At 38.0% G+C, this 72,089-nt stretch overlaps 2 protein-coding genes across 3 annotated transcripts; both read left to right on the forward strand.

Moving 5' to 3' along the window:
• The first annotated feature begins 3,284 nt into the window (after positions 1 to 3,284).
• On the forward strand, positions 3,285 to 30,661 carry LOC119796223 (protein AHNAK2). Of its 2 annotated transcripts, XM_038304681.1 has the most exons (8): positions 3,285 to 3,620; positions 14,085 to 14,131; positions 17,339 to 17,449; positions 18,028 to 18,141; positions 18,240 to 18,393; positions 19,435 to 19,595; positions 19,666 to 29,066; positions 29,256 to 30,661. In XM_038304681.1, exons 1-8 carry the CDS (start codon positions 3,563 to 3,565, stop codon positions 30,193 to 30,195), a joined length of 10,986 nt encoding a protein of 3,661 aa, XP_038160609.1. In that variant the 5' UTR covers positions 3,285 to 3,562; the 3' UTR covers positions 30,196 to 30,661. The 2 variants fall into 2 exon arrangements, with proteins under 2 accessions (XP_038160609.1, XP_038160608.1); XM_038304680.1 differs by having other exon boundaries at positions 3,286 to 3,620; positions 19,666 to 30,661.
• Positions 30,662 to 44,320: 13,659 nt separating this feature from the next.
• On the forward strand, positions 44,321 to 65,378 carry si:ch73-49p17.1 (protein LBH). Its single transcript, XM_038304697.1, has 4 exons — positions 44,321 to 44,478; positions 61,111 to 61,186; positions 62,764 to 62,938; positions 64,617 to 65,378. The coding sequence occupies exons 2-4, from the start codon at positions 61,112 to 61,114 to the stop codon at positions 64,682 to 64,684; spliced, it is 318 nt and encodes a 105-aa protein (XP_038160625.1). The 5' UTR covers positions 44,321 to 44,478; position 61,111; the 3' UTR covers positions 64,685 to 65,378.
• Positions 65,379 to 72,089: the final 6,711 nt, after the last annotated feature.

The following is a 72,089-nucleotide window of genomic DNA, read 5'->3' on the forward strand; positions in this document are numbered from 1 at the left end:
TGTAAGTATTAGGTCACTTGTCTGTACAGACATATAAACTTGAATGCCCCCTCTGCAACTACCACATCTCATACTATTCATAGAATGTTGAGAAGCCTGCCTAGGAGCTCCTACTCATCTATTATAAGCCAATTCTTAAATACCAGGCACTGATGTTAGATTGGGTGTTTAGTTGGAGTCAAGACTCTGCAAGCCAATGAAGTTCCTACACACAAGCCTCCTTACCAGAGATGGCAAAAGTACTCACTTTCCGTACTTGAGTAAAAGTACAGATACTTGTGTTAAAAAATACTCTGGTAAAAGTGGAAGTACTGATTAAACTTCTTTACTCAAGTAAAAGTAACAAAGTACAGGCTTGTAAATTTACTTAAAGTATAAAAGTAAAAGTAGAAACCACTTTTTTCATGCCGTTGCCTACATTTTAAATGGATGTCTGCCAATAGGACTAGATCTCCGTTGTGTTCATTTTCAATCATCTCGTCGTCCATGCTACTATGCTAACGCCACCGCCACCAAGCTGCAATGATTTGCCGCCAATGAATACCGCCGAATCTGTCGATTCATCTTGTAGTGGTGCGTCAAATGTAACGTAGATTCCCATCCAATTAGATTGAATTTGGTATTGATGACGTGAAAAATAATAACAGTAACTCCATTGAAATGATTCAAAACTAAAGTAACGAGCCAATTTTTTAAAATGTAAGGAGTAGAAAGTACAGATATTTGTGTAAAAATGTAAGGAGTAGAAGTAAAAAGTCGCCATAAAAATAAGTAGTAAAGTAAAGTAAAAATATCAGAAAAATCTACTTGAGTACAGTAACAAAGTATTTGTACTTCGTTACTTCCCATCTCTGCTCCTTACACGCAGCAGCCTTTACAAGGTTTGGGCTCTATGGTCATCTTGGAGAAAGAAAGCATCATCCTCAAACTGTTCCATCAAAGTTAGGAGAATGAAACTGTCTAAAATTGTCCTATAATTGGAAATACATGGCCAAGCTCCATACCATATTTTCCCCTGTGCCCAAATCTATGCTATTAAAGTGCACTGAGGCAAGTGCCCTTTTCCTGCCGATTGAAAAAGCCAGATTAATCCAATGATTTGCTTGATGCACAAGTGTGATTGGTTACCCAAAGGAATACATCTTCATGGCTGAGTACAGTGACTTCACACACAACTTCACTTGATGTTTTGCATCTGATGCAATTGTGAAAGGCATACTCCCAGTCAGTTATATGGCTCAGAAGACAAATTGCATGGGAATATTCATCCCATTCAGATCTCTGTGGTTATGCTTATCTAAATGCTTCATGCATTATGAGATCTGTTTGTATTGACTGCAGAAGGTACTTGAATTAACTAAGTGATGAAGTAATTCCTTTCACAAAAGTCTGTAGAAGTCATCTGTCTGATTAGGCACTTGAATTTGTGTACATGTGGCCATGGGGGTGATTTTAACGTAAATGCAATGGTTTAGATTAACTAGAAAAAAAAATTGGGAGGCCACAGAAGGTGTTCTGCACATATGAAACAAAAGTAAAATAAAATTTTGCCTACTTGCAAAACCCTAGGCATCTGATACTTAGAAGGTTAGTGAGTAGCGTATCTGTCAACAAAAGCTTTTTTGCGTTTGTGCCTTCATGAATAAGCATATCATATGCTCATGATCAAACCATGCAAAATACTGGGAGGAGGACAGGAAAGTGTATATACACCCTCCAAAGCATTTGATCAAACCTGAAACTGATTGTGAGCACAGTTTTTGCATCTATTTAGCAAATTGAACCCAGCCCACATTGAAACTTCTGCAGTCAATGTGTCAATGAGAATTTGTATGCATGTGAACATATTTGGACTGTCAGAAATAACAATAGCCCAACTCTAATTGTAGTGGGGAAAAAGAAAGAACTTTTTCTGTGCAAGCCTGAAATTACACATTGCTAACATGATACATGATTTCCCCCTTAATTATTAATTAATGTTAAATTAATTCTTTATTATCTAGATATGAAACACAGTTATACTGTATGAAAAATATTAGGGGGCCACCTTGGTTTTCAAAAACTGTGTCATGAGGATGTTTTCGGGGGCTGGTGGAAGTAATAACAGATCAGTTTAATTATACTTGAAATGTGGACTTTCGACAGAGATAGGGATAAAGTAAACCTTTACACTTTTTTGGACTGAACTTCAATCCCTTGACTTTGATTATTTATTCATTTCATTCTTTTTACCTTTGTTTGTAATACTTCTAAGAGTGAACTCTGTACATTATTGATCGTCATTATATAGGTATTTTGTGATGATTTTACTGACTGCTACCTCCATTTTTTTTAGATTCCTTAGTCGTATTTATGGTTTTTAATCTTGCAGCTGTTGTATAAGCCCTATAATCACTATATCACTCCCTCAGCCCATGAAGCTGGCTTGACCCTGTACAAGTCAGCTGATGCTAGACTTTAACTTACTCGCTCAGTGAGTCATGTCCGTAAGAGCTGGGGCCTGACTCCCACCCCTCTCATGGCTTTCACAAAACACATGGAAACATATAAAGGCAACTTAATCACATGCACAAATAGGCATACACAGCTGATCCAATGCTCGAAGGTCATGTTAGTACAGTAATGTGGCCTCTCTCCGTTCAGTATCGATTTAATCTGTATTTATTAAAGTCAGCCACGCAATTAGGTTTCGATCTTAAGATATCTTGTTGTTTTGTAGAGGAAAGTTGCCCATGTAGGATTCCAGCTCTTTTGAAATGCTAAAAGAGCTGGAAGACAAGAGATAGTTTAGCCTGAGAACATGGATGTTCATTGATTAACTCAGTCTATCAATTTGTTTCTAAAAAATATTGTTTCTTATATTTCCACTATTGTTTAGGTAAATAGAAACGTAAACCTTTCTCCATGGGATTCCCTCCATTGTGTATCTCTCATGAACGAAATCAGACTTAATGCCGTACACTCAGAATAAATCCATCATGTAAATAAACTTCTTTATTGCTTAAGACAGCTTATAAACACAGGTTAATTTACAAAGTTTCCTGACCACAATGAGGGGCTTTAGACTAAGTCTACACATCCCCAAATTGAGTTATGTGTCCATGTGAAAGAAGTGTATCATCCCCTGCTCCAGCATCCATACTGACATCGTGATTGTCCTTGTCGGATTAAGCAAATCAATCAGACTGAGTGGAAAAGAAGAGGGAGACCAAGAGGAGGAGAAGAAAGGGATCTCTGTTGGGGGGAGTCAGCTCCACCCATAATTAAGTTAGCCTGCTACGCTGCAGGTCCATGTTTACGACACAGACAAGGGAGTTTTCTTCACTCTGTAGACAACTCAGACAGAGAAGCTAGACCTCCAACTCCCCTCGTTCTCTCTTTCTCTCTGCAACTCACAATCCCTCACTCTGCCGCCACTCGCCACTGATTGACCTGCTGCCTGAAGAAGAGGTGGAGGGAAGAAGCAGCAGCTGCAGCAGCACCTGCCTGAGCCTCCATCCCCTCTTCCTGCCCGACCCCAGACCTGCTCTCTGCTGCATCGGCTCTAAACCTCGCTGCCAAAATGTGCGACTGTTTCCATCTGGCATTCCCCAACTGGCATGCTGCCTCCTCTGGGACTGGTAGGCTCTTAACTCCTTTACCTTGTTTTTATCCGACATGACATAGTCTCCTATAAGGAGTGAAGTGAGGGAGCAGCAGGGTTCAGTGGGAAGTGGGGGATATTGTTTGCCATGGAGGCAGATAATGCAGGATTCAGCTGGTGCTGATGCTGAGTTGAGATACTGACTTGCAGTAAGGGCTGGGTGTGTCTTCAGAGTGCAGTAGAGCGTCTGAGGATGTCGTCTTTAGAAGGTGTCTGCATTTCTCCTCTCTCCCTCCAGCAGAGCGTCTGGACCCCAGGCTAAAATACAAACACACTAAGTTACAGTTTAATTTCAAGAAATAAGAAATCAGGTAGGCAGCAAAATATCCGTCCCGGGATGAGAAAAACCACTGATGCCAAAAATAGAAACAGCTGTGAAGGGATCCAATGAAATCCTTATGTCGTCATTGTCGTGTTTTGTGCAACAACAGAAGAACATTTACAAGTTTGTATGCTCGATAAAAGATTCAAACTTCACATAGAGTAGGAGGTTTCAAGCTCGTAAACTTCAATCCTATTGTTTAGTTAACTCTGTTAATAAAATTTATAAATTTTTTGTATAAAGTCAGTTCTCATGGTGTTTTTGAGTTTCCTGGTTAAGCACACCTAAAAAAATTTACAAACATGAATACATCTAGAATCTAGATCTAGATCCTAGATATGATTCTAGATTCTAGAACATGCACCCCTAGATGGAGAAAAATATTGTCATAAGGACCCTTATTTTAAATAAACTTAATAAACTACTATACCCTAATCCAGTAGGATATGTGAAGAACAAGACCGCACAAAAGAATAAATCTTCACACTTAAGATTATCTTCATCTTGCAGTAAACTAACGTCGCCTCTGTAAGTTGTTGTTCTCTTTGGGACAAATAGAACTTCAAATAGTGAATCTATTAATCAGAAAATTATTGGATATTTACTTCCTGATCATCCAGTCAGAGCCAGTCAGGCTACAAAGTGTCCAACTTCACTAAGCAGAAGGCCTTTCTATCCATAATTTTGTGTTTTTTTTTCTCAAAAAGTTTTCAATTTTTTGTGGGAGATAAACTGTCTTCTTTTTACATGTAGATACAAATAGATCTTAAAAGGACAATACAGTTCAAACAAAGTCATGCAAATGACATCGTTACCATTACTAATAGCCGATCTAATACAGCTAGGGATGTTGGTTTAGAATTTTGTAAATTTTGGCTCACTAAAGGAAACATTAAATTTCAGCAAAAAGCCAAACGGAAATTTTGTGCATGAATACAACAAAAATAAAATGTATAAAGAAATCTAGAAGAAATATCTCAAGAAATATGAAGTAAAAGTCAAGGTCAAATGAAGGGCAATCATTAACAGATTAGTAAAAAAGAGAAATGTGAGAAGCAGAAGTAAAACAGCGATTGAGCTTCATGCAATCTCATATAACCAAAAAAAGCTTTGATGGAGTGAATATAAAATGATCAAAACAAAGTAATCTTGTTTGTTTGTTTTCCTTAATAGGCTTCTCTGTTTCATTTAGCCTAAGCTTGATTTATTCCTATGCATGAGCTTCAGAGTGCAGCCTTAAGACAACTCTGAATTATTAATTTATGCTTTCTGACCGGAAGTATGCTTACATCAGGATTGACTCTCTCTTATATAAAATACATTACCTTCAGCTGACATTTTTCACTGTTTTGATCAATACCATATGACTGTGTAGAGGAGCTGGCTGCCCCTCCACTAACCCAACACACAACCACATCATGTCAGAAAATTGACATTCAAGTATTGAGTGTGCATTTATTTTCATTTACAAAAGCTTTTTAATTTCATTTGGCATAAAGGAGAACAAAATGACATGTCAAAGAACAATAATTACCCAGAAGGCATTTTTTAAATGAATGTTGATATTCCCCTTTAGATAAATAAAAGGACTCCTCCTGAAATTTTGTCTAAAGAAAAAACTGAATGAACTCTGCCCCCTTGTGTCCAACATGAGAAACACATTTCAGAGGGAAAGACTCTTATACAAATAGTTAAAAGCTGTTTTTAGGAATATATTACAATAAACTATTTTAGTTTCCTGTATCTAAATAAAGGGAGTGGGAAGTAAATTTACTAAGTTTTCCAGATTAAAGAGTATAATGAAGCTGAAATTAAATCCACATCAAGGCTTTTTTTAAATCAATCTCTTAGATAAAGTTTATATTAAAGAAGATCTTAAATTTAAACTTAGATGGTTAGATAAATGGATAAAAGTCAATAAAAAATGTTTGACTGAAGGTTAAAGGTGATTTATTTATAGTTGAATGGTGCTTCGTTGGTCAGAATGGGAAACAGTGTTTTCTACAGTTCATCTAAATAATCTAAATAATCGTCTAAATAATTTTTGTCTACACTACTGATCTAACATATTTAAGCCTATATTTAGACATCTGATGACCCTAAGAGTCAAGCTGATGCATATAGTGGAAAAAAGGAAAATAAAATCATCATTAATAGCTTTATAGAGCAATTGGATTACAATATACATTTCATTATTATTAAAAGGTCCAGATAGGTTTTGCTAAATGAATGTAACACACCAATTATTTGCAGATCCTGCTGTAATCTGGTTTTATTTATTTTTTTCCTACTTGCTTTGATTCTGTTTTATTTTCCTGTATTTTAATCATGTAACACTTTGCATTGTCTTTGTACTGAATTGTGCTATACAAATACATTTGCCTTGCCTTGCCTTAGTTGTTTTTTGAGGGAGTTATATGCAACTTCTCAAACAAAACCCCACAGGACAGCCTTTCTTTTTAAAGAGAATATGGAGTGCTTGTATATTAGTGGTGGCCTATTAGTAAGAGCAGAGGGTTTGTGTCCTGTGAAGGCTTTAAGGTCTAAGTCTGCCACTCTGTGTTAGTGAGCAAGATTCTGTATAGCGTACAAAGCTGCAATGACAGATTAAGACAATTAAATAGATTAATACTGATTTAAAATGTCTAGCCTTGCTTCTTATAATGACTATGTATAACATTACACAGCCGAAGGCCTTGTCATGATTAGTCCTATTTAGTCTTTAAGGAAAAAAAGGCCCCAGAGATTCAGACTCAGATTGTTTTACAGCAGTTTATTTCCTCTGTGGGGTAGAGCAGAGATGTGACGCTCTGAATACTGGTACAATTGTTACAGGAATCCTTAAAGTTCTAGTTGAGTAATATTTAGCTCTTTCAATTTTTTTTTTTATCTAATCCTTTTTTTTATTTAAATACAACGATTCGCATTTTAGATACTAGACTGAACTGAAGTTGGACCAGGGAAGAGGTGTACAAGATGGAAAAGACCAGGCTTAGAGAGCTAAGTTTGGTTGCTTCTATCCAGCACAGTTACTTTGCTCATTTGTTTAGGCACCAGGATTTAGTTAAGTTAGCGTTCCAGAATCTAAGTTCTGTTTTGGGTGCTACTCTGGAGTCTCTGAAGCTGATTGTAAATGCAAATCTCTTCTATTGTCCCACAATGGGGAAATCCATTCTCTGCATTTGACCCTTCCCTCTGTGTGGTTCCTGGGGAGTAGTGTGGGGTAAAGGGTTTTGATCAGGTACTTGCAACCTTCTCAGTGCACAAGCGCACTGCTCTAACCCACTAGGCCAACACTGCCCAAAGAGGGATCCTTGATGAAATGATGAACTGGTTTTTGATTTAAACAAATCTTATCAGAAACAAATTCCTTTACTTTACATCATGCACCTGTGCCGAATAGGGTTTGCTTAAGTACTAGTGTGATGCTAGCATGTTTACACTCTGGTTTGATTTGCTAAATGTATCACTGGGGTCTGAGTTTTTTATTTTGCTAACAAAACTTAGAAAGCAAACTACTTACAATGCTGCATTAGCTGAGAGTTTCTCTTCCTTTGTCAACATTAATGTTAGAATGGACTGGATGATATGGCCTTAAAATCAATCTTATCATGATGGTTAGTGGTATTATCATGATTTCAACAATATAAAAAATCCCCACCTTGAATGTATGAAAACACTAAGCTGCACAGCGTAGGACTGCATTTTCTTTGTCTTAGAGACATTAAATTTGGTACAGTTGAAGACCTTTCCCAGCCTCCAAAATGTGATGTCATAGTTTTAAACAAAGAGCTAGTCGGCCATCTTGGACTTAATTTCAAATGTTGACTCTGATTTGTACATTAATAGCCACTATATTTGTTTAAACTACTCCCAGGGCTTTTGAAAAATCAACTTTCTCAGTTGGCTCAACGCATATGCGGACATAAAGTTATAAAATATATATATTATTTAAATTATATTAACAATAATAATGATATAAATAGTATTTTCTTTGCATGATGAAGGGGCAGAGCATGACTTCAAAGTTTGAAATCTCACCCAAATAATTAAATTTGTTTAACTTCTAGAGAGAAGACTGACCAAGAACCTCTTTGATTTATCCACATCTGTTCCCATACAAAAATCAGTGGTCATTGCTAACCCACCCCCGATCACACAAACTATCTCCACAAGGAATGCAGAATTAAAAGCCATGCACACTAACTGAGGCTGTGTGGGTCTCAGGGTCACTGTGTAGTAGGTGATATAAAGCCATGGACTGCACTGTGACAGAATAGAGGTCCATTTGGTTTGGCATCCCAAAGCCAATCATTAAATATAGTGAGTGCTTTAAATTTAAATTAAAAGACTCAGACTCTAAAACATATATATAAATTTTTAAGTAAGAACAGTCCACTAAAAGACGTATTAAAACAGCAACTATAAAAAATAGATGCATGTTTTATTCAAAATAAAAACTATTTTTCAGTACACATGCTTCATTCAGAGCTCCTCACGTGTAAAGATCAGTAGTAACTGTTTACATTTACCCGGTTAGACTAACTTCAGTAAAAAAAAAAAAAGCACACCAAAGTTTTTACATTTACTTAAATATTCTTGTGAATATAATCACTATTCCTTCTTGATTAATTTATTTCTTTAAAGTGAACTTTCTTTAAAGTGAACAATTTAATACTCATGGATGATCATTTTAACATAAAACCATCTATGAGTTAAAAATGTCAAAATTAGCTACAAGGCAGATTTTGATTTGCAGTCAATTTAAATGTGTTAAACCTCTAGCTGATCGATCCACAGCGAGTAACTTGAGTTGTTTGGAGATCAGGTGAATATACAGCAGATATTCTCTCTGGAAGTTCCTCACCTTACTCAAACATTTATACATTACCTACTGTAGAGGATGCTTTCCTGAGTTTGATATAGATACACTTTTTCTTATATCTGAATCTTTAATCTTCTAATCATTGTTCTACATTTTACTTTTTAAAATACCAGAATTTTCACACTGCCTGATTATCTAATTTGAAAACTTTATCTGTCGTTATAATTCAACAGTTACTCAGTACTTCTAGTAATAGTAGCCTTTTAACCAGATTCTTTTTCTACTCCTACTTGACTACTTTTTACTTTTGCTTTACTGAATATATATTACTTCAAAAAAAATTTTTTGTGTGTACATTTACTCAGAATGTCTCCTTTAAGACCAATTAATTAACCTAATTAGCAATTAACAGTATTGCAAGATTACTCCATTAGTAAAATTATCAAAAGCTACAGCCCAGTGTTACGATGTATTACGATGCTAATAAAGAGACTCGGGCACAGAAAGACTTGATACAATTAGGGAAACATTCCTGAAGAATCTCTTCACGGGCTGTTGCTTCTGTTTTTGCACAGCTTTCTTCATCTGACGACACCTTTAATTACATCTAACTGAAAATGTGGAGTTTTTTTTTTGCTCTGAAATTATTAGAGCAATGCTCAAGCACAGCGAGAAGTAGAAATTAAAGAGACTAGGAATAGATCCTGGGAGGGTCTCTGACAGAGCAGGCAAAAACTAATGATCTGGATCTATTTTTAGTCTGTCAGATTTAGCAGCAGAAATGCTGCTCTCTTCCTTTGTTAGAGCATTGTAACTAGTTCATATCATTCTGGAATTATATTAACTTATATGGAGAATCAGCCATTACATTGAAGAATGGGGATATGTAAATAATATTTCCATATGGGGTGTATGTGTGGTGGTAGCTTTTTTGTGTCCTAGCAGGGGAGTTTTAAGCAAAATGACCTTTTATGCTCTTATTAAATAGATTAAATTACAGGAACATATTTTCTTGCTATTGTGTAACATTGGTGATTGGTTAGAGTCAAAAAAAGGCGAGTCAATTGACTGAATAGTCATATTCATAAAATTTGTCAACACTGAGTCAAGTGCCAGTCCAAGTCAAAACAAACACCTTTATGAGGTTGTAGTTCTGATTGACGAATATGGTTGTATGTCATCCCTTTTATGTGTAAAGCATGTTATGGCAGGCGAAGTAAGACACATTCCAGAGCTGTGATGAAACTCACCGTACTTTTGCAGCAGATTAATAGATTGAAAACATGTGCTTTTGCAGTCGCATGTCCTTACAGTTTATGCAGAAAATCTAATTTACCCCCCCCCCCAAACCACTTTGCTGAAATCTTGTTAAACACTGGATCCACGCAAACTGCCCTTGAGTTAAAGGAGCTTGTGTCTGTCTGTTGCACAAAAACTGAACACAAACCCAGAGCCTAAATCATAAACTACATAATCTTCCAGGAGTTTAGAGAAGAAGGGAGCTTCCAGGAGCTTCTACAGAAGAGATTTAAACAAACTAAAATGCTTTTATCTAAGGGTTATACCATGACATCTTCAGTAAAACACTATATTTAAATACGCTAGATTAAGATTTTTATTGGATTTCAATGTCAGTCATCATTTCAGCGTATTAATACTCAGCACCAAAATTGAGGGGGGATAAGGGGAGATGGCATCCCGCTTCTTAAATGACCATCCCCTCATACCATCCCCTGGGACATTTTATTACTTAATGTGTAAAATTTCTACTATATATTAAAAGTAATGGCAATAATATTACCCTTATAACATTTGGCGGGCTGTGGGCTTACAAGTAGCCTATGAGCAATGACTATGAAGCACATCCCAGTGGAAAATTTGTCCTCTGCATTGGTCCCTAACTATGTAGGGGCATTGATAGCCATGCCAGTCCAGGCACTGACTGCAGTTCTACTGTGAGGTGCCTTGGTCGAGGTCAATGACTGACATACCTGACATGTACCAACCATACCGTGCATACTGCTTTAGGTTAATATAATAATAAGGGTGAAAATGCTAAAAACAAAACAAAAAAAACCCACCATCCTTCTTTCTTTTTTTACAGCTAGACTACTGTTAATAATTAAGTATAAGTAAGTATATGAAAATATTTAATTTGTGTGTGAACAGGCACTGAAGGACCAGTCACACACAAAACCTACGCTTCATTTCAAAATACACTTTGTAGAAATAAGAACCATAAAAACATTCTTCACTCCTTGATCTTAAAGGTATAGTGGAGGATGTACTTTTTTTTTTATTCTGGTGATGTTTACGTAAGGCCCTCCTACATGCTTGTGCCCATTTTTACTTACCGGTGGTGAGTCTGAAATAGTGGAAAAACTAATGCAAACAGCAAATTTTAAAAAGAATGCGCGTGAGGAGAAATGGGGTCGTGCATGCTCTTGCACGCGTTTAAAAGGCGTTCCCTCTCGGGACCAGGTACAGGGTCTTTTAAAAAGTGGAGAAGGCGGGTCTTTTAAAAGTTTTGCAAAACTCCTCTATTATACCTTTAACTCTCTGCAGGATAATGTAACTAGTATAATATTAGCACTGTTTTCGTAAGAATAGAGACTGTTTTATCTCATTTCATGTAAAGTCACTCTAAAATTACTTATCTATTTTTCATCAAAGTAACTTTGAAAATCTGATGTTTGAAAAGCTATCCTGGAATGCCTACTGTACTTTGCCTTGCCTTTCCTAGCCTCGCCCCACCTTGCTATACCTAACCTAACCTAACCTAACCTAACCTAACCTAACCTAACCTAACCTAACCTAACCTAACCTAACCTAACCTAACCTAACCTAACCTAACCTAACCTAACCTGACCTAACCTAACCTAACCTAACCTAACCTAACCTAACCTAACCTAACCTAACCTAACCTAACCTAAAACAGAAATGCCTCAAAGACGGACCAGTCTAAATCCAAAAGAAACAGATTAGGTCATAACATCCAATTTAGATGTGTGGAAAAGCAGTTATGTTTCAGTGACTTCTGCACCACAATAATACAGAGGACCATTATAGATCACAAATGAAGTATGGGTGTGATAAAAAATTAAGACAAGGCACCACTTACACCTAAAAGTGTCCCGCCTCTTTCTATCTGCGAGTGAACAAAGGACTTTATTCACTTTGGCAGTCACACACACTAAGGGATTGCTTGAGGACAGATAGAAGAGCTTCTTAATAACGCACGGCTTGCTTCCAGACACACCACCAGCAGCTGTAGGTAGGTAAGCTGTTTGATTTGGGGGAGAGGATTTTAGAAGTTACATGCTGGCCTTAAAAAAGTTTGATATATTTACTACTTTTCTGTTCTCTTGACATTATGATGTTTGCAGCCGCAGATATTTAAAAATAAGTTCCAAACAACTAAAAGAGGTACTATGTTTTTAAAATGATTCAATAATCGCTCTCTCTTACTAGACAGAAGCCACAAAGAAGATGACCAGGCTGTAGTCTTTTTGACTGGTTCTTTTCGAAACAACAAAGCACCCTGAAAAGCAGGAAGACTTTAACCTATTGGTGTTCTGCCTTCTGCCGTCTTCTAAAACACTTAAACTGAACGACCTGTCCACATGACATACATTACTGTAAGGCTGAGGGTGGGGTGTGATGCTTTGTATAGAAAATAAAACGTGCAAATGCTCGCCTGCAAGCATTTCAGCTTAATAATATTAATATATATTTATATTTGGCTTATTTAAATGTTGTTTAATAATGATAAAAAATAAAATAATAATCATAACTTAGCTTATGAGCTTCCCTCGATTTTTCCTAATGCTCCGAAATTAGGTTATTCTAAATAAAACCTAACCCTTCTTGTTACCACACATATTTAACTAGTTTTCACGACAAAATAAATCATCAAACATAAAACACAAAATAAACATAAACATGGTTAAATTGGGATATTTTCTCTATCTTGGATAATGGCCTAGTGTAAGATTGTTAATTGTCTTACATTTACAAAGATCAATAGGAATAGTATAATAGTTGGATCATTCAAAAATAATAATAACCATTATATTTGTCAGAATGTATTTATTTTTTAAAGGTAGATTCTTCTGGACTGATGACCTTGAGGAACAGGTCTATAAGTCTGGCAGTTTTAATGTGAGGATCAATACAGAGGATCACTTAACAGAAGGAGGAGGTAGAGGGTCTCTGAGGAAATCATTGCCAGGAAAAACTCTAAGTAGTCTCATAGTCGGCTCCAGTGTCTGATGAAACCTGTGAGAACCTGAAAGAATATATCTATCTATCTATCTATCTATCTATCTATCTATCTATCTATCTATCTATCTATCTATCTATCTATCTATCTATCTATCTATCTATCTATCTATCTATCTATCTATCTATCTATCTATCTATCTATCTATCTATCTATCTATCTATCTATCTATCTATCTATCTATCTATCTATCTATCTATCTATCTATCTATCTATCTATCTATCTATCTATCTATCTATCTTTCTATCTATCTATCTATCTATCTATCTATCTATCTATCTATCTATCTATCTATCTATCTATCTATCTATCTATCTATCTATCTATCTATCTATCTATCTATCTATCTATCTATCTATCTATCTATCTATCTATCTATCTATCTATCTATCTATCTATCTATCTATCTATCTATCTATCTATCTATCTAGGCACCAGCAGAAATATTATTATTGTTAATCCAGTGTTTATGAATGTATGAATTTATGAAATGTATGATCAGTGAATTGAAACTACAAAGAAAGAAAAAAAAAAAGTAATCAAGAAAATAAAAAACACATCAGAGGATTTTTGAATGCTTAATTGGTGCATTTTTAGGTCCGGTATTAATTAAAGTCCATTTAATAATCCATATACATCTTATCCTAAAGTAAGTAAGTGTTTTGCAAAGGGCACTGCAGTCTTTAGATTTTGCATAGAAAACTTGCATGAACATTGTTCCACCAATGTTAAAAATTGATATCATGGCTTGTGGCATTACAAGGTAAATGTGCAGCTGCTGTGAAAGGGAAGCCAGGCTTGAAAATGCTAAAGAAGATATGTAACTATTACAATCAATTGCAGAGGAAACAAGAAACAAAACATATCCAGACAAGATTAATGTAGGATGAAAAATAGATATATAAAAAAGACCAAAGTTAAAAAAAATATCAGATTGGTTGTTCCATATGCATGCAAATCTAGTCATGGAAACTGACATTTTATTATAAATTTTTTTTTGTGTGTTCTTAGCAGGGAGAAGACTACCAGCGCCAGAGCCTACCACAGAAGACGATTCTGTGAGTAAATATTCTGTTTTTATAAGAAACACCAATGAGTGTCAAATTGTATGTTTTTAACATAGAAATATTTTGTTGGTAATGTTTTGCACTGCATGGAGTTTTGCATGTATTATACAAAATCGGGTTAGACTCATCTCAGCAAAATACCTTTTTTTACCCCCTTTTGCAGTGTTTTTTTCCATTGAGTGTGGTAACATGTAAGAAAGATTTAACAATTGTAAATTTATAGTTGTACAGCTCGTGCAATTTCTAATTTCTAATAATTGAAAGAACATTTTCCATAAGAAAATCAGAGCGTGGGATATTATTTGACAACCTAACCCTGTCTTTAACATGATCTCTGGCCTGTCTGCCGTTCTCTTTAATCTGTATGATGCCGTTTGATTTCTCCCATTATCCAACAAAGCTCTGATGACTTCAGAAAATAGCTTTATTTCTAATAAAATTAAATTGGACTTTGTGTTCTCACTACAGGAACATTTGGAACCATGCAGCATTTTAGTATCCTTACTTGACACCATTTTCTCCTACTTCAAAAAATCCCGGACAACTTTTTTATGGGATTCCAAATTCAAGCCCTTCATCATTATAACGGTTCATAAAATGTATCATTTCTGCAGAAATTAAACTGTAATTATACACTGCAAAAAATCTAAATCCAGATAAGTCATTTTTTCTTAAAATAAGTGCATTTGTTCTTGAATTGAGGAGATAAAAGAGACATTTTGCCAATGGAACAAGACAATTTACACTTAAAATAAGAAAACACAGTTAAATTCTCTTATTTCAAGTGCATATTGTCTAATTATCTTATTTTAAGAGTAAAAATACTCATTCCATTGGCAAACCATCTCATTTACCTACTCAAATTAAGGGTGAATACATTTAATTTAAGAAATTTGTACTTATTTCTAGCTTGTTTTTGCAGTGTAGGTACTGCAAAGGTGTTTGATTATGTGATGGCGTTAACCTTACTAGATGGGCATGGCAAAAGTTGACAAAAATGGAGGTAATAGAGGTTTAAGGAAGAAATACAATGTTAACTAATAATGAAAATAAATAGCAAAATAAAGAAAGCCATGAGGTCTGATGATGAGCGGTCTTGAAAGTCATGTGTACATTCATAAGTAATGTGGTTAAATAAATGTTCTTCTTCTGCTCAAAACAAATACATGTCGAGATAAGAGCTTTTTCTCACAAAGAAAATAATGAGACTTTTATATAAGAAGAAACTGGAGCCAAGTCTCCTGACCAGCCTAAAGTTCTGCATCCTGGCACTGCATGGAAAACAGAGGTCTGTAACTTTCATCATTCAAAGAGCCATTTTAAAGAAATAAAATAAACTAGCTGCAAAATCTAAGGTTATTGGATTGAGTTTGAATGAACAACTTCTGTTTCGATAATGTATGTTTTATAGTTAAATCAAAGTGGAGATGTTGAGACAGAAAGCATGGAACAGATTTCCCCTGTTGTGCTGATGATACTCAGCTAAATTTGCCCATTCATTCTGATAAAACCGACCCATTACATAGACTACAGGCATGTCTTGAAGACGTAAAAAAACAGGATGATTTAAATTTTTTTTTTTTTTATTCAGATAAGATTAATTGAGATGGATTAATTGGCCTCCAATTTTAATTTTGACAACATTTACCTCACTCTGTATAATGGAAATTACGTAATATCTTTATTTTTTAAAAATTCTTTTTTAAAACAAGAATACTTTAAAACCTTAAGCTGCAAGCTAAACACTGTAAACATTAACGTTTAGCTTTCATTGCCTCTTTTTTTCTGGGGTATAATCTTGAGAGAGTGGAGGTGGGCAGAGTGCAGAGCCCGCTCCAGGGGGAGAAATTCTCCTTGGCTCCTTCTAGCTCCTTCTAGTCTCTACACATCTCTTTATTTCTCTCTCTTCTAAGTCTGGTACCCCTGACCTCTAACTATGGTTGACATGATCATCTAAGTGTAGTGACTTTTAGTTGTTTGTTTTTTTTCCTCTCTCTTCACAGTATTTCCATCTTGTATGCTGTATTGTTTGGCTGTGACTCCCTCCTGCATGGTCCCATCCTATTGTGGTTAACTCTGTTTCTCATAAAGACATAGCCACTACCTGAGCTTTTTCTGTGTGTCTGAATTTGATGTTTTTCTGGACTTGAACACAGGTTTACACTGCAAAAAATAGAAATCTCAATAAGTTATTTTTTCTTAAAATAAGTGTGTTTTTCCTTGATTTGAGGAGGTAAGTAAGACACTTTGCCAATGGAACAAGACAATTTCCTTTTAAAATAAGAAAAAACTATTTTATCCTCTTATTTCAAGTAAATATTATCTAACTATCTTATTTTAAGAGTAAAAATACTCATTCCATTGGCAAATCATCTTATTTATCTACTCAAATTAAGGCTAAATATACTTAATTTAAGCCATTTTTTACTTATTTCTGGATTGTTTTTGCAGTGTAGAGCTCTTCTACTTAGCTGTTATTATCTTCCACATGAATCCACTGTACATCTACTTTTTACTTAATACTCCTGGATTAATGCTTCTGTGTTTTTTTTGTGTTTTCTCAAACCCCCAGTCCATTGTTGCATAGGCCTTGTTTCTGCACAAGGTTTTTATTCGGTTAAAAAAAGCGTTCTCAGTGCGATCTATTCCTGCAAAATTAATAACACCAAGCCAGTGATTTTTCCATCTTGGCTGACTCCAGGGAGTTCTCTGTGATGACTTGAAGCAATCTGCTTGGTTACCTTAGATTATTTTACCTTTGTAATCAGTCTGTCTGTATGGTTTAATTGAATTGACTGTTCATTGCCTTTACATAATGTGTGTTGAAATTTTGCACTTTTTAAACAAACTGTCTGGCTTCATCGACTGTTATCTTGAGTTTCTTTGGCACTCTAATAGATGCAGTTTTTTTTAAATAAAAAACTGCATGCAGAGTTTTTTTTTTTAGGGAAAATAGAAGTTGCAACAGTACGTGCATTAGTATTTTTTATCGCATAGACTGATGCACACCCTATACTGAATGCTATAGGGTGCATTACTCTATTTAAGACCAATATTTTCTTGTTGTATTCACTATGTTTTGGGGCTGAATAACAGAGTAGCTGTTCCAGTAAAGGAAACTAACAAAAGTATCCATTTGGAATTATAGTACCGGTAATAACTTTTTTTTTTTTTTTTTTGCTTAATTTGCTTACACAGTTATGTGAAGAACAAACTCAGTTCACAGAAGAGGAGAGACCACGACCACAAGGATCATCACCTGTCCAGGAGTTTCCTGAGGCGGCAAAATACTCTGAAGGTGAAAAAGAGGTAAAGTGCACTAAACTACTAGCAAGTCACACAAACATTGACTTTCAAGAAAGAGAAAGATTTATTGTCTGAGTCTTAATGTCTTATTGGCTGAGTTTTCTGTCGACAGTTAATTTGCTGGCTTTGAGAACAAACTGCAAGTTTTTTATCTTCCGGTTTCGGGAAGCTCTAGCATATTGGCAGTATTATATACATATCTATATGTATGTTTTAGGGAGTAGTGGCCTAGTGGTTATGGCATAGAGCTTGGAGTTCTGAGTTCAAGGCCTGTTTTGCTAATAGTAGTTTTAATGTCACTCAGCACAGCGAGCATAGTGGCTTCCTGATTTACAAATGAAGTATGTGAATTCTGAAAAAAAAGGCCAATGTACTCAGACAATATATTCTTTCATCTTAATTGGTTTCATATTCACTTTAATAGTCAAAAACCAAAACAGCCCATAATTAACCCGGTAATATTTGCACTAAAGCTTGGGAACCAGAGTGAGCAAATTTTAATAATATCAAAGCCGTTTTTAGGTTTGATTAATTGGAACTGCATAACATTTTAAAAGTTTTTAAAATTATGTTTTCTTTAGTTTCAAGCAGAGCATGATCCACAACACAAGACTGGGAGTGGACACAAAGGTAAAAAGTCTGGCCTTGGGTCCATGTTTGAAAGGACTTCGACTCCAAAAATGAGTAAATCAAAGGTACAACATTCACCCCTTCTACCATTAATAGGATCCATTCAGGCTGGTAATAGTACAGCTAGGTGAGAAGATCTTTCCTCATTTGGATTTGTCTCCAGGAGGCCCAAAGTCCTGAATGTGGGATTATTGTGAACGCAGCCAAAGGCGGGTGTGCAGAAGGTCTTGTTTACAGTGGAGGAGGGAAAGAGGGGATCTTCATAAAGACAATCGTTCCAGAATCACCTGCTTCAAAAAGTTTGGAAGTAAAAGAAGGTTATTATTATTATAATATTTTTTCATTTTATGATATCGATTAATTCAAACTCCTTTTTGTTGAATACTTGTGTAACTTTTGCATTTTACTTTAGAGAGCCTCCCAAAGGTATCCACCTTGAGCTTTTCAACATTTTGTTACCTTTGATCTGCTAAAATTGGATTTCATATGCATTGGTCTGAAGCGGACAAATTAAACATGGCATTCAAAAGATTTGACAAATAATGATCTTAAAAGTGTGGCGTGTATTTATTTTACTCTCTAAAATTACAGCTTCAGGTCTTTTGGGATCTATAAATATAATCGTTCCATTATAGCTCAAAGCGTACGATGAGGACAGGGCTGCCACCCTGTTTGAAAGCTAAAAACTTTGAGCTATTGAATCTTAAGCCTCTAAACACCGTTGAATTCCTGTCACTCTTTAAGAAGATGACATTAACAAAATGATGCTGGCATCACCATGGTTACTCTCGGTCGGTGTGTTGTAATATTAGATTTCCACCATAGGAATTGTTTAAAAAAAAAAATCACAGTTTGAGCAAACATGACTTGATATTTGCTGCATCTCCCACACAGCTGCCTTTCAACTGTGTTTTTTCTCTTTGCTCCATAAAGGCTTATCAACAGATCCTCTCACCGGAGCTGTGGTTCTATTCAGCTCCATAAGAGTTTTTGGACTCATTTGACTAACTCTCTTATAAATGCTTTCCCTGTCACTTTAGATAGATGGAAATTTGAAATATATCCCAATAAGACACATTGGAGTTTTTAGCCACAACCTGATGCCATGTAAAAAAGTACCAAGGGATTTATAGCTTTGCCAAGGAAAAACATTTCCAGAAACCAAATAGGCAGTAATGAATTTCTGATTGTTATGTCTATTCAGTAACGATTCTTTCTGCCTAAAACAATTTTTAATAGTATTACCATTAGTTATATTATTCTGTCAATCACTACAGACCAATACCACTCATCACATTTCAACAGGTTGAAAGTTTTACGAGGAGATTAAATTTTTTCTTGTGATCTTTCTTTTATAGGAGATCAGATTCTTAGCGCCACAGTGTATTTTGACAACATGTCATATGAAGATGCCATTCAGATTTTGGAGCATGCACAGGCTTACAAAATGAAGCTTTGCATAAAGCGGCAGCCAGACATCACAGAGAGTGAATCAACCATTGAATCTGATGCTATTCCGGTAAGTCATCTTCTCTCCTTTTTAAATGATTTAGCTATAGGTATTACTTAATATTTCTGTTGTCCATCAGGAAGAGGACGTCTGCTCCACAGAGATGAGGGTGAAAGGAAAATCCAGAAGGCGGGGGGATGCTCGTATTTCATGGCCAAAGTTCTCCTCCTTTGGAAAAGGACGTAAATCACGTTTCACAAGGTCTCACAGCTCATCAGAAGCAGATGAGCAGAGAAAGCTTGAGCTTAGCCCTGCAACAAGTGACACAGAATCACCTATAAAATCTCAGGATGCTCTGAAAGGAAAGAAGAAGCATAAAATAAAGCTCTCAACTTTAACAAAAAGAGGTCGCATAAGTTCCTCCGAAGACCAGGATACAGATGTTCCAATAACCAGGCAGATTAGTGGTGACACTCAGCTGAAGCAGGAATCAGATACGCTTTCACCTGAATGCACTGAATACCCCTTAGGAGAAACACTAGGAGTCAATATAGAAGCAGGTAAGAAGTCAGGGGAAGTTAAAGAGTCTGAACTGCAAGGTCAGAAAACAAGTGACACTCAAAACCTTCAACTAATTAGTATAGAAAACACCTTAAAATCAACAGATTCAGCTGTAGCTCTGACTGATCAAGGAAACCAAATTCTTAAATCCCCAGAGGAGAAAAATAGGAAGAAAGAGAGGTCAGAATTAAAAATGAAATTTTTGGGAAAGGACAAGTCACACAAGAAAGAACCAAAAGCAAAATCTTCCCCCAAAAGGCTTAAAACTCTTGGAGCAAGTGTTGATACAGAAGATCTTCCTGTAACAGGATCTAATGTTATCACAAGCTCTGAGTCAAAAACCAAACTGCTGGGAGATCAGACTCTGCTTGGCGTAAAAGACAAAAGCCAAAGTAGTGAGAGTTTAAAGGTAACCCCATCCAAATCTATGACCTCGCAGATCAGTTTACCAAAGGTGGAGCTTGACATTTCAGTCCGCAAATCTCCAAAGAAAGGGGATGAAAAAACACAGAAAGCAAAGGATCATAAACAGAAACAATCCAAAAAATCTAGTCCAAAGCGTAAGCAACCTGAAGCAGACATGAGTGATGTTCCTATTTCAGAGGAAATGCAAAAAGTTAACGATCAAGAATCGACAAACAAAACTGGCCGTGTTTCCACCACTCAGCTTCCTAAACGTGAAGATATTGAGATTCCAGGTATGGAGGACATATCTATGAAAACTGCAAAAATAAAGGAAACCAAAGCTGATTTTAAAAAAGATAATAAAGAAAACCAAAGTGAAACAGTGCAAATGTCAATTGATGTTAACAGTGTGAAAGAAGCGGTCTCAAAACTACCGGGATTTAAGCTGCCTCAAGTTGATATATGTGGAATGCCTATCCGTGAAGAAATAACTGTCATAGATGCAAATGCACAAAGAATATCTGTAAAAACACCCACAAAAGTAACGAAAAAGTCTGACATAACTGCATCTTCAGAAATCTCCAAAACAATGTTTTTAACTGAGAACAACATAGATTTTAATACATCTCAAAAGGATGACAATACTAGCCCAACAGGGTGCAACGAGGAACAGGAAACTATGATTGCTAAAACGCAACATATTGTAATATCTGGTAAAGAGCTTTACACTCTTCCAGACAAAGACTTTGATAGAGCAAGTGGAAAAGGAGATTTAAAACTCGAATCTGAATCAGCAGCAACAAAGGAATCCGTGAAGACCAGACCAAAGATAACGATGCCAAGCTTTGGGATGTCATCAAAATCCCGAAGATTACCATATATCGGAATTGACTCACAAAAACAAACTTTAATTCAAGAAAAAGACCTAAATACTGAAACAAGAAAAGATGAGAGGAAAACTGGAGAAGTTATATGTAAAGTAGAAATACCTGAACCCGATGGTTTTGAATACATTGACTCAACAGATGAGTCATCAGTCAGGAAAGATGGATTGAAAAGTTTTGATATTAGTGCTGATGTCAAAGGAGAACTACAGGTTCATGAGGTTGAAGGAAGTGGATCTTCTACAAAACAAACTTTTAGTTCTCCTGAAATAAAAATTTCAACAAAAGATGTTAAAGGATCATCAAAATTTAAAATGTCTCCTTCTGAAATGCCAAGATTTGCAGCTGCTACTCCAAATCTCAATACTGATGTTTCTGACACAAAGTCACCTACGAATGGTGTTACTATTACCAGTAACATACCAGAAACTGCTGTAAGTCCATCTGTTGATGTTAAAACTAAGGTGTCTGAAACTGAGGGAAGAGGAAGTAAATTCAAAATTCCAAAATTTGGAATATCACTACCGAAGCTAAAAGGTCATGAAATAGATGAAACCTTATTGAAAAAAGCTGTTAGCGTAGATGTCACCTTGCCTAAAGGTCAAGCTGAGGCAAAACTTCTGGATGCTGAACATGCAGAATCTGGTATTATGGTAGAGGAAAAGGTTCGAAAGATGGGATTTGATAAAGATTTTGAGTACTCAACATCCAAACCTGAAATTGGAACGTCATATTCCGAGGCTAAAGCAGAGCTAAAATTATCGGAGTCCACTGGAGAAAATATTGTTTTAGCTCCGGTGGCCCTCACCAGGTCACCTGAAGCGGAAATTCAGACTCTAAAGAATGACAATGAGTTTGCCCGAAAAGAATGGGATGTGCAACTTCCAAAGATCGGAATAGAAATGCCAAAATTAAATAAACCAGAATTTTCTCTTGGACACTCAGGTAAAAGTGTAGATGTAATAACAGCTGAAGAAAAGGCACAGTTAAAGAATACAGAAACTATGCTGTCAGACACTGAAACTAAGATAAAAACCCCAGCCACAAAAGTTAATGTTAGTCTGGGAAAAGCAGAAATTTTAATTCCAACTGGAAATGTGGAAGTCGGAAAACCTGAAGTGCAAACTCAACCTCTAATTGAAGGACAAGGAAGTAGGTTTAAAATGCCAACGCTTGGAATCACAATGCCAAAAATAAAAGCTTCTGAAACAAAGAAAGATGTAGAAGGGATATTCACTGAAAGCAAGACTGATGTAAAGATACTTGATGCTGGTTTTGAGGAACAAAATGTGGAACAATCATCATCAAAATTCAAAATGCCAACATTCAAATTACCAAAATTAGGACTTGGCACCCCTCGCTCCACTACCGGAGTATATACTTTAGACAAAGAGGCCCAAAGAGATGGAGTTGACCTTGACATTCCTGATGAGGTTCTTGCAGTTACCATTGTTGAACCCAGGGCTACAGATCCTGATAATGAAGAAACAGCAAACAAGTTTAAAATGCAAAGTCTTAGTCTGACTGTGTCTCCAATCAAAGGTCAACAAGCAGAGGATATTGTGACACAACAGAGGATGAAATCCGAGGAAAAAAAGGAAACAGAGGGGTCACCGTCCAGGTTCAAGATGCCGACATTCAAGTTTCCAAAATTTGGGGTTTCTTCTCCAACTTCCATAGAAAAAGTACCTCCTTTGGACAAAGATGTCAAAACAGGAGAGGGTGACACAACAACTACAGGAGAAATCCTTGCAGCTTGCACAGAAGAGCCAAGTATTAATATCAAGGAACAATCAGCACATTTAAAAACTATTGAAACTGTAAATGAGGAAAGAGGAAGAACATTTAATATGCCAAGTCTTGGCTTTTCAGTATCACAAACCAAAGGACCAGATACTGAAGTTAGTTTATCCTCAACAGATGTAGATGTTACAGTACCGGAAATCAAAATGGAGGCCAAACTCCCTGAAGAAAGGTTTAACAAATCAATTGAAGTTGAAGCTAAGGCTCCAGAAATCAAAGGCTCAAAAAGAGAAAAAGAAGGATCACCATCCAGGTTTAAGATGCCAACATTCAAGTGGCCTCAGTTTGGGGCTTCTTCTCAGAGTTCCATGAAAGAGGTACCTCCTTTGGACAAAGATTTCAACAAAGGAGAAGGTGACTCTAAGATTTCTGGAGAGATTCTTGCGGTTAGCATAGAAGAACCAGGTACTGATGCTAAGGGACCATCAGCAGAATTAAAAACTATAGAAACCGAAAATGAAGGAAAAGGAAGAACATTCAAACTGCCAAGTCTTGGCTTTTCTGTATCACAAACCAAAGGAGCTGATACAGACATTACCTTATCCACATCAGAGGTGGATGTTGCATTGGCAGAAACTGAAGCAAAACTCCCTGAAGGAAAATTAAACCAATCAATTGAATTTGAAGCTAAGGCTCCAGAAATCAAAGGTTCGAGAAGAGACAAAGAAGGATCACCGTCCAGGTTTAAGATGCCGACATTCAAGTTACCAAAATTTGGGGCTTCGTCTCAGAGTTCTAACGAAGAGGTACTTCCTTTGGACAAAGATATCAAAACAGGTGATAATATCACTTCAGGGGAGATTCTTGAAGCTGGTGGAGAAGGACCAGATGTTGATATTAGGGCGCCTTCAGCAGATTTGAAAACTAAAGATGTTGAAAATGAAGGAAAAGGAAAAACATTTAAACTTCCAAGTCTTGGCTTTTCAGTATCACAAACCAAAGGACCAGATACTGAAATTAGCCTATCCACAACAGATGTAGATGTTACACTACCAGACATCAAAATGGACGCCAAACTCCCCGAAGAAAAAATAAACAAATCATTTGAAATGGAAGCTAAAGTTCCAGAAATCAATGTCACAAGAGAAGAAAAAACAGGATCACCATCCAAGTTTAAGATGCCGACATTTAAGTTACCAAAATATGGGGCTTATTATCAGAGTTCTAATAAAGAGATACCTCCTTTAGAGAAAGATGTCAGAAAAGGAGAAGCTGACTCAGAGGTTCTTGCAGGAAGTGGAGAGGGACCAAGTATTGATATTAAGGCTCCATCAGGAGAAGTCAAGATCTCAGGAGCTAAAGGCGAGATAAGTGGAGGAAAATTCAAACTGCCAAGTCTTGGCTTCTCTGTATCAGAAACCAAAGGACCTGATACTGAACTTAGTTTATCCACAAAAGATGTAGATGTTACAGGACCAGAAGTCAAGGTTGAAGCAGAACTCCCCAAAGGAAAAATGATCAAACCAACCGAGTTTGAAGCTAAAGCTGCAGAACTAAAAGATGCAAAAATGGAAACAGAGGGATCACCATCCAGGTTTAAGATGCCAACATTCAGGTTACCAAAATTTGGAACTTCTTATCAGATTTCTACAGAAAAAGGGCCTCCTTTGGACAAAAATGTGAAAACAGAAGAAGGTGACACAGCTATTTCAGGAGAGATATTTGCAGCTAGCACGGAAGAGGCAAGCATTGATATCAAGGAATTGTCAGCAGAATTAAAAACTACAGAGACTGAAAAAGAAGAAAGAGGAAGAAAATTTAAACTACCAAGTCTTGGCTTTTCGGTTTCACAAACTAAAGGGGCTGACACTGAAATTAGCTTATCTTCAACAGATGTGGAAGTTACAGTACCAGAAGTCACGATGGAAGCTAAACTTCCTGCAGAAAAGTTTGACAAAATATCTGAAAGTGAACCTAAAGTGCCCGAATATAAGGGTATAAAAAAGGAGACGGAAGCATCACCATCAAAAGTTAAGATGCCAAATATCAAGTTACCAACATTGGGACTTTCTTTTCAGAGTTCCACAGAGGAAGCACCTCCTTTGGACAAAAAAATCACAAAAGGAGAGGGTGACTCCAAAATGTCAGGAGAGATTTTTGCAGCTAGCGGAGGACCAAGCATAGATATTAAGGCTCCATCAGCAACTTTAAAGCCAACAGGAGTTAAAAGTGAAATAAGTGGAGGAAAATTCAAACTGCCAAGTCTTGGTTTTTCTGTATCCCAAACCAAAGGAGCTGATACTGAGATTAGCTTATCGCCTACAGATGTGGGTGCTACAGAACCGAGAGTTAAGGTGGAGGCTGAACTACCAGAAGAAGTGGAAGTTAAAGGTCTGGAATTAAAAAGTAAAAAAACAGATGGATCACCATCCAGGTTTAAGATGCCAACATTCAAGTTACCAAAATTTGGGACAACCTATCAGAGTTCTACAGAAAAAGGTCCTCTTTTGGACAAAGATGTCAAAATGGAAGGAAGTGACACATTAACTTCAGGAGACATCCTTGCATCCAGCACAAAGAAACCAGAAGAACCTAGTATTAATGTCAAGGAACCATTGGGATATTTTAAAACCATACAAACTGAAAATGAGGGAAGAAAATTTAAACTGCCAAGCCTTGGATTTTCTGTATCACAAACCAAAGAGGCTGATACTGAAATTAGTTTATCTACAACAGATGTAGACGTTACAGTTCCAGAAGTCCAAATGGAGACCCAACTCACTGAGGACGAATTAAACAAAACAATTGAGTTTGAAGCTAAAGCTCCAGAAATCAAAGGTACAAGAGGAGAAAAAGATGGATCACCATCCAGGTTTAAGATGCCGACATTCAAGTGGCCGAAGTTTGGGGCTTCTTCTCAGAGTTCCACAGAAGAGGTACCTCATTTGGACAAAGATGTCATAACAGGAGGAGGTGATAATAGCACTACAAAGGAGATTCGTGCAGCTGGGGAAGAAGGACCAAGTATTGATATTGAGGAGCCATCAGCAGATTTGAAAAGGATAGAAACTGAAAATGAAGGAAAAGGAAGAACATTTAAACTGCCAAGTCTTGGATTTTCAGTATCACAAACCAAAGGACCAGATACTGAAATGAACTTATCCACAATAGATGCAGATGTCAAAAATCAGGATCTCAATATGGAAGCCAAACTCCCTGAAAAGAAAATAAACACATCAATTGAAATGGAAGCTAAACCTCCAGAAATTATTGTTACAAGAAGAGAAAAAGAAGGATCACCTTCCAAGTTTAAGATGCCGACACTGAAGTTACCAAGATTTGGTTCTTCTTCTCAGAGTTCTAATGAAGAGGTACCTTCTTTAGACAGAGATGTCAGAAAAGGAGAAGATGACTCTAAAACATCTGGAGAGATTCTTGAACCTGATGGAAGTGGACCAAATACTGATATTGAGGCACCATCAGCAGTTTTAAAGAGCTCAGAAGCTGAAAACCAAATTGGAGGAGGAAAATTCAAACTTCCCAGTCTTGGATTTTCTGCAACACAAACTAAAAGTATTGATACTGAAATTACCTTATCTACAACAGATGTAGATGTGACGTTACCAGATCTCAAAATAGAAGCAAAACTTCTTGATGAGAAACTAAGTAAATCATCTGAAGTGGAGGCTAAAGCTCCAGAATTTAAAGGTACAAAAAGAGAAACAGAAGGATCACCATCCAGGTTTAAGATGCCAACATTCAAGTTACCAAGATTTGGGTTATCTTCCCACAGTTCGACCCAAGAAGTCACATCTCTGGACAAGGACCTCATAACAGTTGGTGGAGAAACAACAGGAACAGAGGAGGTCACTGCATTAAACATAGAAGGACAAAACACGGAAATTAGGGATCCATCAATGAAGTCAAAAACAGAGGAAAGTGAAAGTGAAGGAAAAGGAAAAAAGTTTAAGTTGCCAAGTCTTGGTTTTTCTGTTACACAGGCCAAAGTGCCGGACATGGATTTTAGCTTGAAGACAGATATTGATGTTACGCAACAACAAGCTGAAATCAAAATGTCTGATAATGAACTGAAAATAATCTCTACAGAAAATGAAAGTAAGGAACCTAAAATTCAAGGTGAAGAAGAGGAAATTGAGGAATCAACATCCAAATTTAAGATGAAAACTTTTAAATTTCCCAAACTTGGGCTTACTACTCAGAGTTCCTCTGAAGAAGTACCTTCTATTGAGACAAATACAAAAACCGGCAGAGACGAAACTACAGCTATTAAAGAAGTAGTTACAGTTCCTGTAGAGGGATCAAGCATGGAAATTGAGGGGATGTCAGCTGATTTAAGTAATCTAGTAAGTGAACATGAGGAGAGAGGACTGAAACTCAAACTGCCAAGTTTGAGTTTTTCAGTACCGCAAGCAAAAAGGCCTGATATTGATTTGAGCTTAAAGACAGATGCAGATGTAAGACAACAAGAAGGGAAAGCTGAAGGTGATATCGCTGGTGACAAATTAAAAAAATCTTCCATTGAGGTTGAAACCAAACCACTTGAAAACAGGAAGAATACAGAGGGATCACCATCCAAATTTAAGATGCCAAATTTCAAGTTCCCAAAATTTGGGCTCGCTACTCAAAGCGCCGCTAAAGAAGCATCTCCATTTGATAAAAGTGTAGAAATCAAAGAAGGTGAGCGTACAACTTCAGAGGATGTTATTCCAGGGAGCATGACAGAACCAAGCAGAGAAAGTAAGAGTTCATCGTTAGAGCCAAAGACTGAAGGAAATGAAGGAAAAGGAAGACAGTTTAAGTTGCCAAGTCTTGGATTTTCAGTAGCAGAGGCCAAAGGAGCAGACACTGACCTAGAGTTATCAAAGAGAAAAGTAGCAGTTACATTGCCAGAAGTCAAAGCTGAGGTCAAACTTTCAGATGATGATGAGCTGAAAAAAACCTCTACTCCAATGCATACTGAAGGGCCTGAAATTAGTTTACCAAAATTTGGGATCCCTACATACAGCACAACTGATGAGGGTCCTCCATTTGACAGAGATGAAGAAGAAACTAAGACACCTGACATAAAGCTAGTGCCAAAGGACAGTGATGGATCGCCTTCCAGATTCAAAATGCCAACATTTAAGCTACCAAAACTAGGTCTTGCTACTCACAGTTCGAACAAACAAGAACCTGACTTGAACAAAACAGTAAAAGATGAAAGTACAACTTTGGAGGAGGTTCTTACAGTAACCACAGAAGGACCATGCATTGAAATAAAGGGTCCATCAACAAATTTACAGGGTTCAGAAACTGATAAAGAAAGATCAGGACGTAAGTTTGTGCTGCCGAGTCTTGGTTTTTCAGTGGAACAAGGCAAAGCGGGTAATACTGACATTAACTTATCAAACAAAGATATCAATGTTGAAATACCGAAAGCTGTCACATCCACAGAGACCAAAATCTGCCAGTCAGATGCTGATGTTAAAGAATCTACAGCAGTCCCCATACAGGAAGCATCCTCAACTGTAGAACTTGACACAAACTTAAAAAAGAGTAAATTTTCACTTCCCAAGTTTTCTTTTTCAAAGTCAAGCATTAAAAAGACTGAAGTAAAAGCTGAGCTTCCAGATCCCGGAGAAGTTAAAACTGAAACGATAACAGAAGTTAAACTCTCTGCAGACGAAGAAAAACAATACTCGACTATTGTTGAAACAACAGCTGGTGAGGCTGAAGTCAGGTCTAAAGGTTCACCTTTAAAATTCAAAATGCCAACTTTAAAAATGCCTAAATTTGGCAGTGCATCATATGAGGTAACAACAGAGACACATAGCAAAGAAAAAAAGGCTGAATACGATGGAAGTGAGCTTGAGGAGGATTCTGCTGTTATCATCAAAAGTGCAAAGATGGATGTTGAAATAGATGCCTCCAAATCAGCAAAGGCAGAACTGGAACCCCTTAAAACAGAAAGCGGTAATGTGGTTCATGGATCTTCAAGTAAATTTAAACTCCCTAGCTTCAACATACCACAGTTAAGTCTTTTAAGTTCTAAACTTGAAGATGAAACTGTCCAAACTGTGCATGAAGATAATAAAGATCAACTGCAGATGAAGATTGAGCTAAAAGAAGAAAATGTATCACCCAAACTGACTTTAAAATCAACTGGTGACTCTGACTTTGATGTTCCAAAAGTGTATAACCTCAAACAAAACACTGAAATCTCAAAGGAACCTCATGAACCAGTTGAATCAGCCACAAAGCACACAGAACAAAAGGAAGACAAGGCAAAATCAAAGCAAGATGCTACCAAAAGTCCAGAACGCACAAGCTGGTTTAGATTCCCCAAATTTGGCCTTTCATCCCCAAAGGAACAACGCAATGTTCCTGACAAAGCAGAGAAAATAGAAGATTGCAGCCCAGTAGGGGAAACAAGGGATGACGAAGGAAGTTCCCCCCTTTCTGTCCAGTCATCAGATGCTTTTGCCGATATCAGCTCTACAATCACAAGTGAGCCTGTTGGCCCATTCATACCTTCCCCAACAAAGGGCACGGTCCAACACTTCAATGATACCACAGCTGCTGGGCTTGAAGAGATCCAAGTCGAAGTCAGAAGTGAGCTGATTGCAGATGTGCCCAACATGCCTGAGAAGATCAATATCTTGTCTTCCGGTGTTTCATCTTCCTCAGATGATACAGTTAGACTAAAGTCTGGGAAAATACACATCATTACATCCAACATACAAGCTACTCCAGAATCCCAGCATGCCAAGCTAGTATCTGCTGTTTCAGTCCAACCAGCTGAAGGCCTTACCTTACAGTCAAAGTTAGATGAAGCGCAAGCTTGGATCGTCCAAGATTCTCAAAGTGCAACAAAAACAGTGTTTGAGAAACACTTAGTTCAACAAACATCTACAGAAACAAGTAAGAGCAAAGAAACCCTGGTTATAACAAAACAAATTACCCACATATTTGGCACTGCAGAGCACATCTCAGGGGACACGGCGTCTTCTATTCAACGGCTCAAAGACTCTGTGCACTCTGAGAAAATGAGGTTCTTTGATGAGGCGGAGAAGTGAAAGCCGTCATAACTTTCTCCTTGTTTTCCTCTATCTAAATGAATTGCATAAAATATTACCACCTGAAGTTAAATGCAAAAACTATCTGAAACCAGATGAGGGACCAATAAACACTAACCACATAAAGTTATCTTTTAGTATTCAGGAATCGCCATAACGGCTTAATCTCCAGCTGCATGTTTACTGATCTAGAGTATATAGAAATGTATTGCTATAGAAACTTTTACATCCTAATGGGGTCAACCTATGGCAAACTAAAACTCTTGAATTATGTGGTGTGGCTTTGCTGTGGTAGAGAAAGCTTAATGCTACAGTACAACGCGTCTTGGCAAAACTTTGTTAGCCCGTGCATTTTCATTTATTTTTTACATTAGAACTACATTATGTGGGGTATTATTTAAAATGCCAGCACAAAGTAGCACAAAAGTATACATTTCAGTATTTGATTTAACTCATTATATTATTATTATTAGTATTATAACGAATTTTCATCTTCATTGTGATCTATCTGATCTTAAAAACCCCGACCTATACAATCAAACACATGTAGTAAACAGAAAAGGTATATGATATTGTACACAAACGCCTATCAAAATTGATACAAATAAATTATCCAATTTAACTTATACAATATATATATATATATATATATATATATATATATATATATATATATATATATATATATATATATATATATATATATATATATATATATATATATATATATATATATTCTGTTCTTTCATTTTTCAGAGAGTTCAATGAAAAGTCTAAATAAAAAATAAAATTTTCTGTCAATTATTTCATGGTAAAGGCTTTAAAGAATTAAAAGTGTTTTAATTCTTTATGTGCCTTAAAGAGCAGCTTAGTTTTGCTTTGCTTTCGACTGGCTTTGCATGAACGTCTAATAAACCTTTTCTCCGATTGATGCAGAGATTAATAATTGCAAAGAAAAAAAAATATTTTCCTTTGACTTCATTGGTATGTTACCACTTTGTGTTTGTTTTTCCCCTTTAAATTTGAAGTATAATGTTAAAAAGCATAAAACTATTAGCATTATGAAGTATTTTGCAAAAACACTGTGTGTAAAATATTTCCTGCCAGTTTGTACTTTCAACTCTAAGTCACTTCTTATAATAACTTTGCTCTGTGACGATGTTGCTGATATCCACAAATATGTTCACAGTAAAGACACAGTAATGGGTATAGTATAAAATATTTACAGCAGAGAAAGCTATTTACCCGTAGAGGGCTTATCTATATTGCGACTGCAGTTGATGTGTAAAGAAACAGTAGCAGTGCTAAGCTAAAGCGAAATGTTTGTTGTAAAACTCTTTAAGTGCCCTGCTGCAATTAAACTTGTAACAACTCACTGTGCAAAACCTAATTTGCTAAGATGTACACTAAAACTGTTAAGTATATTTTCTTTAGGTAGAAGAATATTGTTACCAAGCCATGTAAATATTGTTTGTTTTTGGTCTTGTTTGTATCCTGATAGGCTAACTGAATGTATCTATAAAGTTAAACATAATAAACTATAAGTAATAGTAAAGTAAGCATAAAACCTGTCCTACGTTTGCTGATTGATATATCTGCCTGTATTTCTAAGACAATGTAATTATCTATTTTCATTTTCAAAAGATAAAAGACTTATCAAGAAAGAACTGGACATTGTAGAAATGAATCCAAGGGTGTTTTATCAAAAGGCATTTTACCCAAAACTGTAAAGACGTTGCTGATGTCTTTGCTCTAAAACTGGTTAGAACTAACAGCCTCTTGGGAGCTGACCTCAGCGAACAGGTTGGTATATATCCAGGTAAACTATGTAATCAGAAAAGGCTTAAAGGTTTTAATCTAATCATATAAACAGTTTTGGTTGTTTGGAGTGAGACATACAGTAGATGGATCAAGTGCAACACGAAGTTGACTGTAAATAAGTAATTTCTTAATTTGATGGGTCATGATACCAGGAACAATTATTAACATTTTATAATTTTGTCTTTTCAGAATCTGACTAAAGGTATTTGTCAGTTAGACAAAGTTGAAAAACTTACAATAGGTCCAGGGTTTTATAGATCTTTACATTATATATAGTCATATATATGGGCATTTTCCCCTTGGCTCTAAAGAATGTTAGTTCTTATAAAACATTGGTTGTTTTCTGGTGCTTTATTCCAGTCTGGAAGAAAGACACTTGCCTTCACTGCTCCATTGCCTCAAAAAAGATGTCTGACCGTAGTGTTTTTTTTTTGGAAATTTCTCTTGAAAGATGTAGTTTCAAAACAGTTTTGAAAGGGCACCACTGATCGTGACACAGAAAGCACAAGTTATTCCATAGAACATAATGGGCCACATTGCTGCTCTACTCAGAGGAAAGTTACTGCAAATAAATTCACACACCAGAGGGAGACAAACCTTACATTGTTTTTAAAAACGTGTATATTGGATATTGACTAGTTATATTTTATTATTATTTAATTATTTGCTCATTTAGAGTTACTCAAGTTACATTTTGACATAAATATACTTTTAGCAGTAGTTTTACTGCACCATACCTTTTATCTCCCACGAGCAATACCTGAATAACATATTGACACTCTTTCTATCCATCAAGAGTTACTTCTCTGAATAACAAACAAGCTTGTTTGTTCTCTAGACAACTTTTTGTTTGTGCTCCAGACACAAATGGAAGTTCTTTTTTGTTCTTAAGCTTACTTGAACCTAACATGACATTTCCTGGTTATGTTAAAATACACTAAGGAGTAAAAAAAGGCTTTTATGTTAAAAAAGACCTTTGGTTTGGAAATATATTTCTTCTGACTGAAATGGTAATTTTTCAATTAAAATTGTTTATTTGTTAATTTGTTATTATTTTAATATAATCTTTAAATGCTAAATTATGCAAATAACTTTCTCTCTTATTACATAACTTTAAATATTAGATGTTTTGATGAATTACCTAGTACTTAAGAAGCCCTTTTATGAAGTTTTCTTTATTTTTACTGTGATAGCTCCTTCTACTCTTACTTGAATAGAAATTAAGTAGTGTTGATGAAGTAGTTTTACTCTTTTTTAAATTATTTTATTTTTTTATATAAAAAATAAATACAATAAAATAAATAAAATAAAAATAAAATAATAATAATAAAAAAAGAAGTAGTCTTACACTTACTCAAGTACAATTTTTGGATACTCTGTCATCCTCTGGTTGGACCTCAGCTTGACCAAATTACATTTTTTTTTTTATTTTATAGTCACAGATGATTTTCTTATTGTGCAAGTTTATTTATTCATGTGGAGATGCCTTTGGACAGAAAAATAATGAAAAAACAAATCATATTCAGACTTCAAAAGCACAAATTAAGATGAGTAAATCTATACCAGAAAAAGCCAGGCAGTGGGAAATAAATTACAAGAGCTGTAAATAACTTGCTTTCACTGTTACAGAAGTAAAACTGAAATAAAAAATTGAAATAATGTTGATCGAACAAAAGGCAATGAAAACTACCGATGGAGGCAAGAAGTGCAACATATGATGTGATTGCTTAATAAGAATTAACCATCAACCAACAGGACGAAACATTCAGTACTCTCCATCTCTCTAATACAGCATAAACATAAAGGTGTTGATGACAAAACTAATTAGATGAATTCAGACAAACCAAAACACATTTTATGTAATAAAGCCAAGGAGCTGCGAATGGGCCATCCATTTTCTGTTCCAAATGTTAGTTCTCTGGCTTTTCTTTCTTTTGTTGAATAACAACAGATTTAGTCGAGATAGAAAGATTTCTTTGTACAAACAGTTCTTGTATTAAGCCTAAAGAGTCTTTCTTTTTATTATCTGATCCTAGTTTCAGGATCCTACTTTTAGTAAATCAGTTTGTTGTTTTGAAGAGAAAAACTTTTGTGACGACAGTTCTTTCTTTTTCTTTATTTGGTGGGCGGTAAACTGCAGCTAGGTTAATGCAGCGAACAAATAAATCTTTTTATGCATGGCAGGCACCTCCGGGCGCATCGCTGCCCCCCCCCTCAGGACACTGGCTTCTGCATCATTTCATGGGCATTAGGCTGCTGTGTGCTGTGTGTTATGCACTGAACAGTCTTGAACATACCTTCAGGACCGTTCAGCACCTACAATCTACACCAATGTAGCATCTCCAGACCCATTAATGCACAATCTACTGTGTGTGTATATATATATATATATATATATATATATATATATATATATATATATATATATATATATAGTAACTACTATATTGCATGTTTTATATTGTATATAGTTATACATTCTGAGTTATGTATATATATAATTTGTCTGCACCATCACACCAAGTCAAATTCCTTCTAAGTGCAAATCTACTTTGCAATAAATCTGATTCTCATATTATTAGTTCCTAAATGATTCTTATTTTTCTAAAGAGCTGAAGAGCCATCCTGTAACTGGAGTCATGGTAGAGAACCTGACCTTTCTCTCTCTCTCTCTCTCTCTCTTTGTCTGTGAGACACCATCACATGTCTCCTAAAAAGCATGCATGTGTGCATTTCTCTCAGCACACATGCACAAATTCAGAACAAAGTTATCAAATGCTGAAAGAAGTGGATACAAATAATTTTTTTTTTTTAAGTGGGATCATGAAAGCTGTGAATAATTGTGGTTATTATACTTGTCTGTCATTATTCTCTGTCCAACCTCAGGGATCTGGATCATACCAACAAGCTTTGGTAGCCCGACAAGGGAATTATTTCTATTTCTGAATGCTATGCCACTCATCTTTGTAGTAACCCAGGATGCATCTTTATTTTCTGTTATTAGAGACATCCATCTTCTCCCACTTATTCTGTCAGGATCGTGTGAACAATCTATTATGCAGCGCATAGACTCCTATGTCCAGCAGTCTATGGAGGAAAGGTACACCCTGGTCGCCAGCCTCACACCTAAAGACAATTAGTATTTTGTGGAAAAAATTCTGCTTTTCCGGCAGAAGTTCTAAAAAAAAAAAAAAAAAAAAAAAAAAATAATTAACAAAAATATTGATAAAACAAAATGATAAAGTTGTATTTAATATCTATTCATTTGGCTTTTAGAAGAGAATTTACTGTTCTCTATAAAATGACAGACTAAAATTCTCAAAGGTAATAAAGACAGCCTGATAATCATTATTCTACAGGTTAGAGTTGACCAGCAATTTCTCTTAATATCTCATTTGTGGGTTAAAAAAAGGCCATAACTGCATACATGCTGGCACCCCAAGGAAAAAGCACACTTCCCCTTCAGTGAGGTTGACAGGCTTCTCATGCTGTATTTGTCAGTGCTTATGTCAAACGTGACAGCTGAGCAGAGCAGTGAGTCTCTTCCCTCATGGACTAAGCCTCATGGACTAACCCCCTCCCGGTCAACAATGACTGAACAGCGACTCCATCACCTCCTATACACACTTAAAAAATGTATATATTGAATCAGTTTACAGTTTGTATAACAGTGTGAAATTAACTCCTGAGTTGTTGGAGCTGTTTGCTGATATCAGTAATATCAGGCCAATCCTGCCTGTCGCAGTGGTGCTGGAGGTTTGACAGGACCCAAATGCAGACTGAAACTAAAGGAGTTTTCTTGAAGATTAATTAACCAAATGTTCAGCAGAAGCAAAAATCCAAAATTTAAATCCACAAAAATCCAAAAATACTGAAGGCCAGGAATACTCAAAACAAGGGGGCAAAGAAATTATGACAAACCAGCAAAGAGTGACTGATCAGGAGGAGAATAAATGGGAGAGAGAAACAAAGACCAGGCTAATTAGCAGATTGGGAGCAGGTGTGAACAGAGGAGGCAAGAAGGGAGCTAGGGAAAAGGAAACTGACACAAGAGGGCAAACAAGAAATATCTAAAAACTCAAATACAATCAAAAATACCTAAAACACAAGAATGGAAATAAGACCAATGAAAACTCAGATAAAACTTGAACAAAACCAAAACCATGACACTGCCAAGATCTGTACCCGTATGTGTACATAATGAACAAATAGCATCCTTCCCTTTTTGCTCTCAGCTTTAAAATAGCCCACTGTTCACTGCAATTCAGGATAACATTTCCAAATGTAATAATTAGAACATTTAAACCCACCCATTTTCAGATGAAGCTCTAACATGTGGCAGTACCAAGTTTGTATCGGGAACCTGCAAACTGACACAGAATACTGTTGTGAGTTTTGCATTTAGTTTTTGGTTTTACATACGTTCAGACAAATAAATATGGGACTAGTTTCTGATTAAATTGTAGTACTTAAGTTAGATTCTTTATAACCTTAAAAATGTTCTGTTTATTGTCTTTTTAAAATATGAATTATATGAAACTGTTCACAGATACTTAACCTTAATGAGGGTGGCTACGTAAGACTTTTTAAAATAATCTTCAATACTGTCATAGTTTTGGTTCTGTTTAAGTTTTCTTTTTGATTTTTTACTAGTTTCATTTGCATTTTGTGTTATTCTAGTTGTTTTTGGTTGTATTTGAGTTAAGTATTTCTCGTTTACCCTTTGTTGCCCTCTTGTGTCAATCAATCTCCTCCTAACTCCTTCTAGATTCTTCTGCTCCACACCTGTTCCTCATCTGCTAATTAGTTCTCCCATTGATCTGTCTCCCATATATGAGCCTCCTGTTCAGTTACTCTTTGCTGGTTCCTCATTGTTTCTTTGCTCCTACTGTGTGTTTTTCCTGACATTTTCTGTATTTTGTTATTATTATTATTTTTTGCTTCAGTTGCCACCATTTTGTCATTAAATTGCAAGAAACCACCTCAGCTTCTGTCTCTGCATTTGGGTCCGTAGCCTCCACTCAACCTGATAAATACTTGTCACTAATTCTGTGACTAAATTTGACTAAATATCTATATTTTCTGTGCCCATATTTGTTGAAATTAACTAAATATACAGTCGGTCTATGTCTAATTTAGGAAGATGGCTGCACAAAAACAAGAACTGAGGGTGATATTAGTGTTGCACCCTATTGATAATTAATAAAACGATTCCAGGTATCTGTCATTCAGATGATTATTCCAAAAGAAAATAATGAGTTTACTTCCTTACCTGAAAGGAGATTTAGCATACAGTGTACTTTACACATGCGTTATTTATTTTTATTTTATTATCAAATACTTGATTTCATGCTGATATGCTTAAATGTAGTCATGTTTTCATACTGAGCGATGTGCTACAGAGCAACCTGACTGATCTGTTACTACCAGCTATTCCACCATCTGGCAGCCTTTTTTTGACCACCTAGTTATATTTTTACAGCTCCTAAATGCATTATTGTGCATAAAATATTTCACTATGTCAAAGTAAGTATAGCTCTATGTGTTATATCTAAGAGGTGCTGAAATATTCATTTTTTCCTTTCATTTACACTGAAACACGTCTTGAGGCCTCTGGATGAACACATGTAGGCTATAGATGAAAATAAAGACAGACTGCGAAATATTAAAAGATGACCGATTTTTTTTTACTGGCATTTAAATGCACCATGGATCTGTTCTCCTTTGTACTCTTGTAAAGTTTTCTGTGCGTGATTAGTTTTTTTCCCTGTGTATTATAACATCTGCTGTGTAGAGTTAGACTATTAATTATGCCTTTACTTTTATTGCTAAAAACAACCCTTAGGCTTGACAATAAACGATTCCTTTATCCAAAACATTTTGTAACACAAGTAGGCCCACTGTTGCATGAAGATAGAATAAAATCCTTTGGACTTTATAATGAAATTGTGAGAATAGCATTATTTATTGTCTATATCTTGTTGAAAATCCATTGATCAATAACATCCAAGTAATTAACAGTTATTAATAAATAAAAAAAATTAACAAAAACAAAAAAGAGGATCTAAAAACTTAGTTAATCCAACTTTTTGGACAACAGTGAGTTAACACCCTCTTTTATACACAATTAAGCTATAAAGTTTGTCAAAAAAGGTACATTTTAGATTTAGTTTTACAAATACTAGTGTTATGTAAATGTAAATGATTTAATTTATTGGAATTTGGCATGAGCATCACCAACATTTTGATGGGATTGTTGGTTTTGACAGATCAGCACCCGATGGACATTGATAGGGATCATTCTGAGTATATGTGGTTTAACCTCTTACACCCTAAGGGGGTATAAATAAATTTCTGCCTGACAAAAACACACAAAAGTAAATAACTTATAGCCTCAAAGCTATTAGATTTAAGAAGAAACTTTTGGTACGTCTGTAAAGGTAAGATGTCATAGAATGGTTTTCTGGTGTCAGCACCATTGTAGCTTTGACCCTGCCTGAAATATTAGGGACAAAATACAAAATATTTTGCATTTTTTTAACCTCGCCAAAATTTTCTTTGAAATAAACATTGCAAAACACTACCAAAATATTATTTATAGCACAAAAAAGTAGTACAGACTTTCAAATCTAAATGTTGTGTAAAAATATACCAAATTTGGACTCAATCAGATGAATCATATTTATTTTAGAATGGTATTAGTGAGAAATTTCTCAGGCGGAGGGGCCATTTTGGCACATTTATCCATAAATGTCACCAAACTGTGCCAAATATGTTTTTTACATCAATACTGGGGGTTTGGTAAAACTACGAGGTCATGTAGCAGCTGGACCCGCCGGTGGGTCCGTAGGGTTCAAGGGGTTAAGTTTGCATCCATCCACAAAAATGGTGTACACTAGTCTCTGAATGTAGTGTAAAGTTTTCTGGACTCTTCAGACTCAAAAAGGTGCTATACAGGTAAAAGCCAGTAAATTAGAATATTTTGAAAAACTTGATTTATTTCAGTAATTGCATTCAAAAGGTGTAACTTGTACATTATATTTATTCATTGCACACAGACTGATGCATTTAAATGTTTATTTCATTTAATTTTGATGATTTGAAGTGGCAACAAATGAAAACCCCAAATTCCGTGTGTCACAAAATTATAATATTGTGTAAGGGTTAAATTTTGAAGACACCTGGTGCCACAAACTAATCAGCTGATTAACTCAAAACAACTGCAAAGGGCTTTAAATGGTCTCTCAGTCCAGTTCTGAAGCCTACACAAACATGGGGAAGACTTTAGATTTGACAGCTGTCCAAAAGGCGACCATCGACACATTGCACAAGGAGGGAAAGACACAAAAGGTTATTGCTGAAGAGGCTGGCTGTTCTCAGAGCTCTGTGTCCAAACACATTAATAGAGAGGCAAAGGGAAGGAAAAACTGTGGTCAGAAAAAGTGTACAAGCGATAGGGATCACCGCGCCCTAGTCAAGATTGTAAAAAAAAAACCCCATTCAAAAATGTGGGGGAGATTGACAAGGAGTGGACAGCTGCTGGAGTCAGTGCTTCAAGATCCACCACCAAGAGACGCTTGAAAGACATGGGTTTCAACTGCCGCATACCTCGTGTCAAGCCACTGTTGACCAAGAAACAGCGCGAAAAGCGTCTCATCTGGGCTAAGGAAAAAAGAGCTGGACTGCTGCTGAGTGGTCCAAAGTCATGTTTTCTGACGAAAGCAAATTTTGCATTTCCTTTGGAAATCGAGGTCCCAGAGTCTGGAGGAAGACAGGAGAGGCACAGGATCCACGTTGCCTGAAGTCTAGTGTGAAGTTTCCACCATCAGTGATGGTTTGGGGTGCCATGTCATCTGCTGGTGTCGGTCCACTCTGTTTCCTGAGATCCAGGGTCAACGCAGCCGTCTACCAGCAAGTTTTAGAGCACTTCATGCTTCCTGCTGCTGACCTGCTCTATGGAGATGGAGATTTCAGGTTCCAACAGGACTTGGCGCCTGCACACAGCGCAAAATCTACCCGTGCCTGGTTTACGGACCATGGTATTTCTGTTCTAAATTGGCCAGCCAACTCCCCTGACCTTAGCCCCATAGAAAATCTGTGGGGTTTTGTGAAAAGGAAGATGCAGAATGCCAGGCCCAAAAACGCAGAAGAGTTGAAGGCCACTATCAGAGCAACCTGGGCTCTCATAACACCTGAGCAGTGCCAGAAACTCATCGACTCCATGCCACGCCTCATTAATGCAGTAATTGAGGCAAAAGGAGCTCCAACCAAGTATTGAGTATTGTACATGCTCATATTTTTCATACTTTTCAGTTGGCCAACATTTCTAAAAAAAAATCCCTTTTTTGTATTAGCCTTAAGTAATATTCTAATTTTGTGACACACAGAATTTTGGATTTTCATTTGTTGCCACTTCAAATCATCAAAATTTAATGAAATAAACATTTGAATGCATCAGTCTGTGTGCAATGAATAAATATAATAATAATCAAGTTTTTCAAAATATTCTAATTTACTGGCTTTTACCTAGTGCAACCACTTTTGGCATTTACTTCATCATATTTAGTTACTTAAACAAAACTGTTTCATGACCTACCTGTCATGTTGAGGTCTAGGCGTCTTACCCACATGCAGAAAACACTCTTTCAGACAAGGGAAAAAGATAAAGGATTTATTTAACAATGTTCACAAGCAAATGTGCATAGGTTCAGGGTTCGTCGGACTGGTCACGGGAGGAAGCCACTAGAGGAGGACAGATCTGTTTGAGTGGATCCAGGAAACTTGCAGTTCAACTGTGACTTGGATTTATACCTGCTCAGAGGGTTATCTAATCAGCAGGGGGGAAACCTTGTGGGTCCAGAGGCTGGTCAGCAGGCTGAGGGTTGAGGGCAGAGGCAGAGACAGAGGTGGAGGACAGACAGGCAGGTTCCAGGAAGCGTTTGTTTCCTCTAGGATCAGGCAGGTATCCAGATAAGTCAGGATCTGAGAGGCAGAAGAACACAGGGTCAGACTGTTAACAAAATCAGATTTAAGATCTGAGGGGCTGGCTCAGGTTTTGCTGTACCATTACTGGCAAACACTCTGGCAGGGAAGTGTCAGCCTCCTCCTCCTTAAGTAGGGCTCCTGATGAGCAGATGGGAAACAGGTGTCGAAGTCAGCTCATGCCCTCAGGAGAGATCTCGTGCGCCCTCTGGTGGAGAAAGTAGAAACCCAAACCTCCAGATCCCAACACTACCCTGCTAACATGAAACAATTGTGTTAAAGTCACTAAATACCAAAAACAGTTGCATTCCTTTTTTCCGTGTACAACAGAGGCCCAACGTTTAAACCAGTGTGTAACATTCAAAATAAATTGAATGATTGGTATTTGTCCATTAAAGCCAAACCCATTGAGGTCTGATGAGGCTTTTCAATAGTTCTACAAAGCATCCTCTGCTTTTTATGGTTTACTCTCAGCTGGATGCAACAGCAGCTCCTAGCTGTGCCTTTAATTTGTCATCACAGCAACACTCACCAGTTTGTTTTTGCAGGACCTCAATAGTTCTCCAGGCTAGAGGAATGCTTAGCTTCAGCAAGTTAGGATGTGCCCATAAAGTACTAGAAAGAGGAACACAAGGACTCTTCTTTTTTTTTGTTTATAATAGGTTAAATTATTGTAATGTTAGTTTCTCCGAAAATCAGTAATTTAACAACTGTAGCTCATCCAAAATGCTGCTGTAATAATTATGACCGAAACCAAAAAAACTGATCGTAGTTCATTAGTTTTTAAATCACTACTCTGTTTACCCATCTGCATGATGATAGATATTCAAATTTTGCTGAATAGCTGTGGGCAGACTTACATCCCTGAGCTGCTTGTCAAATATAAAACAGACCTCTCAGGTGTAAACCTGCTTACTGAGTGTTGCCAGAAAAAAATGCATTACACTCATAGTTTTAGACCACAACAAATTTGGTTTCTAACAGATTTGTGTAGACTTTCGAGAGAATTTGTTAGAATATAACTATGGTATATTAAAGTCTTAAAATTTTGCTTATTACATATTACCTCACCAATTTAATTTAATTTAATAAAGTAATTAAACTGAATTGGATTTTACAGTTCAATGCCTAAACAACCGGTGTAAAATTTAAGAATGTGATCATCTTAAAAAAGCTTAGAATAATCATCTCATAAATAATTTTTTTTATTTGATTGGTTAGAATACCGCAAATCATTTACATTGCCCTTAATAATATTTTGCCCAATGAACTATTAAATATAAAAACAAATAAGAGCAAAAAAAATATTTGATATACTTGAAATAAGTAATTACAATTTCATCACCAGTTTGAAAAAAGTAAAATTGAATCATTTATTTTTTAAATAGCTAAAAATAATAGCGTTTCAAATTTAAATCATAGTAATTTCTCTCTGCATTTATGTATTATAGGTTATATATTTTACATTTGATTTTTATGTATAAAATTATTTATTCCATTATTGATTTACTTGATCAAATATCTTACATCAACTCATCCTCAGCACTGTCTACTATAAATGTGCAAATATTGCCCTAAATAACCACTTTTGTACACTTACAGGTGCTGGTCATAAAATTAGAATATCATGAAAAAGTAGATTGATTTCAGTAATTCCATTTAAAAAGTGAAACTTGTATATTATATTCATACATTACATACAAACTCATATATTTCAGATGTTTATTTTGTTTAATTTTGATGATTACAAATGACAACAAATGAAAATCTCAAATTCATCATATCAGAAAATTAGAATATTGTGAAAAGGTTCAAAATTGATGGCCCCTGGTGCCACACTCTAATCAGCTAATTAACTCAAACCACCTGCAAAAGCCTTTAAATGGTCTTTCAGTCTAGTTCTATAGGCTACACAATCATGGGGAAGACTGCTGACTTGACAGTTGTCCAAAAGACGACCATCGACACCTTGCACAAGGAGGGCAAGACACAAAAGGTCATCGCTAAAGAGGCTGGCTGTTCACAGAGCTCAGTGTCCAAGCACATTAATAGAGAGGCGAAGGGAAGGAAAAGATGTGGTCGAAAAAAGTGTACAAGCAAGAGAGATAACCGCACCCTGGAGAGGATTGTGAAACAAAACCCATTTGAAAATGTGGGGGAGATTCACAAAGAGTGGACTGCAGCTGGAGTGAGTGCTTCAAGAACCACCACACACAGACGTATGAAAGACATGGGTTTCTGCTGTCGCATTCCTTGTGTCAAGCCACTCTTGAACCACAGACAGCGTCAGAAGCGTCTTGCCTGGGCTAAAGAGAAACAGGACTGGACTGCTGGTGAGTGGTCCAAAGTCATGTTCTCTGATGAAAGTAAATTTTGCATTTCCTTTGGAAATCAAGGTCCCAGAGTCTGGAGGAAAAGAAGAGAGGCACTTCATCCACGTTGCTTGAAGTCCAGTGTAAAGTTTCCACAGTCAGTGATGGTTTGGGGTGCCATGTCATCTGCTGGTGTTGGTCCATTGTGTTTTCTGAGGTCCAGGGTCAACGCAGCCACATACCAGGAAGTTTTAGAGCACTTCATGCTTCCTGCAGCTGACTAACTTTTTGGAGATGCAGATTTCATTTTCCAACAGGACTTGGCACCTGCACACAGTGCCAAAGCTACCAGTACCTGGTTGAAGGACCATGGTATCCCTGTTCTTAATTGGCCGCAAACTCTCCTGACCTTAACCCCATAGAAAATCTATGGGGTATTGTGAAGAAGAAGATGCAATACACCAGACCCAACAATTCAGAAGAGCTAAAAGCCACTATTAGAACAACCTGGGCTATCATAACACCTGAGTAGTGCCACAGACTGATCGACTCCATGCCACGCCGCATTGCTGCAGTAATACAGGCCAAAGGAGGCCCAACTAAATACTGAGTGCTGTACATGCTCATACTTTTCATGTTCATACTTTTCAGTTGGCCAACATTTCTATAAACCCTTTGTTTTTATTGGTCTTCAGTAATATTCTAATTTTCTGATATGATGAATTTGAGATTTTCATTTGTTGTCATTTGTAATCATCAAAATTAAACAAAATAAACATCTGAAATATATGAGTTTGTATGTAATGTATGAATATAATATACAAGTTTCACTTTTTAAATGGAATTACTGAAATCAATCTACTTTTTCATGATATTCTAATTTTATGACCAGCACCTGTAAATTCAAAATTCCTACTTTTCCTGATCCAGTGAACGCAGCACCAGTCGCGCTCCACTGCGCAGACTTGATACACTTTAATACTAGCGGCAACTTCACAGAGAACCCTGTGCGCTCCTCCGCCTGTCGCCCACATCATCATCATCATCATCACCATCATCATCATCATCATCAGCAGCAGCTGCAGCATCATCGACAGCAGGATCAGTGTGATGAAGCAGCGCAGGATTGAGACCTTTCTGCTCTGAGACCTTATCAGCCTGCACACAGGTAGGAGCTTTTCTTCTCTCATCAAACCAAACATTTCTTAATTTCTTCATAACTATAACACTTCAAGTTCATTTTAATATAGTTTAAATAAAAAAAGAAAAATTTTGATTTTACAAGCTGTAGCTTTGAGATTTGTACTGACCCTTTTTTTTTAACATAGTGAAGCTCACTTACCTGTTGTGCCTGAAGTTCAACTTGTGCTGAAAACCCAGTCTAGACATTTACGTAACATTTTCCAAGTTATATGCAGCTTCTGTGCCACTGAAATATCAAGGGATGTGTGAATTGGGGCAACAAGCAGGATAAATCAAACTGAACTTGAAGTGGATGACAGCAGTGAGGCATTCAGGGGCAAGGGAAGAAACACCATATTTGTTAGAAAAGATACATTTTCTTTACTCCTTAAAGGGGTCATAGAATGATTATATACTGTAGGGTATTTTTCTGGTCCTTAAGTTCTCTGAATAGGGTGTGTTGGGCTGAAAATGGCATATTTGATGTTCTATGAGCCCTAATGCAAGCCTGGTGAAAAGCCCCAGAATGAAACCACAGGTTTTCTTCCTTTTATAGAATTCTCATGAATATTTAGATGACCTGTGCAATGATTTGTTGGTTTACAAGAATCGAAGCTCTGAGCAAAGATGCATCATAGCAACAAGCACTGACTCACTGAAACATCGAAATTGTTGGTGACCAGACGCCCTTTTTTTTCCTGGACATGTCCTACTTTTCATACCTAAAAAAATGTTCGGGGGGAATTTCAAAATCGTCTGGGATTTTGGTCGACTACAATGCAGCAGAGCCGAGCCGTGAGCTCTGGGGCTGTTCGGGGCTGGGGATGGAGCGACCGAACCCGACCCGGTGACAGTAGCCTGGACACCAGTGGGCCCATGCTTACCGGGCAGGCATGGGGGAAGTACGGTAAGGCAGGCGGGGGGAAGCTTACCGTTCACGGCTCGGTTCGAATGTCCGGTCCACCTGCCCAAATTTGGTCACCATAGATATGCTAGCATTGCTATCAAGCTTCAGCGTGCGGTTGTGGTGGCCTTATGGTTGGAACAGCCCCTCGTTTCAGTAAAAAAAAGTTTAGCAAATCCTGCTTTGAACTGTCCAAGATTTTGAAAGCTGTCTTGGGTAAAATTCTTAGAGCAAATGAACAGCTGAGCATCAAACTTTGCAGGGATCTTCTGACAGTTAAAAATAATCCATGCCTGTCGAGCCTTCGGATCCTTGGGAAGACTGTGAAAAATTTCCCCTTTCTGAGTGCAGCTTGAAACACTGCATTTACTATATATCAACTTCAGGGTGTAATAAAAGTACAGGCCAGAACCAAATAAGGCAACATCCCTGAATTGACGTCAACTCGGTGCTTAGTTTGAATTGAATTGAATTTAAAGCTTGTTCTTATATATATATATATATATATATATATATATATATAATGTTTTTTTTCAAATGCATGTTAGTGTGAGAAATAATCAATTCCAGTAAAAAAAATTTTTTTTGTCGCTCACTCTGTTCTTCTCACACACTCAGAATTAATTGACGTGCATTGCTTTCTATCTACATTAAAAAATTAATATCATAAGGTTTTATAAACCACAGTTTACTTAACAGGTTTTGGCTTGGAGGAGAATTTAAAATAGAATTACATTCAGACTAGTTGTTTGGGCACCAGAACTGATCTTAAATTCTTCACAATAAAGATCCGGAGACAGAATCACTTCAATTTTCTATTGAAAGGTAAGATATCACCTGCTTGGATGACCTCTCCATATCAATTAGGAGACCGTCTCTTCAAAGCTTTAAGTGTGGAGTTCTATTGATGTAAGAGATGAGATGGAGGAGATATTTTCATAATATTCCCTCAGTTCTCCGTCTCTTTCATACACACAGAGCTGTGTGCAGGTTTGTGTGTTTCTTTCCCCTGCTCTCTGCAGGGTGTGACTGACAGGTGTTGTCCCACTGCTATAGCTCATGGATATTAATCAGGAGGAGTTTAGGAGGAGAGGAAAACCAAGGGGGAGAAGCCCTATTGATAGTTCTTCCAGCATGGATCCAGTCCATACTAATGCTTGAGTTCCCTCACTCCCTGCTGAGCAGCTTCACACTCCAGGGGAGAAGCCAGAATCATTTCCATTAAAGCTCCATTAGTATTGTGGATTTGTCCTTTAATGGTTGTCCATTTTTTCAAGGATCGCATATCTTGTTGGGTTTCTCAGAAATCAAGTATAGAGGTTAGCAGAAACTATAATTGTTCTCACCTCTTCTTCAATTATTTATTTCCCTATAACATAAAACATCAAAAAAAAAAAAAATTATTTTCAAGTTTCCTTTTTTTCAGTTTTCAGCTACACTTTGATTTATGTTATTTTGTGTTTTCTGGGTTATTTGTTTCATTTCCATTTCTTGTCATTCTAGTTGCTTTTATAGTTATAATTAAGCAGGGTTTTGTTTTTTTTTTAGTTGGCCCCTTGTGCCGGTCTCCTTTCTCCTTGCTCCCTTCTAGTTGCTTTTATCCACATCTGCTCCATATTAGCTGATTATCCCATTCTTTTTTCCGTCTCCCATATATACACCTCCTGTGCAGTTCCTCATTTCTGAATTCTCTTCATTACTTCATTTCTTCATTCCTCTGGCTTATTCCCTCCAGAGTCTCCTCGTCTTAGTTCATTAAATTTTGCAAGAAATCATCTCAACAAGTATCCACTACTCCTGACAGTAGCAACTCTGTACTTAAAGGCACACTGTGTAACTTTTGTCCACTAGGGGCGCTTGAGCTGTAACTGCCCCTATTTGGCTTCTACTAAACCAGGCATCCCCAAAGTCGGTCCACAGCTGATTCACATTGATAGTTGACAAACAGGCTTTTGCTATACTGCAATCATCAGAATCAGCTGTGCTGGAGCGGAGAAACCTCTAAAACCTGCAGGACAGCGGCCCTCGAGGACCGACTTTGGGGATGCCTGTTCTAAACATTGAAAATGGTAACAAAGATATATGACTATATACCAAGAGCGAAGTTTGTACTTACCAGTCTAATACTAAAGTTGAGAAAAGAGAATCGGTTTTACATCCTGCTTCTTTTTTCAGCCTGCGCCAACGAACAAACTCCTTTCAGTAAGCGACTCTTGCTGTTCCTCGTGCACTTTCCCTTTCACATTTTCTTTTTTTAGCCCCCTCAGAAGGTTTAAACTTTTTCCTAGCCTTAACCATGACCAGTAGTCGAGTTGGCGGGAAAAATAGTAGAGCAAAATCTTTAGCTCCATGACTATATAAGAGCCTGCGGTAATAAAGCGATGCGTTCTTCCAGGTCACATGACCTGGTCAATGACGGTCTGTCATCTACCAACTTAAATAGTAGGCATTTCAACAGGGGAGCCCCGCTCGAAGCGCTAATAGTGTCAAGAGCTGTATATTGCCCTGAGGAATCATTTAAAATATCTCATATGCATCAAATCTTTGAGTCACAAAGTATGTGGTTTGCATTTAATGAGGCCATCACCTGGATTTTGATTGAAACCTTTGTTATAAACCAGAAAAACCCACATGAGCACACTTTCCAGATAGCTCTGTTTAGGTCCTTCTCCTATATTAAGATCAATCATGGAATGGAGCTGATTAGTCCACCTTGCTATCACCACTCCTGTCTTTGTTCTTCCAGATAAGGAAATTCCAACAATGAGGGACTCACCTGCAGGCAGCTTGTGTGACTTTTTATCCATTGTGTAAGAGAGCAGGAAAGGATAGTAAATGAACCATGGCTAAGGATTCTACATGTAAATGACCTGGTTATGACTCCTTTAAATATCGCACAAAACTTGAAGGGATGTTAACAATATCCATCTGCTCTCTCATCATGTAACAGAAGAACTGCAACAACATGAGTTGCTGAGCCTTTAGCTCAATTATGGGAAGCAATAAATCCCAAAACCCGGTGAGGGTCAGTCTTTGACAGTCAGAACCAACATAGTTCTCGATTTTGTTTAGTTTTTTTCTAAATAAGTTGAATTAGGTGTGATGCATGGAAATCATGGAGATTTTGATCTAATCTAAATGGTGTATTTCTTTATTTTAAATAATCTTGTAAATCCCAATATTAAAAAATGTTTCATGCAATAAAGCATAGCTGATTAGTATATCAAAGCAGTTATCTTCATCCTGTCCAGTTCAAGCAGGGTTATCTTTGTTTCTTTGTTTAGTCTGCTGAAATGGCAGATACCTTTCCAGAATAATAATTGAAAAAAATAGCTCTTATGCTGGTCTATCCTTATTCAGGAGCTCAGCTCATTTTGGAGATTGACACATCTGATGGTAAACCTATGTGCTTCATTTTTCAAAGGGTTCTATGAATATGACAATGAAATAACTTTGCCTTCGGCCTGAATTTTTGCGGTATGTGTGATTTTACAAACACAATAAAATCCATCTTGTACAACTCCAGCTCAAATCGTTCGATTACAACCCAAAACGGTTTGGCCAAACACGTAGGAGTATTACGGTTTTGTCAAAACCCACAATTTCTACTTTGAAATATCTACAGAAATAGCGTAAAAATGTACTTACTTGTTCTGGTTTCTTTGCTGCTATTTGTTGCCACGATTAACTTAAACCAAACTTGTCATGATGGGTTAACGGAGGCAAGCCCAAGATGCAGAACACACACGGAGGAGGCAGGGGAAAAGTTGAAAATGTTTAATAAAGTCCAAAATCACAAAGTTTAACCCTGGAACTGAAATGGGTCTGGGGCTGGTTCACTGGAGTCTGTGCAGGGAGCGGGGGATGGCTGGATAACAGAGAACAACAGGGGATAATCCACATGGTAACCTCTGGGGAACTCCTCAAAGAAGTCCTCAGGTTTCTTCCACGTAGGGATCTGCGGGTTGGCTCACCAGGGCAGATTGCAGGTTGGGCTTTCCAAGAGCTTCTGGCTTGAGACTGGTTTCCTATGACGCAGCTCTCCCAGAGCTGCAGACCAGAGACGGTTCCAATGAGGGAGCTTCACAAGGAGACAGGAGGCTAAGCTCATCCAGAGCTTTCACGAAGATACAGGAGGTTAAGCTCATCCAGAGCTTCCACGAGTGACAGGATTCCTGTGAGGCAGAGATAAAGAAGATATTAGAACCTGGTCTCGACCTAGGAACAACCAAGACTCTATAGCAGAAGGTTCAGGAAGCTAACCAACTAAGATCAACACTGCGGCGTCGGATCAAGGACAGGCAGGAGCTTATAAAGGAGAGGTCTTCTGATAAGAGGATTAGGAACAGGTTTGCAGGAAGGTTCCAGCTCCAGAAGACCCACAGCGCATCCTGCTGGAGACAGAGGGTAATCTCCAGATCCCCACAGTAACTCCAACCCTAAGGGAAAAACAAAGAGAGCAGAAAAGGATCCTCGGCACCCTCTGGTGGGCAAGCCTGAGGATCCCAACAGAGCCCCCCCCTCAAGGGCGGATTCCAGACGCCCCCTGAAAAAAAAAGTCCAAAAAACAACAAAAAACAACCCACTCAGGGTGGGCGGAGGGGGCACTAGGGTGAGGAGGGCCAGAGACAACAGAAAATAGAGTCCAGAAAACAAAAACAACCCACCCAGGGTGGGCGGAGGGGGCACTAGGGCGAGGAGGGCCAGAACCAACAGAAAAAAAGGTCCAACAAACAAAAAACAACCCACCCAGGGTGGGCGAAGGGTGAAACAGGCCAGGAGGGCAAAAAACAAAAACAGAGTCCAGAACAAAAAACGATCCACTTATGGTGGACGACAGCAAAGGAAAACCCAAAAACTTTCTTGGGCACAGTCTCTGGTGGCCGGCCGAAGGACCGGCAGCGGGACAGATTCTCAGGTGACCGGCCGAGGGACCGGCAGCGGGACAGATTCTCAGGTGACCGGCCAAGGGACCGGCAGCAGTACACAGTCCCAGGTGGGCTGCCGTGGGGCCGGCAGCAGGACACAGTCTCAGGTGGCCGGCCAAAGTACCGGCAGCAGGACACAGTCTCAGGTGGCCTGCCGTGGGGCCGGCTGCAGGACACAGTCTCAGGTGGCCAGCCGTGGGGCCGGCTGCAGGACACAGTCTCAGGTGACCTGCCGTGGGGCCGACGGCGGAGGCGTAGTTGCTGCTCAGGAGGTCGACCGTTGTGATGAAGATGGAGCAGCGTCTTAGGGGGACCACCGCCGAGCCGGAGACAAGGTTGAGGTTCAGGAGGCTGGCAGCGGGGTCGAAGGCGACGCTGACACTCTTGGGGTCTGCCACGGGGTCGACGGTGAAGATGATGATCCGGGGGTCTGCCGCGGGGCCGGAGGCGAAGCTGACGCTCTGGAGGTCTACCGCGGGGCCAGAGGCGAAGCTGACGCTCTGGAGGTCTGCCGCGGGGCCGGAGGCGAAGCTGCTTATCAGGAGGATGACGCCCAAGCTTCAGCAGGTACCCCCACGGGGTTACCCCGTCCCCTCCTCGGCAGCTCAGGAACAGTCTCAGAAACAGCCGCCGACTGCGGCTCAGGAGGAGGCTCTGAGCAGAACGCCGACTGCGGCTCGGAAGGAGGCTCTGGGGAGACCATCGAGTGCGGCTCTGGAGGAAGCTCTGGGAAGACCATCGAGTGCGGCTCTGGAGGAGGCTCTGAAGAGGCCGCCGACTGCGGCTCTAGAGGAGGCTCAGAAGAGGCCGCCGACTGCGGCTCTAGAGGAGGCTCAGAAGAGGCCGCCGACTGCGGTTCAGGAGCAGGGGAGCCCGCCGATTGCGGCTCCCGATCAGGAACAGGGGAGCCCGCCGACTGCGGCTCCCGATCAGGAACAGGGGAGCCCGCCGACTGCGGCTCCCGATCAGGAACAGGGGATCCCACCGACTGTGGATCCGCCTCAGGAACATGCGAACCCACCGACTGTGGATCCGCCTCAGGAGCAGGTGACACCACCGACTGTGGTTCACCCTCAGGAGCAGAAGGGACCACTGATTGCGGTACAGCCTCAGGAGCAGGTGGGACCACCGACTGTGGTTCCACCTCTGGACACGAAGGGATCACCCACGGAGGCTAAAGTTCAGTGTCTGAGGTGGCTTGGGGCGTCGGTGGAGGGTCCCTGGTGATTAGAGGCCTTCGCTGAGGGACTCTTGGAGGCACACTTTCACCAACACAAAATTCTGAAGTTCTCTTAAATGTATGCTCAAGGGTCTCTGGACGGCACAGTGTAGGCTCAGGGGTCTCTGGACGGCACAGGGCTAACTCAGAGGTCTCTGGACGACACAGGGCTAACTCAGGGGTCTCTGGACGGCACATGGCTAACTCAGGGGTCTCTGGACGGCACATGGCTAACTCTGGGGTCACTGGACGGCACAGGGCTAACTCAGGGGTCACTGGACGGCACAGGGCTAACTCAGGGGTCTCTAGCCGGCTCAGAGCGTGCTTACGGCGACGCCGTCTCTTACATCGGGGGGTCTTAGAAGTTAAACTTACAAGTGATTGGATCTGGCGATAAATAAACCGGTTGAAACGTGAGGGTACCAGAATGAATAACATGATCAGAAGCTAAGGGATCAGGCACGGGGTCAGGTTTAAAACTATCCGGGTTAATTACTAGTTCAGGATCAGACTCTGGCTGGCGTGGAACTCTGACTGATGGACGTGAAACTGGTGGACTAATTTTGAGGTTTTTAACGGATGAACTTAAATGGTGGTCAAGAACATGGGAACTAAGGCTAAACCGGCGCGGAGAGGAGTTGAAACTGGTTTGAGATGCTAGATCTAATCCTATGGCTAGTTCAATGAGGTCATCGAGGCTAGGTGGCTCGACGTAAAAGGAAAGCTCGGTTCTGACAGATTCATTAAGACCTAAGAGGAAAGCGGACTTGAGTGCAGACTCGTTCCAACCAGAAACGGCTGCTCTACCCAGGAACTCGGAAGAACATTCAGCTACGGACCTAATACCCTGTTTAAAATTCAGAAGGTAACCGGAAACGGAGAAACTAGAGGACTGGCTAAAGGTTCTTTCTAATTCTCGGATGAATCTCTCATATGTGTGGTTCTTTCTGGTTTTGAGCGGAAATTTTGTCTCTGCCCATTCAAGGGCCTCATCAGACAGAAAAGAATCTACAAAAGCAATCTTATCCTTATCATTAAGAAAGCTAGTAGAATGAAAACTGAAAAATAACCGACACTGAAATAGAAATCCCCTTAGCTTACGTGGGTTGCCAGAAAATCTCTCAGGAAGTGAAGGACCAGGTGACGAAAACGACGGACTGAGCTCAGAATAGAAAGGAGGGTTATCATCTTGACTCGGGGGTGACGTGCGGAATTCCGGAAGTGACGAAACCGGAACCGGAAGTTGAACTGGCGCCATCTTGTGATTCCCACGAAGCCTGTGGGATCTTGAAACGTGTGTTTTCTTAAAGTAAAACTCGGATTTTAACTCACGGAGGGACTGTGTGTGATCAGGAGTCAGAACGTCCAGTTTCTCAGTTCTACGACGGAGGTGATCTGCTGGGCTTTGTGTGGCCGCAGTGTTCTGTCATGATGGGTTAACGGAGGCAAGCCCAAGATGCAGAACACACACGGAGGAGGCAGGGGAAAAGTTGAAAATGTTTAATAAAGTCCAAAATCACAAAGTTTAACCCTGGGACTGAAATGGGTCTGGGGCTGGTTCACTGGAGTCTGTGCAGGGAGCGGGGGATGGCTGGATAACAGAGAACAACAGGGGATAGTCCACATGGGAACCTCTAGGGAAACTCCTCAAAGAAGTCTTCAAGTTCAAACCACGTAGGGATCCTCGGGTTGGCTCAACAGGGCGGGTTAGCAGGTTGGGCTTTCCAAGAGCTTCTGACTTGAGACTGGTTTCCTGTGACACAGCTCTCCCAGAGCTGCAGACCAGAGACAGGGTTCCAGTGAGGGTGCTCTCCCAGAGCTTCACAAGGAGACAGGAGGTTAAGCTCATCCAGAGCTTTCACGAAGAGACAGGAGCTTCACAAGGAGACAGGAGGTTAAGCTCATCCAGAGCTTTCACGAGGAGACAGGATTCCTGAGAGGCACAGAAAAGGAGAGATTAGAATCTGGTCTCAACCTAGGAACAACCAAGACTCAGTCTATAGCAGAAGGTTCAGTAAGCTAACCAACTAAGATCAACACTGCGGCGTGGGATCAAGGTCAGGCAGGAGCTTATAAAGGAGAGGTCTTCTAATGAGAGGATTAGGAACAGGTGTGCAGGAAAGTTCCAGCTCCAGAAGACCCACAGCGCATCCTGCTGGAGACAGAGGGTAATCTCCAGATCCCCACAGTAACTCCAAACCTAAGGGAAAAACAAAGAGAGCAGAAGAGGATCCTCGGCCCCCTCTGGTTGGCAAGCCTGAGGATCCCAACAAAACTTTGATAGCCGGGAACTAGGTGTTGATTCCCCCAATCAGCTAGCAAGGATCTGCAAAAATTCCTGTGTTCCAAAATTCATCTTTAGTAGAGGAACGTAAAGACTCAGAATAACCAAAAAACGTGCCATCTGCTTTCACCTTGCTGTGATGCTGAGCAGCAATCTACGCTGGAAAAACATGTAAATCATTCGCTCAGGGCTTGAAAATCCTATTCGGTCTAAACGCACCTTAACCTCTTAAAACCCACTGGATCGCCGGCGACCTAGTGGACCTTAAGTGGGGGTAATAATTCAGAATGCATAAAATTCCGCCGGTAAAATGTTCACCAGCAGGTGGAGCCATTGCACGCAGCTCCAAGCTGAGACAAAAAGTACCATACCCCAAAGCTCCTGAACTGTTATAGCTAGAGGTCTGAAATTGTCTGCATGTGTGGTTGACATGATGTAGAACAAATATAATACAATGAAACCTGCATTTTCTCAAGAATATCTTTATTACTGCCGTTCAAAAAAGACTTATCATTTCAGAGAATAAACCCCCCCAACTTTGAGACATGTTTGAACTAGGAAACTAGAGAGTGTTAGCTTATAAATAATGTATTGCACATGTAATTTGGACTTACAGCTCCTAAGTTATTTGCTTTTCCATTTGGGTATGCAAAATAGGCGAGGATTACCCAAAATGAGGTATATATTAAGAGGTTAAGACTGAGGTGAATTGAGATACTTATAATGTTGAACTATATATTCTGCAAGGTATTTTGTTTGTTTATTTTGCTACAACAAAGAGCTAGATGTTGGTTATTGTGGGGTTTTCTTTACCATTTGGTGCTTTAGGCTGTTCTGTTTCTGACATGTTTAGGTAGGAAAAGGACCAATCTGCCTCAGAAAGTCAGTTTAGAGCTGAATTTTGAAAGAGGAGAACTGTTTCTTTTTTATTTTATCATGTTTCTTTTCAGACTATTCTAGGAATTATGTAATATCACAGGTGATGCAGCTGCTTCATATAATGTATCTTAGGCTAAATAACCCTTAGCTTCTTTTATTTAAAGCTTTTGAAGATTTTGTGAGTTCATCTTGTTACCCTGATAGCTTTAGTTCTATTATACTCAAAGCAAAAATACTGAAGACTTCAATAAAGCTGTTTTATACTGTAGCTCAAATAGTTGGTGCATCAAGTGCACTGATTTATGTAAAGTTATATTCAGCACTTAAAACACTTTCTGCTAAATGTGACCCTTTTGAAAAGGGGAAAAGAAAGTGTTTTCACATTTCATCGCTTTTCTGAGGCTTCCTTTAAGTACAAACTATTAAAGACGTTTGCATTGTCATCTTTGGCCTCAACATTTAAATTCTCTATTCTGTTTTGACTCTAATCAACGCAGAGCTAAAGCACTTTGCAGAAACACAATCTGACTTAAATCCCATCCAGAACTCCACAAGCCTCTCTGTTTTCTACCTGCTGAGCAGCAGACCAGAAAGTGACCGGAGTGACTGTACCGATTCCATTCTGACAGAACAATGCCAGCCTCTGATGAGGAATAAAAGCTGCATTGTCTCGTTGCTGAGGGATGATGATGATGATGAAGGGCAGAGGCAATTCCAGGTTTCACAAAGAAGTCTCACAACAACATGGCCCCATCCTGGCAGTGGTAATTGCGGTGTAACAGCACACATGAATACCTCCAAATCAGTCCTCAGCCTCATTTCTAGCAAAGTGCGCTACTCAAACATTCAGAACCATTAAATCTCAATCCCTTGTCCCTATGGCAACAGCAACTGCGTGTCTGATTGTCACAAAGTGGGATATCTGATAACTTGTCACATGAAAGGTCATGCTGCTATCATCTGCTGACTCTTAAAGGATGATAAGTGTTTTAATATCAGTTTAATAGCAATGCTCATCAAACAGTATGATGCAAAACCAGGTGTTTCTACTTTTTTTTTTAAAACCGAACACCGTTGCATGGAGTTGGGAAGTTGGGCCTATTTTTCAGTTTTCAGTCCTGTTTTTAGTTTTTAGTCCTGTTTTTAGTTTTAGTTTTTAGTCCTGTTTATCAAAGTTATGAGCTCAACTATTTCTAACTGTACGTGCCCTCTTTTATCCTTTTTGACAAAAAAACTGTCTCAGAGCTGCTCTGCAGATATGATCTGTTCATTTTGTCTGTCTGCTTCTCTCTTCTTAAACCCCCAGTCAGCCTAGGCAGAAGGCTGCTGACACTGAGCCTAGTTCTGCTGGAGGATTATCTCTGTTAAAACAACGTTTTTCCTCTCCACTGTTGTTGCATGCATGGTTGGTGTGAGGGATTGCATTAGAGTCCATGATGCAAGCAGGTGTCTACTGTGGCTACAAGCTTGTCTAGGAGAAGTGAACCCTGCTAAGTCAAGGACTGTATGCAATCAGCTGTTTTTTTAGACATAAAACGTTTATACAACCTGACTGGTTGATTTGAAGTAATTGTCTTTGGAAAGAGCCTTCAGATGACATTTGTTGTGAACTGGTGCTATGTAAATAAACTGAATGGAGAGAAAAAAAATAACTTATGTATTGGGTTGCTTTGGTAATCTCCAGGTAAGAGTATGACAGTCTTTAACTAGGATATGTGGAGCCAACAAGGATGTTAGTTGTCGTTTTCCTCACCCTGGATCTCTATAAAACCATGGATGAGGGGGCGTTCAGCTCTGACGATCTCTGTAGTCTCTCAGAGATGACTGAGTAATGGCAGTTTAGAACATAGAAGGCTGGATTCAGTGGAATACTGTAGGATATTTTCTAACAAACCAGGTCTAGGACTACTTCTGACCTTTTAGGTTTTCTCTAGCTGTGTGTTTAAAAAAATGTGATTATCTTATTGTTATTTACAAATACGGCAAAAGAAACAATATATTTTACTAACCAGTTACATGAAAAACTTTGCATTTTTCAGCTCAGTGTGTAATGATTACAGGGTTTAAATGACAGTAATGTAATATGTTATACATAAGCATGTTATCAATTATCATCTATGAACTGAAAGGCTTAATCCTTATTTTTATGTGGGCTTAAAAATTGCTTTTTATAGTTATATAGTTATTTATGGAGGCAGACACCTTTGAATTACTGAAGAGCATAGCTGACAGACTAGTGACTATAGAGATCACCATTATGCCCAAATGTGACTGTGGCAACTATAGAGGTTTGAACTGATATAGTAGTAAAGATTAAATGGCAGCAACAGGCTGAAGAATGCTGTTACTCTCCAGCATTTATATCTATTGAGATTAGAGATGTCCCGATCCAGGTTTTTGCACTTCCGATCCGATACCGATATTGTTTTTGGACTTCCGATCCGATACCGATACTGGCCGATACCAGCCTATCCGAGCATGTATTTAAGTTTAAGTTAAAGGAAAATTCCGGTTTTTAACACTTTTAGCCCATTTTCTGTAGTGTCCAGGATGAAATCGAATGATCAACACCAAAATTTTGACAATTGGTCCTGTCTCTGCTATTTGGCTCATGCAGAATCCCCCCCTGGCTGCTTCAGAATGGCTTCCATAGTGCATGTCCGATAATGTCCTTAAAACAACCTTAAAGTTCTTTTTTTAAAATATGCTACTCACCAGGTCGTCAGCGCTGTTCAATGACGTTCCAAAAAAAGTTTCGTAAAGAAAAAACGTTCCTGTAGTGTTTTATTTACCATTTTGTAAATCCCATTGAGTTCTGTTGGAATAGTCAATATCCCTCCGCCACCGGAAATGGAAATGGGGAAAAGACTACGCTTAGTTGTAGTCTTTTCGCTTCACTCTGTGTACTCCGACGTCGAGGTGCTAACGTCTCTGTTAAACACTTTAAAAAACTCTGAAAATGGAATACGAAAGGTGGATTCTTGAGGAGGACATCTTGGACTTTGAGTTTGACGGTAGAGGATACCGTTTTGAACCGGAATATACTGAGGAGTAGTATATAGAGACATTGTCGCCAACTAGTGGTCTGGAGTGTGCAACGCTTCAGATTCGAACGGGAAGCGGAAGTTTGTAAGCGGTTGTGATGTATCGGAAAAAATAGTTCTGGGATTTACAAAATGCTAAATAAAACAAGACAGGAACGGTTTTTATTCACGAAACTTTTTTTGGAACGTCATTGAACAGCGCTGACGACTCGGTGAGTAGCATATAAAAAAAAAAGAACGTTTAAGGTTGTTTTAAGGACATTATCGGACATGCACTATGGAAGCCATTCTGAAGCAGCCAGGGGGGGGATTCTGCATGAGCCAAATAGCAGAGACAGGACCAATTGTCAAAATTTTGGTGTCGATCATTCGATTTCATCCTGGACACTACAGAAAATGGGCTAAAAGTGTTAAAAACCGGAATTTTCCTTTAAAGTATTTAGCCTTAGTTGTAAGACTCATGTTGAAAAGAGTTTTAGTACTCTTGATAACATCTAGCCAGCTAAATTAGGTGAGATTGAATAAAACACAATGCTTGGTAACAACAAACTTGCCTGTTTATTAAGAGATAAACACAAACTGGACAAAATTATGAATAGCAATCTAAAATTGCACAGTGAACAGTAAAAAGCCTTACATAAACATCTTGAATTCGTATTTTTTTATATCACACAGACCAAAATTATTTTCCACGGTTACTTACCTCCTCACCTCCTCTTCCTCTCCTGGCCCTGGCTGCATGCTCCCTTCCTCTCCCTCTTCCTTGTCTAATAACCCCTGTGCCACAGTCAACACTTGGACTCTTTAAAAAGGGAATATATGCTTCCACACCAACACAACCTCACTATCAAGCACTCATAAAACATGACCACAATGTGCTACAAATACCTAAAGTATTCGCTATTTAGGCCTATATAAAATCTATTTCCTATACAAATACTATTGATAAAATGATTTATGTGAGCAAACCTTGTCATCACTTTACAAGGTAGGTGATGCGGACATTGGGGAAGCCATTTTGTACCATGATGGCATGGTACAAAATGGTCCGTATTGTTAGAGGGGAGAAGCAGTGAGGGGAGTAGTTGACGTTGCTGCGATGTGCAGTACCATTAGTATGAGATACACTGTCACTTTAACAGGAAATTAAATGTTAAATCTTTTCAGGATTAAATTAAATTTGTGGGAAAAAAACCCTCACCAAACTTCCAAACTTTTTGAATTGATTTCTTTGACAGATTTTATTTTAAACATGAATATTAACAGTAATGTTACAGCCATAGTAGCCCTACTATCTCTTTCCACTTTGTTTATGTCACCACATTTATCATGACATTGCTACTTTCTGTGTTTTAAAATTAATTATTTTAGCTCATAATGTCTTTTTTTTAACCCATGGGTGGAGAAGTAAAAAATATAAGCTTAATCTAATTGATGAGCTTTATTTTTACAAAGATTTGCTTGCATAGCTTTAGCAATAATCTTTGATACAAACAGGCAACGTTTTAACAACACAGAATAGAAAATAAAATCTGAATTCAGCTTATTGTTTTCTTTCCTATTGTTTTTTTTTTTTTTGTTCTAATATATGAAATAGTTTGCAAGTTCCTCTGCAGTTTGAATCACCTCCCTTCCCCCCAAGGTAACCAGAAAAACAATTTCCTAAAAAATTGATAAAACAAAATTACACACAAATGACTTTATTATATCAGTAGCTTATGTTAATTACATTAGAACCAGTGCCGCTGTATCCAGACACTACCTGTCTATGTTTTTACAATTTACCTGTTATTTCTACAGCCTATTTTTTAAATCCCAATCCCCTTTTGCACTTAAACTACTCTGCTGCAAATTATATGACGTTTATCATAATTATGATAACATTGTGTGCATTAGCGATATCACCAAGAACTGCTTGGAACGCAGTAAATGTTAGACAATGATTTAAGAATGTCTTTCTCTGCACTACAAAAGTCCTCAGTAATTTGTTTATTTCTTAAAGCAGATCAGTTGTTTATCTTATGCTCCTGTTTGTTACCAAGACAAAGTAGAAACACTTTTTAATTATTTGTTGCCCTCTCCTAACATATTGTTATACAACATTCATCATATTGTTTTTCTAATATCTTGCAGTCCTAGTTGGCAGCACATTTTCTATGTAAGAAAGAATGATTTGCTTCAAAAATGTTGAAGATATACAGTATTCCCCCCTCGGTTAGAGCCAGCAACCAGTCAGTCAGGTAAAGATAGGTGCTGCTGGCCTTTCTGGGCTGAATTCACTGTGGAAATATGAAAAATTACCAGGAACAAATGATAAACGACAGTCAGGCTTTTTAATGTTTTTGAATGTCAGCTACCTGAAATCTGTATTCCTCAAGTATTAAATGTCAGTACATCTAATGCCTTCTGTTGTGTTTAATTGGATGTTCAAAGTTTAATCTGTCATCCTTAATTCACTCCTTTTTTAGTTTGTTTTTGAAGGACTGGGATGTGTTTCCAATGTGTTGCAACATTTGCTTTGTTTAAGATCTACCTTTGAACTGTGAAAACCAACTTCGGTACTTTTACAACCAAAACTTTTTTTCACTCCTGCTCTAAATAAATGAATAGCTGATTATTGGGTCAGCAACTGTTGTCTTCTTTCTACAATATTTTAATGTGTGATTGGTCTGGACTGCAAACAGCACAGTTATTGTTTTCTACATGGCAGATTTTCCTCTTAGATTTTTAAAGCTCCTAGTGGGAGTAACGGGGCAAAGACACAACGTTTTTCATTTGAAAGATTTAGATTTAAATCAGACCTGCGATTAAAGCTTGAATTGGGATACTTTTTGAACTTATGCCTTTTAGACCTTCTGGCGTTTGTAGTCATTTATTTAAACATAAAGGACTTCTTTTGGCATGTTTAAGCAGCAAAACACTTAAAAAAGCCTGTAAGACAGTTAATGACTTCAGCTCAATGGCATATCAAGCTGGGAGTTAGATGTTGTTACTCCACAGTGATTGTCGGTGATTGACCACCTCCTGTTGTTTCTGTAGTGTGTGGGATTGTTGATAATAATTGGCCATTGTTGTTGGCCAATCAATGCAAGCTAGCAATTATTTGAGACCTTACTGAGTAGGTTTGTGATTCACAAATTGTGAACACTGATGTCAAAAAGACCCTGAGGAATAGCGGTGAATAAAATGAAAAGTATCAAAGAATAATGACAAACTTTAAATGAAAACAGGTCAAAAAAGAACGTCTTCAAGATTCATCTCATCACGTTAGGTAGCTTAGACACTTAAAAAAAAAGAAAATGAAAGCCAAGAACATGGATGCTGTGTGTTGAGGATTAATTAATGTGTTTTTTCTGTTAGGATGGCTGATGTTATGAACTCTTTGGAGCCTGAGACGGAGGACTTTAGTGGAGGAGGAGCAGAAGATCAAGACCCAGTATCCTTCTCTGTGTGTTTATTAGCTTGTGGTAATTATTAACTAGGGATAGATCCCATGAAGAAGATGTATAATAATAATATTAATAAAGTTATTAATCTTTGAAATAAACCTATACAATAGTGTGTTTTTTTCATCTATATTTGGAATACTCAGTTCCCTTGTTATAGTCTGTGTTTTCAATATACACAAAGAACCCTTTATCCAAATCAGGATAATTTAAAACTAAAATATTTGGATATTTTATCATATTGATGATAGCCATCTTTTGGATTTGAAATTAGATTTGTAAAGAATTAGTTAATACAAAATATCTTTTTTCATTACTACCTTGGTTTAATATTGAGCCTTTCATTTTTATCTTTTTAGATCATTGCATTAAAATCAAAGTGTCTTTTAAAAACGTATAAATTTTGAAAAATTGAAATAGAATGTTCTTCTATAACAAAAATGTAAAAAGAATGTATTAATTTTGTAACCACTTAAATATTTTAACACTTAGAAAAACGTTTATATGATTTTTATAAAAATTTTTTTGTTCAGTGATAAAAAAAAAGCAATTTTTGATAATTAGAAGACATGTTCAATACTTCATGGAGCAATGCTACTGTATAATACAGTGAGTAAGTACTTACTGTACTGTACATACAACATAGCTCAACATGTGAACCACAAGGTTTCAGCGTGGAAAAACACCCAAAAACGATTATTTGACATACCTGCCTTGCCTACTGTACATCCGCATGCATTTTTCAAATTGTGAAAGTTATGGTGTTGTGAAAAACACCATAACTGTGGTCACTGATGACAGAAACTGAAAGCATCCCTTGAAAGAGCTATTTTTACTTTGTTTGCATTCTGCTCAGTTAAACAGACATCACTCACAATATAGGGCTGCATACAAGAATAGTAGGAGACACTGTTTAACCCTAAAAAAGATTTGCAATTATGGCAGGAGTAAAACATTCAGCCCTGAACATGCAGCCAGAGGTACAGACCAAAGCATGTAGCCATGGCTTCCAAAACAGCAAATCTGATACTAATCACAAGTTTTTGGTTGGGGAGGTTCCCCCTGGTTCCATCTGATTTTTTTTTTCCACGGGTCTGACAGTGGAGCTGGGAGAGTCGTGTCTTGTTATTCAGCCACTGCCCACAACATGTCAGACTTGATTACACCCTACATAGATCAACCATCATACATGACGTGCACAGAATGCTTTGGAATATACAAAACAATATTCAGCGAAGGAATTCTTTGCAGATTTAATACATTGATATCTTCATTTCTTATAGTCGCTTTATAGCTGCAATCTGCCCTATTTAGCTAGATAATATTTTAACAAAAATAGAAACTTTTTAAATCTGGTTACTAGTTAGACTTGGTCTCTATTCCTCACAATCTCAAAATGAACTCTAATTAGATACTTTAAAATTGAGGTAATCAGTTTTAGAAATATTCTTTCCTTTCTATGTCCCCCTTAGTGCTCCAAGTGTGTGCTGCAATGCTGTTTTTAAACAAAAGCTTTTTTTTTTATTGTTTGGAAGACTGTTGCAAGCCTTACATCAGTTTTAAAAAGATTTTCCCGGATACACATGAGAGGTATCCAAAGCTGTCCAAGAGGCTTCCCTCCATTGTGGTGGAGCCAACGGATGCGACCGAAGTGGAGAGCGGAGAGCTCCGCTGGCCGCCAGATGATCCCGGCTCCTCAGACCCACAAAGTGAAAGACGGAGAGCAGATGATCAAACTGTAGGTAAGGAGCGATAATAACCTGATCTTGTTGCCACCGGGTATTTTTAAATTATAGTATCACAAATATATCAGGAAATTTGTCTTTTTCTGGCCTCTGGATTTAAAAGTACTCACGGAAAAAAATTCTACAAGATTATGTGAAATATTTCTGGAAACAAATTAAGTTTTGGGTATTTTATATTTGCAGCTTTAAGCTTTTTGGACCACAGTGGATTTTGAAAGTATTCACAGAGTCTAAGTTTTTCAAAATTTTTATATTGAACAGCCTTATTCCAAATTAAATCTCTTTTATCAGAATTCTACGTACAGCATTCCAGTGCAATTTTTTTTAGATAAAAAAAAAAGAACTGATAATAAGAAACCCTATTCAGGTAATTATTAACAGCTTGGGGTAAATGCCTTGTTGAGCCACCTTTTGCAGAATTGACAGTCTCCAGTATTTCTGAATACAGTGAGTAAAGCTCTGGACACTGATCTGGAGGCAGCTTGGCTCATTCTTCTTTGCATAACATCTCAAGCTAGGTCTGGACCAATGGAAGATATGTGTTTAGAATAATTTTCTTATCTCTCCAGGTGTTCAATCAGATTTTTATTTGGAAACTGGCTAGGCCACCTCAGAACATTCACATACTGTAGTGGTTCTGATCCAGTCTATTGAGATCCAGGCTTTTTGCTATGGGTTGTGTCTGACAAAAACGTTCTAGAGCAAATTTCCGCTCAGGATGTCTCTGTTCATTTTTTAAATGATCCTTTCCTCTATCCTGACCAGTCTGCCAGTTCCTGTGGCTAAAAATCAACATCATAGAATGATGCTGCCAATGCGTGCTTTACTGTAGGAATGGCATTGGACTGGTGATGAGTGGTGCCTGGTTTATTTCAAACATGGCACCTGACAATACCACCTAAGAGTGCAAATTTTGTCACAACAAACCAGAGAATGTTCTTCCTCATGGTCTGAGAGTCCTTGAAGTTGTTGATCGTTACAAAGATGGTTGGCCTTCTGTAGGTTCTCCTCTCTGGACCTCTGACAGTGTGGCCATTGCCTTGACTAAGACCTGCCTCCCGAGTCACTCAGTTTAGACAGACTTTAATACCATTTGTAAAATCAAGCTCTAACTTACCTAAATGTAAAAAAATCTGCCCTGTAAATACTATGTAGGTGCCCAGTACATACCCTTTGCTTTATGAACGGAAGCCTAATACTCCCCAAGGGGATGGGTTACCTACTAGATCCTTATAAATGCAGTAGGTAATTACAGTAATGGTTGTAATAGTTTTTCAGGCCCAGGCAGGTGATCCTGCCACCGCTCCAGTATCATGGCAGGTTATGGAAATCAGTGGCAGGTTGCCTGGTATCCGTTTCGGTGGTGAGGGAGGTCAGGAAAATGAGTGGCAGGCTATCTGGCATCTGCTCCATTGCCGTGGCAAGTAACGAAAATCAATGGCAGGTTTTCTGGCCCCCATTCTAGCACCATGCCAGGTCATGAAAATCAGTGGCAGGCTGTCTGACAATGTGTCTTGTTAATTTTCAATAAATTCTACCTGTTGTTCCATTTACACAACAGCATGTAAAATGAACTCAATTTACAGGCATTCAATAAAGGAATGCTACAGTTTCCATGTGAAAGGAGGATGCACTGTCCCATATGAAACACAATCCACTTTCTGTATGTTTACAGGTGAGGAGAAGTCAACTGTTGGAGATAGTGAAGAGGCCAAAGGAGTGGAGATGCAGGGCTCAAACTGAACAAACATATGAAATACACTGTTACTGTAAGTCTGGCCAGAGCACATAAGAACAAGATAAAGGAGCAGATTCTGAGGTCAGAAATGAATAGTGAGCTAAAGTGAGGAGGGACTGACAAGCATAATTTTAAACCCCGGCTTAATGGACTTGGAGCCAGAGATGAGTCATGTTTTCGTTCTTCTTTACATTTGAAGGTTTTTTTTTTATTTCTGATACCCTGAGGTCAAAAAGGGGATTCAACAATACATCCAGCTACTTTCCACCAATTTGTTCTCTGACTGAAATCTCTCAAACAGAACAGTTGGCTGCTTCCAAATAATGACAGAAATAATGCAATAACCCTTTGCAGTAATCTATATTTTGATACCAGAAATGTTGTTTTCATGAGACTCCCCTCTGGCTCCAAGTTCTCAATGTGCCTCATGCACATGACCATCAGCACATATGTGTGGACAGATATCTCTAAATACTTAATTTAGTATTTAGCTGTGAGTGCCATCTTATTATTAATTGTAGCTTAAGTATTTTGTGCACACTTTTACACACTTTAGATGAAGATGAATCATTGTTAGATCCTGACTGCTGTGGTAAATGTGATCTTAGTCTCACTCTTCATCTTGAAAATAGGCTATAATATTTAATATGTATCTTTTATTCGATGTTTTACTATTGTATAATAAATGATCTAAGAAAATACTGTCTTCCTTCCTTGGTTGTTAAGGTGAGTGTGTTGTTTTCTCTTAAATATCGTTATTAACTTTATATGTAACAAAAGGAGAGTTCATTATTAAACTGATGTAAAAGACAAGAGGGCTGGGCTCAGGCATTATTAGGTGTGCTTACTCAATCATTATGACTAAAAAGCCAAGCCAATAAATAGGAAAGAATGAAGATAGGTTTAAATAAACCTGCCAAGTGCTCATTTAGAGCTCTCACCAAAACTGTCTGAACACGGATTGTTTAGGACTGACCCTAAAAACACATATTTAGTAAAAATTTTTAGTATTTATTGAAAAAAATAGTAAATTGAGAAGGAAAACACATTCTGAAATAAGAAGGGAAATAATTTAATAATAATTCTAAACGATCTGTTGAGTTTATTAATCATTTTGCGCTCAAAACTGTGCTTTTATCTCTTCAATTAGGGCCATATCTGAGAAGTTCTAATTTTAAACAATATTCAAATCAGTTATTAATAAAGTCTCAATTTCAACAAGTAGTCTAATAAATCAGTTAAATCTTGTCATACTGACATATGCCAAGTCAAGTACATACATTCCAATTGATCCTTGTTATCAAACAATGCAGTCAAGCTTGGTTTGTATTTTGAATTGGTGGAAAGGTTTTTTAGGAATGAGCATGTAATAACAGCTTGTACACAAGTGAATCACGATGAGCTATTTATGGAATCAAAGAATATATTTACTAGCGGTGGGCCGTTATCGGTGTTAATGTGGGTTGACACCGATGTATATCTGGGGGCGAGGACAAATCAGTCTTCAAGCTTGTGTAGGCCTACTATGAAATTATCACATTGGACATGATGTGCTGACATAAATGCAGCTATAATTTGTTTCAGGGAATTTTTTTTTTTTAAGAAGCTTTCCAATGGAAACCTCAACAAGACTAAAGCTGTTTGCACCTTGTGCAATGTGGAACAAGTTTACGGCAGAAGTTCTTCAAGTACTTCTAGTGTCAAATACCACCTAAACACAAAGCATCCCTTAGCCAATCAGAAGATGCCGGGCCAAGCACTGATTGAGCGCAGGGGAAGGTCGTCTTTGTTAAATTAAAATGTTTGAGTGCAACCAAGTCAAGCCCATGAACACAACTCTATCAGCTTAGCTAACTAATGTCCTCACTCAGGGGATAGCCACCAGCTGCCCGTCCATCAGCGTGGTTGAAGATGATGGGCTCTAGCTTGTTCTCCAGGTGGTCACAGGTGACCCTTCTTATAAACCAGCTGCGAGGCGCACTATCATGAGGAGAATACATGACCAGCAACCCGCGGAGAAAGCCGCGAATGACGAAAAGTTGGTAGAGGCGACGTGTGTAGCACTGATGGGGGGCAACTGGACATCTGTCAATAATGACACCTACCTTGGCGTTACTGTACACCTCATGGATGCAAGCTGCAAATGTCACTCCTTCGCTTTAGGTAGGCTATGTTATGTAATTTTAAATTTGATTTTACCGCGAATAATTACCAAAACATTATGTTTGCTTCTTGATGATTGCTTGGGTGAATGTGGGTAAACGGGGACGCAGACACATATCATGCATGCCTTTGGCAGAATTCAAATGAGCCATTTCAATCTAGATCAGTCTAGATTCATTCAAAGATTACAATGAGATTAATTTAGATAAAAAAAAGAAATCTATGCTCACCACTAATAATTACAAATGATTTAGTATGTAAGGTTTATACATTAGACCCCAGGTTTGATTCTTCTTGTTAAATCATCTTGGCCTCTCTAGGTCCTTTAAAATCTTCAAGCCTGACTTTACACCAAAGCTTTATTTCAGAGAAAGGACTCATACTGTCAGCAGGGAATTTTCACAGACAAAAACAAAATGGAAAAGAAAGAAGGGTTCTTGAAAACACCCTGTCTGGAGTCTGAGACATCAGCCTGTACTATGAAATGGCATTAGGCTCGGAAGGGAAGACTGAGTGCCAACATAAATATAGCTCAGGAAAATGGAGATGGACAAGGTCAGTATTTTTAATCAAAACCAACCATTTTTCTTTTTTAGAAGATATCAGTGCATATAAGAACTAAACGACCTGATGGTAGTCCTAACTGTAAACCAATGAAACTCAGGAATGACTGTAGCTTTGGGATTTTTGTTGTTGATTAGTCGAGCTAATTTTTTTAACCTTAATGAACAGATCGATTTAAATAAGTGAAGAAGGTGAACAAAGCCATGTTCTTGGTGAAAGTGAGATTTGGTTTGGCAATCAGTCATGTATCATGTGACCAAGTCAATCAAAAAAGTCTTTATTGTTATTAATTATTTATGATGGAATTTTGATAACACATCAGCTTAGTTTAAACATAATATGCAAAAGCAAGTACGAACCACTCAGAAACACTTATAAAAAACGAAGAGTTAGCATCTTTAGAGGAGACCCCCAATTTTCTAGAAAATCCCAAAGAAGTATAAAATATTTAACAGTTTTTATTTTTTTATCTCTCTGAAGAAAAATTAATGTAGTATTCATATAAGGTGCAAATGGCCTTGCTTGAACTTCAGGAAAACCCTGAGGAGCAAAAGGCCAGTGTGTATGGCAAACCTACGGCTGTTTATCTGGTTTATTTTACTATAACTTCCGCCATATCAGACAAAATTTTATCATGGCAGCAGAGACACCTGAATGCCATACCTGTGCTGGTGACTGATCCATGTTGTCACAGAACAACTGCACAGTCAGGTTTGCAATCATGTTGGGGCCAGTGCCCATCTCTGGCAGGGAGAAAGTCGAGGGTGCACCCTGGACAGGTAGCCAGTCCATCGCAGATCCTGAATTGATTGATTTGGATTTCACAAGAAGACAGGCAACTGTATTCTTACCAAGGGCTTCAAGGATGAGTCAGTAGTTGGAGATGGGATCGAGGTTCCTGTCCAGATATTAGATTAATGGTTGAGCTCTTTGCAAGGCAAGGAAGGAATAACCTTCAGGGCATAACGTCTAGGGTCTCTGGATTTTTGTTGTTTTTCTGGTGTGAGTGAGCTTCCTGACTAGTATGTATATAAGATCCAAGCAACCTTCCCTTCATCTCTCAAGTAAAGCCGGGCTTACAATGTGCGATTTTTTTCCCCCTTCCAGTCGTGCGAGGATTTTTTGATCGGGGCGACTTTCAGCCTGATCGTGCGTTGTGTATTGTACGGGGATAACGAGGGGCGATCAGTCTCCCAATCTGGAATTGTGAGGTCGGGAGAAAATCAAACATGTCGTGAGCAAATTGCAAAGTGCGCATGCCCAAAGAAGAATTCTTCTTTTTCCTCTTCCTCTCAGATTGAGTTTCAGATTGCACAGTGTATGCCTGGCTTAAGCAAATCAGTCATCAGTTTTCATCAACCAACTCCTTCATGATCATTCCTCTGTCTCTCCTCAGACCAACGAGAAAGTTCAACTGATTTCCTGCAGTCCTCCACTTCCAGATACCTGTTGCTTTTGTAAATAAAATGTTAAAACTCAATAGTTCTCCGCGTGAATCTACATGTGGGTAAGGAAGGATGGGACTTTTATGAATAATTTCTGACAACTGATTTTTGGACAAGTGAGGGTGTCTATATTTGTTACAGAAAAAAATAAGAACTCCAAAAACATCCTTTTTATCAAAGCAATACTTAATTGTCAGTCATTGGTTTCCAAATAATCTTTAATCTGTTTCAAACAGATGAACCTAATATGAAAAATACAAATAATCTACAAATGCATACACTGCATAGCACTGTGAAAAACATACGGATTGTGTGAAGTCATGACTTTTCCACTCAAGGTGAATAAACTGTGTTCAATGCCCGTGACCTTTCAGCCCTCAGGCAGGACTGCTTAGGAAAATGTTACACAACTCTAATCAATAGCTACATGAACTTGGGGAATTGGAAAATCATTGTCATTCCCAACAGCCCGCTGATTCCGAAATGAATGCTAAAACTAATTTTTAAGGGAGTGAAGCCATATCAAGTCTGTCTGAAAGATTGAATTCAATTCATGTTAGTTTAAAACTACGTTATTAATTTCTAAAATTAAGTGAGGTAGCCAATCGCCTGTTGTTCATTGAGTTTTTATAGAATCTTCTGTAGCAATCTTCTGTCTTGCATCAGATTTTTGTGAAGCCTCTGACTGGGGAAACTCTGTTGGTGTATAGCAGCTGCTGAAGAGGATGCACACTATTGACCATAATGCCATTTTATGAAGAGTTCTTCTTTTAGAATTAATCTCTGGAGGTTCCAAATGAGGTCCTAAAACAGAGCCAGCCTTCTTTATTAGCTTGTTTAACGTTTTAAGTAATTGGCTCTATGCACAGCTCCACTACTTCCTGAATTTAAGGTAGCTCCTTTGTTTCCTGTCTTTCATTACTGGACGAACTGATTAATCCAGGTGTGTCTGGCCAGTTACTTAGGTCATACACACTTGGATTAATCAGTGCATCCAATCATGAAAGACAGGAAGCAAAGGAGCCTCCTGAAGTTCAGGAAGTGGTGGAGTTGTGCATAGAGCCTATTTGCTCTGATGCTGTTACTCCAGCAGATGATGGCAGAAGAGAGTAGACCTTCTACAATGCATTTTAGAAGATATGCAGCATCTTCATGCAAGCACTGAAGTACCAAAACTTCCTTTCTTTCACTCTGTCCCTTCTTGTAGACATACTTACAATTTTTTCTCCAGTCGATTTTGTTGTCCAGTTGAACACTGATATCTTTACCTCTACCACTCAACTGATGTTAATAGGATGCAAATTGTTTCTGTTTTTTCTGAATCCTATAATAATCTCCCTTGTTTCGTTAGCTTTCAGCTTCTTGTTCATGTCTGATGCACCCAACGACTACAAAGTCAACTGCTGTGATGTTTAGTTTTTGATGAAGAGGAGTGAAATGAAAAGGGAGCCGTCTGTGTTAAATGTTGCTCTTAAAACTCAAATGGTGTCACTTTGGATGTTAAAGTGTGTTTTTCATTAAGAAATATAAAAAAGCAGGATTATCAGAAAATAGTTTCTTTCCTTTTTTTATTTTTCCCCTCATTCAAACAATATTTAAAAAAAAAAGGCAGTTATGTTAAACTTTAATTAACTTGTTGATAAAAAAAAAAAGATGGTTAATATTTTTGTTTATTTTTCCATCACCTACTCTACCAGAGAAAAACTGAACCGCGTTTTGTGTACCGAGGTACAAACCAAGCTGTGTTACAGCCCTAGTACAGCCTTAAAAGGAATGGTGTGAGTACTGTCCCCTGTGGTGCTCCTGTGCTGCTGACTACTTGATTAGACAGCTGACCCATTAGATTCACTGGTCTGTTTGTCATGTGGTCTTTTGTCCAGGGGATTGTCAGCTGAGTTTCTGACAAAGTAAGTCAAGCTGAACAAGTGCAAGCATTTTTAATAAACTCTGATATATCAGTTCCCCATGTTTTCCAGTAGTCCTTCTCGGTTTATATACATGCATGACATAAATAATTGGACAATTTGGCGTGCATCAACCTAATTTTATCCTATGGTTGATAAAGAAAAAAAGCACATTGTTTTACAAATATTATGAGCTTGGATGTATAAAATCACATTGTATTTTCCCTTTTGAATAATAATAATAACAAAATTAGATTATATTTTTTAGCACTTTAGGTAAAATGAATCTACTTTACAAGATTATTAAAAGCTTATAATGATGAAGAGGGTCATGAATTGGATATGCTGATTTATGGAGCCAGTGAAGGTCCTATAGGAGGGATGTAGTACATTTCTTATAACTTATACTTTGACTTTTAAAGAAGTCTATTTACCCTGTTTTCTTTTAGAGATCTTGACTGTCTGCCTAATTCCCAAACACACACAAACACATATTTTAAGTCAAACGCAAACCAAATAGCCACCCTAAGTTCTTCTGGATTGTTGGAGCCTTTTGTTGTGCATGGGCTCTGTGATTGGTCTTTGAAATCATAATGGGAGTGCTCATGTAATTGATTTTGGATGAGTTCCATGACTGAATTGTAAATGCTTGGAAGCTGAAACCACGAGATTAAGATTTGGTGTGTTTGGGACTTAAGAGAGAGATACTCCAGGTGGAGAGTTTTGCAAGATGTGCATCAGGTATGAGCTTGATGCAAATCTTGTGAATGTCATCTGGGAGAAGACCAGGATAGAGAGAACAATGGTTTATCATGGGAAAAATAAACTGTTGGTGGCAGGGCTTACAGTTACAACTTTTTTACTGAATCAGGGTGTAATTTTTTGAAATATAATTCTTGTACAGCACCTGAATGCTTCTTAGCTACATTGTGTGGGCTGATTGGTCCCCTGTGTCTGGTGACCTCATGACTCCTGATGTTACAAGATAAAACAAACAAGTTAACTTAGAATAGCCCTAATCGGCTGAAAATTGCTGTACGTCTGCACACAAAGTAGCTTCCAGGCAAATTCCAGTTTTTGGATTTATAGTGCCAGTATACTGTACTTAAATATATAACGAAGTAAAGCATACAACCCATATATGGGGGCTTCAATCCTCAAGAAACCCAAGTCTTTGCCCGGAGATATCAATTGTTCCCCCCCCCCCCTTTCCTCCAACCTATTTTCTGTTAGTACACTTCTCAAAGAAGCCCAATAGTGCCAAAAACAACTGGCAGGGCCGGCGATTGCTACAGGCGAGCTAGGCAATTGCCTAGGGCGACAAATGTGTTGGG

This window comes from Cyprinodon tularosa, unplaced genomic scaffold, assembly GCF_016077235.1.
Source record: "Cyprinodon tularosa strain WSP-4 unplaced genomic scaffold, ASM1607723v1 ctg54, whole genome shotgun sequence".
Lineage (NCBI taxonomy): Eukaryota > Metazoa > Chordata > Actinopteri > Cyprinodontiformes > Cyprinodontidae > Cyprinodon > Cyprinodon tularosa.

Bases quoted from the DNA above. Each gene is read 5' to 3' on its own strand.
- LOC119796223 (XM_038304680.1), top strand. From the start codon at position 3,563: ATGTGCGACTGTTTCCATCTGGCATTCCCCAACTGGCATGCTGCCTCC. The intron at 18,142-18,239 runs GTACAACATTCA...ATTTGTCTCCAG, and splicing joins CAAAAATGAGTAAATCAAAG to GAGGCCCAAAGTCCTGAATG. The intron at 18,394-19,434 runs GTTATTATTATT...TTTCTTTTATAG, and splicing joins AAGTTTGGAAGTAAAAGAAG to GAGATCAGATTCTTAGCGCC.
- si:ch73-49p17.1 (XM_038304697.1), top strand. From the start codon at position 61,112: ATGGCTGATGTTATGAACTCTTTGGAGCCTGAGACGGAGGACTTTAGT. The intron at 61,187-62,763 runs GTATCCTTCTCT...AGTTTTAAAAAG, and splicing joins GAGCAGAAGATCAAGACCCA to ATTTTCCCGGATACACATGA. The intron at 62,939-64,616 runs GTAAGGAGCGAT...GTATGTTTACAG, and splicing joins AGCAGATGATCAAACTGTAG to GTGAGGAGAAGTCAACTGTT.